The following is a 72,089-nucleotide window of genomic DNA, read 5'->3' on the forward strand; positions in this document are numbered from 1 at the left end:
TTGCCACATGTGCCTTGATACCAGGGTCCATTACCAGGGGCTATATTCAGCCCGATATATGTTGAAAAAGTCCAAACACCTATAGGGCGTGTTCGACGTCATGAGTTTGGCCTTATATGCATCAGCTCCGAATCATGTTTTTGGTCAATAGTTGGGTTGCCCGGCTCCCGTGCTTACTACCTTACGTTCCGCTCTATCGGCTAGGGTAGTAAAGGGAGAACTACTACGATTGTGTCCCAGTTCATCCGGATGAGCACCTCAGTAGAGAAAGCCGAAAACTGACTGTCATGATGCGGCGAGAGCTGGTCAACCACTCGATGACTCAGCGAAATCTTCGCGATTCCTTCTGCATTAACGAAGGACTGTTCTTCCGGTCACGTATGTAAATGCACCGTATTCGGATAACCGCGTACATACCAGGGGCTATATCATAGACCCACCGCTAAACTCCTATGGCTAAGTGAAAGTGTTAAAGCCCTATAGTCCGATTGCCTGGTTCAACGCATTGACACCTCCTTAATGGACCAAGACGTTGGGTCAAGAGTGCTCAAATGCTTTTCCAAACATCCCAGCATTATACGCGAGGGGGCCGAAGCCGACGACTGGTAAACTTTCAGATTATATAAAAAACGGCCGCACAGGAGGTAGCAAAACTTTTTGGGCAAAAATATAAAAAAACATATCCCTAATGTATCATACTATTGTTTTTACAATCTCCGTACACTTCACTCGAACATAATATCTTTCGAGCACTGACCCTTTATCAAGTGGGCACCCTCAAGGACATCTTCAAAATAATGTTCTGGCATGTGATGGTCCTAGCCCTCGGGTGGACTTTTCGCTGCAATATCGGTGGCCTTCATCTTTGCCCAGTACGTCCTGACACGGGCAAGGGCCATCCGTGCACCTTCTATGCACGTTGACCGCTTAACAGCGTCGATACGTGGCACCGCATCAACAAGTCGCCGCACCAAACTGAAATAACTATTTGGAATTGGCCCAGTCGGCCACAGCCGGACTACGACATTCTTCATGGCAGATCTAGATAGCTTGTGGAGCTCGGCCCACAGGGTCATCTGTTCATTCGACAACAATGGACGCTTTGGCATGCTGAATTGTGACCAGAAAAGCTTTTCCGTCGCATGTCCTTCTTGCGCTTGGAAAAACCGCGTCGCATTGGAGACACTCTTCGGCAAGTCCAAAAATGCGTCTGGAGAACTCCACACCTTATTAAGCGGGGCATACTTCGGATCGCCAAATTTAGTTTGCAATAAGAAGGGCTTACCAGCCGCGATCTCCCCAGCTTGTCGGATCTCCTCCTGAGCGGCTCTAGACTCAGACAGTGCTTCTCTCGCCTTTTGTAAGGCCTCGTCAAGATCCGCCGTTTTGGTTTGGTTATCTTTTTCAAGCAATTCACATCGTCCAGTGGCATCCTTTAGCTCGAGCGCCATAGTAGATATTCTCTCCTCGCACTGGCGCCGAGCAGCATGTTCGGCCTTTAATTTAGCAGTTGCCTTTTCGGCAGCTGTATTACTCATCCTGGCTTGCTCCTTGGCCCGGGCATGCTCAGCCCGAAGGGTCTCAACTGCGGCGGCAATATCTGCAGTTATGCACATCTTAGTATACAATTCTCAGCATCACGCTCATATTATAGTACTTGCATATACTGACTGCCCCAAAGACATACCTTGCGCCTCGTCGAGCCGCTTGTTAATAAGCGTGATGTCATCATCCGCTGCATCAAGTTTCTGCTTCAAATCTGCAATCTCTGTAGCTTGGGCAGTTGCTAGAGATGTAATAACCTGTGTTCTAATTAGTCAGATTATTTCCTGGGCATATCTTTTTCGATCCTCTGGTCGCCTCCTTCTGGATGCCAACCAGAGTCTCCGGGGCTACTATCTATACACAGGCACATTTTAGCATAATTGAAAATATTACATTACATACCTCAAAGCCTCTTAACAGGCTCGTAAGGTCTTCATTCAATCCGCTTTTCATGGACATTATCCTTCCAACTACCGTACCCATCAAGGTACGATGTTCCTCTGAGACAGGCGCATGTTGTAATGTGTCCATCAGTGTATCCGGCATCTCTGGATCCCTGGAAGCAGCTGGAGGGGTACGGACTCCCTTCAAGGGAATATGTTTGCTCGACCTATGAGTCATCTCTGGCTGGAAGATGGATAGTCCGGGGCTTTTATTGTTGGTTCCTGTAAGAACCGCACACCCTGGACCCTGGATGGCCGAAGTGTCATCGGGCTTAGTCTTCATTATCCCTCGCACCCATTGTTGATCAGGAGAGATCCTCCTAGACGACACCTCAGGGTCCTCTACCCTATTGGGCAGAGAAATCGGTGGAGGTGTCTCGCTCTCCATCATCTCCAGAAGAAGATCCCCCGAAGAGGAGAACTGTTGATGAAGGCTGCATGTCGGACTGCAAACATATATTTTAAATGTTACCCTTGCAACCAGGAAAGAACGGGATATGTTTAAAACACCCTTGTTCACTTATGATTCAGCTAAGGGCATGTATTTACGGAGAGACTGCATGTCAACATCACCTCCCGGACCAGAGCCCCCTGACAGGGATATCTTCCCTCGCTTAGAAGCCCTTATCTTCAGGTCTTCGAAGGTGGTCCTTTTCTTCCCACGAGGAGAAGGGATGTCAGTTTTTCCTTCCCTTCCATCTTCGGAAGAGGGAGTTCCGGTCTCCCCGGACAAGATGCCAGACGTGCCTCTAGAATGAGGGCCACCTTGGGCCTCCTTGCTCTCCTCCTTGTCTTCCCTCGCTGGCACTTGGTAGGGTGCCGGAGCCAGCATCCTTGTTAACACTGGATCAGCTGAGTCTTTGGGAAGAGGGGCCGAACACCTAATTCTCTCCGCCTTCTTTATCCAACCCTGGCCAAGTATGATTTTCTCAGTATATTGTTATGAGGAATTGGACTAAACTGTGTTCGGGAGTCGAGTACTTACCGAGGTATCCGGATGATTGCAGTCAAGGCCGATGTCTTCTATAGTATCCGACCACTGTTTTCGTGCCCCGAAGAATAATTTCCACATTCCTCTGAGCATCATGCCAGAGAAGTGTTGAAGGGTTCGTGGTCCTTCTGGATTGAACTCCCACATGTGGAGAGGCCGTCGCTGGCATGATAGGACCCAACGTACTAGCATTACTTGGATTATGTTGATGAGACCGGTGTCCTTTTAAATGAGGCTCCGAATGCGGCTTTGCAGCGTCTGCACTTCATCAATGGATTCCTAGTCCAGCCCCTTGTTAATCCATGATGCAAGCTGTAACGGAGGACCAGATCGGGACGCAGGTGTAGCTGCCCACTTTTTACCACGGGGTTCAGTGATGTAAAACCACTCCTGTTGCCATAGGTCAGAAGTTTCTGTGAAGGAACCCTTTGGACAAGGAGAATTGGTGAGTTTGCTTATTGCAGCACCTCCACACTCATCTTGTTTCCCGTCGACTACCTTCGGTTTCACATTGAAGGTCTTGAGCCATAAGCCAAAGTGTGGGGAAATACGGAGGAAGGCCTCGCACGTAATGATAAACACCAAGACGTGAAGGAAGGAGTCTGGATCTAGATCATGAAAATCTAGCCCGTAATAAAACATGAGATCTCGAACGAAGGGATGAAGAGCGAACCCTAGCCCCTAGAGGAAGTGAGAGATGAATACGACCCTCTCACCGAATCTGGGAGTAGGAATAACCTGCCCTTGAGAAGGAAGCCTGTGGGGGATTTCCGCGATCAGGTATCTTGCCTCCCGGAGCTTTGCAATATCCTCCTTTGTGACAGAGGAAGCCACCCACCGGCCTTGAGGGCTAGGTCCGGACATGACTGGGAAGCGCGAAGCGACTAGATTGAACCTTGGGTGCTGGAACTCAAGGTGGGAAAGGTTGAGGAAAGGATTGGTGTAAAGGAGAAGAGACGGGTCTTAGCCCCTTTAAAAAGGCTATGAATATCAAACACCCCCTCCTAGGCCTTAAAACGTGCCTATTCCCAATGAATCATGCCAACAGAACAGTTTGGTTACCCACGCCCGTGTTGATGAGAATCCCGCAATAAGGACACAATCTGTACTTTGACAAGACGTGGCAATGAAACTGCGTCTCGAAATATGAAGCGGCAGGCTAAAAGAAAACAGTTTGAAATATAGACCGGGCAGCGACGTGATGTCACGCTATGAAAAGTTGTCAGCGGATTGGACTCATGAAATATTATACTCTCTACGGTTGTGTGTGGGACTTGTTTTGCAGAGCTAGACACGATTCTTGTGTTCGAAGACTATTTTGGAGTATTCGGAGAAGGAACCCGCCTTGCAATGCCGAAGACAATCCGCACGCCGGACACCTCGTCATTGAAGCCTGGTTCAGGGGCTACTGAGGGAGTCCTGGATTAAGGGGTCCTCGGGCGTCCGGGCTATGTGACATGGGATGGACTAATGGGCTATGAAGACGCAAGACAGAAGACTTCTTCCCGTGTCCGGATGGGACTCTACTTGGCGTGGAAGGCAAGCTTGGTGTTTGGATATGAAGATTCCTTTCTCTGTAACCGACTTTGTACAACCCTAGTCCCCTCCGGTGTCTATATAAATCGGAGGGTTTAGTCCGTAGGGCATAATCATAATCATATAGGCTAGACTTCTAGGGTTTTAGCCATTACGATCTCGTGGTAGATCAACTGTTGTAATACTCATATTCATCAAGATCAATCAAGCAGGAAGTAGGGTATTACCTCCATAGAGAGGGCCCAAACCTAGGTAAACATCGTGTCCCGCGCCTCCTGTTACCATCGACCTTAGACGCACAGTTTGGGACCCCTTACCCGAGATCCGCCGACTTTGACACCGACAGAGGGGGAGAAACATCATAAGATCCAATTATAGTAGCAAAGCTTGTGGTACATTAAGATCATGCTAAATCAAGAACACGAGAGAGAGAGAGAGAGGAGAGATCAAACACATAGCTACTGGTACATACCCTCAGCCCCGAGGGTGAACTACTCCCTCCTTGTCATGGAGATCGCCGGGATGATGAAGATGGCCACCGGCGACGGATCCCCCCTCCAGCAGGGTGCCGGAACAAGGCCCCGATTGGTTTTTTGTGTATACAAAGGCTTGTGACGGCGAAACTCCTGATCTTGGTTCTGTTCTGGAAGTTTGGGGATATATAAGAGGTGTTGGCGTCGAGAACAATTCATGGGGGGTCTACGAGGCAGCCACGAGGTAGGGGGCGTGCCCAGGGGGTAGGGCGCGCCCTCCACCCTCGTGGTGGCCTCGGGACTCTTCTGGTCCATCTCTGATGCTTTGTGGGCTTCTTCTGGTCCAAAAATAATCTCCGTAAATTTTCAGGTCAATTGGACTCTATTTGATATTCCTTTTTCGCGATACTCAAAAACAAGGAAAAACAGAAACTGGCACTAGGCTCTAGGTTAATAGGTTAGTCCCAAAAATCATATAAAATAGCATATAAATTCATATAAAACATCCAAGATGGATAATATAATAGCATGGAACAATGAAAAAATATAGATACGTTGGAGACGTATCAGTTACACACCTTTCTTCATGGTTTACGGGGCCGAGGTGGTTCTTCCAAGTGATATCCGTCATGACTCACCCCGCGTGGCGGCTTATGTTGAAACTGATAATGAAAGAGAACGTCGGGATGCCATTGATTTTTTGGATGAAGAGTGACCTTGCGGCGGCTCGTTCGGCGATATAGCAGCAAGATCTGCATTGCTATCATAGCCTCCGGGTTAAGACTCAAACCTTTCAAGAAGGTGACTTGGTGCTCTGGCTCATCCAAGATCATACAGATATGTATAAATTATCCCCACCTTGGGAAGGGCCTTTTGTTGTCAGCAAAAACCTGAACAACAGGTCATACTACCTTGTCGATATTCGAGAACACAAGGATTCGCGCACATCGGAGGAGGAGACCCACCGACTAGGGAATATTGCTCATCTTCGGCCGTATTACAATTGAGCCGCTGGCTCTTGTGTTGTACATACTTTCTTAAATATATATATTATGATCACTATAATAAAGCCGATATCCCTGATAATTCAGGGCTTCTATCGTTTCATTTCTAAGTATCTGAGCCTTTATTGTTTATTCATAAGGCCACTTGGGGGCTTCTTGCTCACTGAGCGTAGCCTACCCTCTTGTTCCGGCTTACATGCCATTTCCTAAGGCCACTTAGAGGCTTCTTGCTCATTGAGCGTAGCCTACCCTCTTGGTTCGACTTACATGTCGTCTCCTAAAGCCACTTGGGGGCTTCCTGCTCATTGAGCGTAGCCTACCTCTTGGTCCGGCTTACATGCCGTCTCCTATGGTCACTTGGGGGCTTCCTGCTCATTGAGCATAGCCTACCCTCTTGATCTGGCTTACATGTCATCCTATGGTCACTTGGGGGCTTCTTGCTCATTGAGCATAGCCTACCCTCTTGATCCGGCTTACATGTCGTCCTATGGTCACTTGGGGGCTTCCTGCTCATTGGCCGTAGCCTACCCTCTTGATCTGGCTTACATGCCGACCCTATGGTCACTTGGGGGCTTCCTTCTCTATGAGCATAGCCATGCCTACCCTCTTGATCCGGCTTACATGCCATAAAATCTTAGTGGTTGCACGACCCATGAATGTGCTTGAATTTTAAGGCTATGCGGCCTATGAAAGCACTTGCATTTTTTTCCTAAACTTCTTTTCTTCTGGATGTTTTGGATTTGCACCTATTGAAGAATTTTTTCTTCTCAAGTGTGTTTGATGCAATTCAGGCTATATAGCCTTGATTATATGACTCATAATTGAGTATATTGAGTTTGGTAACCTGCCCTGATAGCGGATTGTAAGACGTCAGGAAAATTGCCTTGAGCAACCAACATTATGATATTTCATGTCTATGACTTCTTATCGTCAAAGGAAGGTATTATGAAATACATGTATGATTTTACATACTGTTATAAATATTTAGGGTAGTGGTAAACTGCCCTGGTTTTCAACTATAAGTTGCTGGTATATTTCCGATTTAGATAGCTTTTAGTCTATCAAAAATTATTCTCAGGGTTGCTCAAAGATACTTGTGACCTGCCTTGGTTTAAGCCGCCAGGGCACATCCTATTTACTTGTGTGTAGGGAATATGATAATATGACCCACATGATTGATAATATTATAAGTGCAAGCAGTGGATCTTCAACATCAGATCGGCGGTTTAAAGTATTCAGCAAGTAAACATGCACGATGGCATGAGATCATTGTTTCATACTAGGCTATTACAAGGCTTTCACAAAGCCCAAATGATTGAAAAGTTTTTCACAAGAAACGCTATGCCGTGGTCTGTGAGCCGCCCCTTAGATAAGTTATTTTGCTCCTGATGAGTTGAAGACTCCGGGTTAACCTGCGCGGGTTCTTCTTCTCCGTCCATCGTCTGGAAGTTAGGTGATGACCAGTTGATGCCAGTTAAGGCTTGAAATCCAGCCTCATCATCTATAAGTTCGGACGGATCAACTTCAGGAGCAAAGGTGTGCTTACATATTGGAGGGATGAGATTAACAACTTCATAAGCCGGCGCCCTCACTTTTGAATTTTCCACTATGTAAGCCACCTGATATCTGGATAGATCGGTTTCTTAGGCTAGCTTGGTTGCCAGTGGGTGCATCTCCTTCACACAAGCGGCAAAGTCGTCTTGGTCAAAGGGAGACCCATCTTCTTTCAGATTTGGGCAGCCAGTGGCTAACTCTTCCAGGTCTAGTTCTGCCTGCCACGCTTTTGCCTGGCTCAAGGCAGTAATAGCACCAGCTCTGGCGGATGACCTCTTTATCTCTTCAATTCTTTGGGGCAGGACAGAGAGTTTGTCCAAAACCTCCTTGAGAAGTGAAGGTGCCTGTTTGATGTGAGAGATGGCGGCTATGGTGCGCTGAGCACCTGTGTACAGTTGCTCCACCAAAGTGTAAACGGCCTTTAGCTTCACCAACATTTCCTGGCCAAGGTTGGCACTCCTGGGGCCTGTTAAATAAAACGAGCAGATGAGTCATCATGCGGGTTACAAGTTAAAACATTGGAAGTGGTTCAAACATCTTGATCACTTACCAAATATAACAGTAGTCATCTGAGAAATATGGTGTTTTAAGCCGGTCAATTCTACAGTTGCCTCTTTTAAGGAAGATTCAACAATCTCTGCTCTCTATATCAAGGCGGTTCTCTCTTCATCCCAACTAGATCTCTCAGTAGAAAATTTGTTTTTCAACTTCTCGTTTTCATCTAGACTAAATTTGAACTTGGAGTCAGCCTTGTGAGTCTCCGCTTCTTGGTGTTCACGCCTAGTCTTCACATATGTCAATTGGGACTCGGCCAAGTTTAAAGCCTCCTGCACATAAGAGTTAAAACAATCATCAACAAATTTGATAGGATGCAATATACATACAAAGTCCCAAGCCCTTTGCAAGGAAAGCGCTCGGCACTTGGGGGCTAATGTGTGAGAAAGTTCTTTTCAAATTAAGTTGTAGGAGACCCGTCTCATCTTTTGCAGATAAGCCGGCTTGTGAGGGTTATGCAGTGAAGTTCTATTGCTAAGGATAATAAATTGATCCGGCTCATCTGTATCAAAACAAGCCGGGTCATGGGGGCTATGGCTCGAAATTTATTAAAACACATTGAATGAAGTCTTCACCATACTCAACAAATCTTTTCCTATGGGTAAGACTTGGGGGCTGGATGGTTAAATGGACAGAGAAAATAGATGTTCATACCTCATATTTTCGTCGCATTCTCTTGACTATTTCAGCTTCCAGATCACGACCAGTATGAAGGCGGCTCAGATAATCGGAGTATAGTTCATTGACATCCAGATTTTGATAGCTAGCAATGTCAAACTTGGATTTGCTCTTTTCAATAAGTTCTTCCTTGGCAGAATGCTTGGCCAAAACCGTGGGATTCCTCGATCTATATAACCACTGCCTGTAGTCAAGACGTATTCAGCGCTTTCCTCAGCGGGCTTGGCAGGGCTTGGCGGCTTAGTGCTTGATGGGTCAACACTCATTGGATCCACATGAGTGTTAGGAATTTCTGGTGCCGGGTCATCAGCAATATCTTCAAGGTTCTGTGCTGAGGCTTCAGAGGCTGGTGCTTGCTTCTCCGGCTCATGGACTTTCGGGTCTTCGGCCGGCTTGTTCATATTCAGTTTCTTACTTGGCTTTGCTATACCACTAAAAATAAGAAATGAGGATATAAGTATATCAGTTTACAGATGTTAAAATGGCAAAGCTAAATGTCATTACCCAGGGGCAGCTTTGAAGGCAGACATTTGGGTCTGCGATGAGTCACCAGAAGAGGAATGAGAAGTTCCCTGATGATTTGAGTCAGAAGGATTAAGTGGTTAGCGAATAAGACCTTCCTTTGGGTAAAAATAGATTGAATTATGAGGCACCTCTTTCCGGCGTTTGCGAGGGGCCGGTGTGTTGGGTAATCCGGAGGAAGGTTCTCCACCTCCACTACTCTGGGTTTTGTGTCAGATCTCATGCTGCTGTTGCTTCAAAATAAAGTCTGGATCCAAGTAAGCTAAAGGGTGAGAAAACCTTAATTTCCGGGTCACTCGTCGATTTTTTTGTCTTGGCAAAGGCTCCGAGTCAGAGGAAATAATAGTTACCTCTTCATCACTTGCCTGGCTGGCTTCCGCATCGTCCTGAGAGGAGTCAGTGTCAATTAAGATGCATAAAAAGGGAACCAAGAGAATCAAGTTCTACCTCCGACTCATCGTCTAGGGTGAATAGTTCTGAGGCATTGTTTTCTTCTCATTCTTCTTGGGGGCCTTGGTCTTGGCCCTAGATTTTTTGGCTGCCTTCTCCTTCTCTTCATACTTCTTGTTCCAAAAGGCAGAGTCGGCCTGCATAAATCAAATAAGGATAAGGGATATGCAGTCTGGTATAAGCAATAGATAAAGTAAATGGGATTGGACACTTATAGCCGGAGGCGGGTTAAGAACACAGTAGGGATTCAACCCCACTTTGCTGCAGCTCTCTAAACTTTCCCCAAGCAGGGATTTGGTCATGTCATTGATTGCTTTATCATTCAGACGTACTTGGCAGTGGCGCTGAGGATCTTTGACGTCACTAGTGTATGCACACATTAAACCGGGTCGGCGGCTCAATGGTATGATCCTCCAAGCAACCCAACAACGGACCAGGTCGATGCCGGTTAATCCATTAGCCAGCAAAGCCCTTACCTTTGAAAAGGTGGGCATGTACTTAGCCCGTTCAGGGTGGTAAGACGATCTGGAAGAGGGTGTTTTGGGTTGAGCCGGTGGTCGTGGAAACCCGATAGAGGATTCTCTTCAGATGGAGATGTGTCTTGGTAGTAGAACCAAGTTTGATTCCAGTCTTTAGGGTGACTTAGAAGTGCAGCAGAAGGGAAGATAGAGTCTCTTCATTGTTAGATTGAGATTCCACCAAGCTCTAGGGTGGGCCCGTTTGTGAATTCAGTCTGGCTGTTCAAGTAATAGTACTCTCTGAAGAGTTCAACGTTGGGTTCTTCTTGAAGATATACTTTGAAAAGACTTGGAAGTTGCAGATATTGGAAACAGAATTGGTTCCAATGTCTTGGGGATGGAGCTGAAAGAAGTGCAGAACATCACGGAAGAATTTTGAACCGGGTGGTGAGAAACCCTGGTTTATGTGACCAACAAAAACTATAACTTCGTTCTCCTTCAGTTGAGGTCTAGCTTCATCTGGGTCTATAACCCGCAAGTGGATGACATCCTTTGCTGCCAAGACACCTGTTTGAACGTACTCCTTGAGCATTTGTTCCATGACAATTGAAGGAACCCAGTTGCACGAAGTGACAATTTTAGTCATTTTCATTACAAAAGGCCTAAAAAGGAAATATTGGCGGGTTAAATATATGATGGTAAGCCACCAAATTATTAAAGAGAACAAATTAGTCATGTAGAGTTGGTTATAAGCAAAGGTTGATTGCTATGGAAGAAAGTGAAAAGCATGGGATCAGCAAGGTATGGTCATACAATATCAGTGTTATATAAATGTTGGCGGTTAAAGATTCATAGGTAAGACGGCAGGTATTTGGCGGGTTACAGATTCTCATTTAAGCCACCGTGGCAGAGCTATTATCTACAGATCTAGAGTAGAGTAGAAATTTCACTAAGTGTTGGATAAACAGGTTTTATAAGTCCCACTTATGATTTTGGATCTACAACAGTTCAGAAAATAAAAGTAATTCTTAAACCTAAGGCTACGACAGTGGAAGAACTCGCATGCTAAGATTGGATCTTGTAAAGAAAGGGTACATCTACGATTGGAAGGAGATGCTAGAACCACTACTGCACAACCCCAGTATTGTTTTTAGATCAAACTAAGTGCTAAAAGAAGAGGTTACGACGAACAACGAAGAATGCTGAAGAACAACTAAAACACTAATGTAGATTTAACACAAAGGAAGATGGGTGCTTACTGATGCTGATGAACAACGGAGGGGCGCCGCCGTATTCTGGTCGAGATCAGGGTGATGCAGCGGCCAAGGTTGGTGCAGGCGACTGGCGGCGATGGAGCCTGTTTGGCACTGGTCGTCGGGAAGAAGGAGACACAGAGGTGGGGGGGGGGGGTAAAAAGTGAAGACGGGGGCCCCTGTCCCTATTTATAAGGAAGTGATGAGATCGCATCGGCAGAAATCAAGGAGACGAAATGAGTATGTTAACAATAAGGGCACCTTTTCGGGAAGGCTAATAAAGATAAGGATCCATTAAGATATCCTCGGTTTTGTGCGAAATCAAGGTGTATGACGTCATGGCGAGTTATAAAGGTTTACTGATATTATGTCATGGCGGATTACAGCAGCGTGAATGAGGTTTAACACTGGAGCACAGTTCTGTTCAAATTAAGATGGTGAAGATTGACGTGAACAAGTTCAAGTCAACCTGGGGCCTAATGTTGGGGATATAACTCTGAGGTATGACCTGCCCTGGAGGGCTGGGTTATACCGTTGGCAGTTAAATATGAATAATTCTAAGGAGGCCCAAGGCATGAGGACGGCGGCTCATGGAGGCAGGCCTGGAGAAGGCCCAAAACTGGGGCCTATGAATCGCCGTATGATAACTTGTCTAGTAAGGCAATGATTAGTTACAAACCGAGCCGGTCACGGTGTGTGAGCCGGCCGGGACTCTGTAAGCCGCCAGGTACCAGCCTATGTATATAAAGGTGAGACCCGGCGGCGGGTTAACTCAAGAAACAAGCAATCGAGAACTAGGTCAAGCGTATTCGCTCCCTTGTAATCGAAACCCAAGCAATACAACTAGAAGCAGGAGTAGGCTTTTACCTCCACCGCGAGGGGCCAAACCTGGGTAAACTCTGTGTCGTTTGTCCTGTTCAACCCCTTCAAGCTAACCTAGTTGCGATGAATCCACACCTAACACCTTTAACTAGGACATCTGCCGTGAAAAAACCACGACAATACCTACACACAAAGAACACAAACTTGCAACTCGACGCGTAAGAGAGGTTGTGTATCTCTCCACGGTAAAAAGATAGATTGGTTTGTATGAGATTCGATAAGTAGATCACTTAAGAACACAAAATAAAAGATGCAAACAAAAAGTGCAGCAAGGTATTTTTGGGTTTTTGGAATAATAGATCTGAAAATTAACGCGACAAAAGATAGATCGGAAGCAATATGATAAAACATATACCTGGGGGTTGTAGATTTCACTAGTGGCTTCTCTCAAGAAAATAGCACTCGGTGGGTAAACAAATTACTGTTGGACAATTGATAGAAGATCGAATAATTATAATGATATCCAAGGCAATGATCAATATATAGGCATCATGTCCAAGATTAGTAGACCAAAATGATTCTGCATCTACTACTATTACTCCACACATCGACCGCTATCCAGCATGCATCTAGTGTATTAAGTTCATGGAGAAATGGGGTAATGCAATAAGAATGATGACATGATGTAGACAAGATCCATTCATGTAGGAATAGACCCCATCTTGTTATCCTTAATATCAATGATACATACGTGCATCGCTACCCCTTCTGTCACTAGGTGAGGACACTATGAGATTGAACCCAGCACAAAGCACCTCTTCCCATGGCAAGAAAAAATCTATCTAGTTGGCCTAACTAAACCAAATATTCGAAGAAGAAATACGAGGCTATACACAATCATGCATAAAAGAGATCAATAGAAGACTCAAATAATATTCATGGATATAGATGTTATTATAAACTCGAACTTCATCGGATCCCAACAAACACACCGCAAAAAGTCATTACATCAAATAGATCTCCAAGAGACCATTGTATTGAGAATCAACAAAGAGAGAGGAAGCCATCTAGCTACTGCCTACAGACCTGTAGGTCTACGATGGACTACTCACGCATCATTGGAGAGGCACCAGTGAGGATGGTGAACCCCTCCGTGATGGTGATAGATTGGATCTCATGGTTCTAGAACTTGCGGCGGTTGGAATTGTGTTTCGACTACTCCCCTAGGGTTTTTGCAATATTGGGGTATTTATAGAGCAAAGAGGTAGTCGTGGAGACCCTTGTGGGCCCCAGAACCCATCAGGACGCGCCAGGGGCCTCTAGCGCACCCTGGTGTCTTGTGGGACCCACAGGCCTCCCCCAGGTGCTTCCTTGGCTCCCAAGTTGTCTTCTGGTCCAAAAAAACACCAAAAAGTTTCGCTGTGTTTGGACTCCGTTTGGTACTGATATTTTGTGAATTAAAAAACAAGCAAAAAACAACAACTGGCACTAGGCACTATGGCAATAGGTTAGTCCCAAAAAATGATATAAAGTTGCTATAAAATGATTGTAAAACATCCAACAATGATAATATAACAGCATATCAAAAATTATAGATACGTTGGAGACGTATTAATGACTCACATATTACTATCATCATATCTCAAAACTATTACAAAGAATCAAATTTATTTTGTCCAATGATCTTCATGAAAGTTTTTATTATATCCCTCTTGGATATTTATCAGTTTGGGACTAGTTTCATATATTGCCATTGCTTATAACAAGCTCACAAAAAAATTAAGTGAAGAACATGAGCATAAATAATTTTTTTCATCATCTCTCAAAATAATATATGTGAAGCCTGAGAGAATATTTCTTTAAAATATACTAAGTCTCAAATTAATCTAAGTGAAGCATGAGATTATTTCTTCAAAAATTGAAGCAACACCGTGCTCAAAAAGATATAAGTGAAGTAGTAGAGCAATTCTATAGAACAAAAAATTTAAGTGAAGCATATAGAGCAATTCTAACAAATCATAGCATGATCATGGATCTCAAAATAGGTGTGTCCAGCAAGGATTATTGCGGTAAACTAAAAATCAAATCAAGCAAAGACTCAAATAATACAAGACGCTCCAAGAAAAACTCATTATATGTGACGAATAAAAATATAGCCCCAAGTAAAATACCGATGGTCATTAGAAGAAAGAGGGAATGCCTTCTGTGGCATCCACAAGCTTAGTTGCTCGGTTCTCCTTGAATATTACCTTGGGGTGCCATAGGGCATCCCCAAGCTTAGGCTCTTGAGACTCCTTATTCCTTGATCCATCATGATCTCACCCAAAACTTGAAAACTTAAATCACACAAAACTTAACAAAAATCTTCGTGAGATCCGTTAGTATAATATAGCAAATCACCACTTGAAGTATTGTTGTAAACCCATTAATATTTTATTAGTGCATTATATCTATTGTATTCCAACTTTACCATGGCTTATACCCCTGATACAGTCCATAGATTCATCAAAATAAGCACACAATGCAACAAAAACAGAATCTATGAGAAACATAATAGTCTGTAGTAATCTGAACTTTGACCATACTTCTGTAACTCTAAAAATTCTAAAAACTAGGACGATATAAACAATTTGTATATAAATCTTTTGTAAAAAATTCAGAAACTTTCGTCACTTTTGTGATTTTTCAAAATTCTGCTAGTAGATGCATATGTTTCTATTTTTCAACAAGATCAAGTCAACTATCACCCAACTTAATCCTAAAGGCTTTACTTGGAACAAACACTAATTAAAACAACACAAGAACACAATCATAACAGTAGCATAATTGTGTGAACACTCAAGAATAGAAAAAAAAGATAAAACTAAATTTTATTTATTGGTTGCCTCCCAACACTCTCTTTCTTTATAGCAATTAAGATAGGCTTGAAATTTTATTGATGCTCACAAGAAAGATAATAATTGAAACACGAAGAGAGCATCATGTACGATATGACAACCTCATTTAAGTTAAACATATTTCCTATGCATAGGAATTTCATAAGCAAACAAATTATCAAGACAAGAAATTTCTAGCATATGCAAGGTTGAAGAATAAAACATTGACGATCTCAATATAATGAGAGGTGATTTAGCAACATGAAAATTTCCACCACAATATTTTCCTCTCTAATAATAATTACATTACATGTAGGATCATAATCAAATTCAACAATATAGCTATCATGTAAAATTTTCTCTTCATGATCCACATGCATAAAAGTTTTATAATCTTCCAAGATAGTGGGATTAACATCAACTAAAGTCATGACCTCTCCAAACCCACTTTCATAAAAAAATCATAAGATTAAACACTCTCCAAATATGTGGGATTATTTCTACCTAAAGTTGACGGTCTTTCAAACCCACTTTCAATATTATTGCAAACATTATTATCAATATCATATTCATCATGAGGCTTAAATAAATGTTCAAGGTCATCAGAAACATTATCACCCCAATCATGATCATTGCAATAAGTAGTAGACATATCAAAATTGGCATCCCCAAGCTTGGGGTTTTGCATATTATTAGCACAATTTACATTAATAGAATTTATAGTAACACCATTGCAATCATGCTTTTCATCCAAAGAGCTATCGTGAATCACTTCATAAATTTCTTATTTTAGCACTTCATCACAATTTCCAGATTCATGAATCTCAAGCAAAACTTCATAAAGATAATCTAGGGAACTCAATTCACTAGCAATTGGTTCGTCATAATTGGATCTTTTAAAAATATTAGCAAGTGGATGAGGATCCATATCAATAGATATTTAGCAAGCGAAGATGCAAGCAAATAGAAGGCACATGGCACAGAAGCAAATATAGCAAATGAGCAAAAAGGCAAATGAAAAAGAAGGCAAATAAAAGCCGAATATTTTTGTGCTTTTTGCAAAAACATTTTAGAAGTGGGGGAGATGAAAACGAGAGGCAAATGACAAATAATGTAAATTGCAAGGAGATGAGATTTGTGATTAGGAACCTGATAGATGTTGATGATATCTCCCCGGCAACGGCGCCAGAAATTCTTTCTGATTGCTTGTATCTGCGTTGGTATTTCCCCGGAGAGGAGAGGATGATGCAGCATACCAACGGTAAGTATTTCCCTCAGTTATGAAACCAAGGTATCAATCCAGTAGGAGAACCAAGCAACACTATGTAAGTGGTACCTTCACACAAATAACAAATACTTGCAACCCAATGCGTAATAGTGGTTATCAATCCCTTCACGGTATTGAGATAGATTAAATTGTATGAGATTAGATAAATAGATCTTGCAAAAATACAAAATAAAATAAAGAAAGAAAAAGTGCAGCAAGGTATTTTTGGGTTTTTGTAATAATAGATCTGAAAACAATATGATAGAAAATAGACCCTGGGACCATAGATTTCACTAGTGGCTTCTCTCAAGAAAATAGCATATGGTGGGTAAACAAATTACTGTTGGGCAATTGATAGAAGAGCAAATAATTATGACAATATCCAAGGCAATGATCATGTATATAGGCATCATGTCCAAGATTAGTAGACCGACTCCTTCGTGCATCTACTACTATTACTCCACACATCGACCGCTATCCAGCATGCATCTAGTTTATTAATTTCATGGAGAAACAGAGTAATGCAATAAGAACGATGACGTGATGTAGACAAGATCTATTCATGTAGGAATAGATCCTATGTTTTTATCCTTAATAGAAACGATGTGTGCCTCTATACCCCTTCTGTCACTGGATGAGGACACTGCTAGATTGAACCCATCACAAAGCACCTCTTCCCAAAGTTTAGTAGACTGTTGGGAAATTGATAGAAGAGTAAATAGTTATGAGGATATCCAGGCAATGATCATTATATAGGCATCACGTCCAAGATTAGTTGACCAAAACGATTCTGCATCTACTACTACTACTCCACGAATCGACCGCTATCCAGCATGTATCTAGTGTATTAAGTTCATGAAGAAATGGAGTAATGCAATAAGAACAGTGACATGATGTAGACAAGATCTATGCATGTAGGAATGGACCCCATCCTCTTATCCTTAATAGCAACGATACATACATGCCTTGCTACCCCTTCTGTCACTAGGAAAGGACACCGTAAGATCGAACCCATCACAAAGCACCTCTTCCCATGGCAAGAAAAATCGATCTAGTTGGCCTAAATAAACCAAATATTCGAATAAGAAATACGAGGCTATAAGTAATCATGCATATAAGAGATCAAAGAAACTCAAATAACTTTCATGGATATAGATCTGATCATAAACTCAAACTTCATCGAATCCCAACAAACACACTGCAAAAAGTCATTACATCAAATAGATCTCCAAGAGACCATTGTATTGAGATTAGAGAGAGAGAGAGAGAGAGAGCACTACAAAAAAAGACACATCCATGACATTTTGGGCCAAACGAATTTTTTTCCTATCATGCTTATGACACTTCTATGACGATAATTATGACAAAAACCCGGTATCATCACAATTGTGGTGGGCTCTTACTTCTATGAGAAAAAATCATGACAGAAAATGGTCCTTTCGTCCTGGGTGGGCCGGAGACGCAGCTGCATGACATTATTTGGGTCGTCCATGACGGAAAAAACCGTGGTAGAAGCGAGGGCGAGCAAAATATCGGGGAGTTCCCGGTTATAGTGGGTGGTCAGGCCGAGCGATGCACAGAGGTTTCCGCGTTTCTCTCGTGTACGCCATATGTGCAGGCGTTGGCTAACTGAACCTGAGAGGATCAATCCCTTGGCTATTAACTGAACCCGAGCGATTCATTCGCTGCTGACTGAACCCGAGCGATTCCTTTGTTGTTGCTGCTAACTAAACCCGGGCGATCAATCACTACTGCTACTTACTGAAGCCGATCAAGCCCCCGTGCGAGTAATGGCTAGGCGGTGTTGGGTTGCCTCTCAATGAATAGTGACATTTACTACCATGCACGTGGTACGTAGAACGAGTTGAGATGTGGTGAGTCGAGTCGGTTGGTTGGTTGTGGATGAACAGTTCTCGGTGGGGGTTGGATGAACATGACTCCGTGGTAGTAGGCCATTGCCGCTGGATGAACAGGACCCTGAGGAGGCTGCCGCACCCCAGCCGGTTGGAGGTGGATGAATAGGACCCCGTGGAGGCTCTATGAAAAACAGTTGGTGGAGCCTGGATGAACAGAAGTCTTGGATGAACAGTAGCCCGTGGAGGATGGAGGAGGTCGACGGTGGATGAACAGTAGCCCGTGGAGGCTGGAGCGAGGTAGTAGACAGTGGATGAACAAGACCCTGTTTCGACCGTAGGCGCTCCATCACAAGTCTGTTTCCTCCGTTTTGCGGTACGCCACACCCCTCCCCGATCGAAACCAATACCACCTACACTCGCAAGATCACTATCAACAACCAGCTACTAATTTGTATCCATGCTATGCAACAAACAAATGCAGGAATAAAGTAGTGTAACAAACCAATTGGGCTCTATACTACCGCATTCTAACATCCGCGTGGGCTAGGGCATCCTACAGCCAGACCTGCTCTGATACCAAGCATGTGGCACATGCTCAGAGAAACCAGAACGCCCCGTATTCCAGCCCAGAGATTGAGGAGAAGTCTTCTGGAATACAACAATCCTTAGCATAGAACAAATCATCTCTTTATTACAATCTATATGTCTACAAGGGATTACATCGGCACGGCGACACTACGCCTGCCACGGTTGCTCTATGCAAGCAGCAGAACAACACAAAGCAGTGGAATAACTCTAGCTGTGGAACAGCGACAATGGTGATGAACTTCACTCCACAGGGACTCTAACTGGAACACTTATCCTAGCTCGCACACAAGGGATCCACGGCAAACAAGCAATCAAATCCGGTATGACATGCAAACTGGCATGACATGCCAGGTCAGTACATTGAATGTACTTGCAAGCTCATAGCAACCAAGAGCAATAAAGACAAACAATAACATGGAAATTACAAGTTAACAAGGATTAACATGATACTATCAGATCAATCATAGCATGAACAAGATGAACATGATACCGCTAGAACAATACGAGCATGGCATGAACATATGAACATGACAATACTAGCATGAAATATGATGACACTATCATGCACCAACTTACTCTACTCGGGTTACCTCGTAACCATCACATGCATCACTTACCACCACGGACATCACATGATCATCTTAGGATCCAAGCAAGCTTGGTATAAACAATATCGTATTAATCATTATATGACCACAACGAGCTTGACCTTTACCCTTGACTGTCGCATAACACCACAAATATCCAACAACTCGGTATCCTTGATACCATGGTGATCCTCTCACGGTCACATAACCAACTTCGGTATCCACGATACAATGGTGATCCTCTCATGATAACATGACGAACTTCTTTCATCATCAAACCGGGGTTATTATTAATCAGGTTATCATTATTACTGTTGACTCATAGTGTGTCCGACTATGAATTGGGCCCTTATCCGCAGGCGCGACTATCAATAGATTTAACACACGTTATGCAGAGGTTAGCACACTGTACCCACACCATGGAACCCATGGCCTCGCACTCCCATTCAGGTGGACCAACGGCATTCTGACAAAACCGATCTATTGCCCATGACACTCTCCTGGCCACTCCGACCAACTCCCCTCTGGGCTAAGTCATGGGTGGCCCCCATGTCTACCAAATACACCCAATGGTCGCCGTCGTGGCAAAACAATAAATGTTCCCAAACGGGGACATGTGCACATAACCAAACTCGGGCTCACAAGGCTTATGCCGTCCTACCCGGCCAAGGTAGCGCCCGCGCATAACCTTCCCTCGTTGGAGGCACCGACGAGAGGCATGAAAATAGACCCATTTAGGACATTCCCATAAAAGTCAAATGTGGTTGCACTAGTCAACTCGATATGGTGGAACCACGACTCAGCCAACAGTTGTTCAAGTTCATTATTATCCGTTTAACTTGAATGCAATAAGCTGAGTCATATTAAAATAACATGATGCAACTACAATGCATGAGCATGACACCAACATCAGCATGGATGTGCAACCATAATAATTCGTTGAGCATAACAACAATGAAGCATATATCCAAATGAGCATGGCATACTGACGAGCATAACACTACACATGATCATAACATGACCACTAGCATCAGAAATAAATACCATGCAAGAACATGACAATAATACTACCAAGTAAGCATTTAACCAACTAGATGCAAAGAAACATGCATATCAACAGTACTTGGTAACCGACCATTGTTATGCAAAAAAGAACATTACCAACACCAAAATGTACTACTACCAAGCATGACATACGCCAGAAATACTAGCAACTAGTACATGATAACCAGGTGCATACAAACATAGCATGAAAGTGAACATGAAACTATAAGCATCACCAAAACAACGATAACAGTAGCAAAACCAGCAGACATTTATTAGATATTCAAGTTGCAAAACCATGGCTACTACATGACTATCATGCAAGTGGGTGTTGTGGCTTGCCTAGGGATGAAGGATGCACCGGGGAGAAGTGCAGAACGATCGCGGAAGGAATCACTGGAAATGTTTCTCCCTCGGAGGGGGCTGATTAGGGGAAAGGGAAAAATGGTCATTTCCAGTATGTCAAACCATAGTGAAAATGAAGGGAACAGAACAGGCTCGACGAGACGAAGACGTGGGCATTGGATTCACCTCATTCCGAGTCTCGAGCAAAAAGATGTGGCCGTTCGTTTGTTAGGCAGAAAAAGAAACAAAAAGTATTCTTTTCTACTGCTAACCGACGGACATTCACAAACGAAGGGTTTTGGCGCCAGGGTGAAAAAAAAGAAAACGCCTTCTGAGAAATACTTTTTCGTGAGGAGAAAGTGTATTCTTGATAGAAAATGTAGCAAAATACACTTTTAGGAAAATGAAGACATACTCTAGCAAAGTACGCTTCCACTTACTCGGGTCAATGGATGGGCCAGGTCAACGCTGAGACTTACAGGCGGGGCTCATCGCATTTCTCTCTCTCCTCCCACTGCCTTTCTTCAAGCTTGCGACGGAGGGTAGGGGACGGCTCGGCCGTCGCTGTTCTCGCCGCCCTGCCGTGTGGAATTTGGGCCATTGGTCCAGGGGGCTCCCCACCCATCACTGTGCTTGTAGGAGGTCTCGCCGGCCACAGGGATGACCGGTAGCGAGCAGCAGACCCTTCGGGTGGACGGTGGCCACAGCAAAGATGGCCTCGACGCTAAGGCCGTAGGGAGGAGGGGTGGAGGCATGGGGTGGCTTCCCGGTGGTGGTTAGGGGCTTGGGTGGAGGAGAGAGGGAGAGAGGGGGCCGACAGCGAGCGAATTTGGCCCTCGAGGAGAGGCGGCCGTGGCGACTAGTCGAGGCGAAGAGGGGCTCTGGAGGTGAATGGATGGGTCGAGGAGGTTGCTGGAAGTGAGGTGAGGCTGGTGGAGTGCTCGAGCGGGCTCATGGTTTGCTATTTATAGTCGGGGCGTGGCGGTTGAGCCGGATGCCGCTGCTCGGGTCCGTCCAAGCTTCTGGCGAGGTGCAGGGCTCACAGGAGGGTGCGGGAACGCAGTGAGGCATCGACACAACAGTCACGGAGTGGATCAAGCCAAGGGGGCTCGGGGAGAAAGACGCCGCGACGCGAACAGAGCTGGTCGGGTACAGTTAGCCCATGGACGCTCACTGTTCGGCAACGGGGACAGGTCACGGGAGAAGCATACGAAGGGGGAAATGGCTCCAGGGAGATGGCGACGACACAGGGAACACGCTAGACATGCCCGTGCTCGCTGGAACGACAATCACGAGCCGGAATCGAGAAAAATGACGCTCTGGGCATGCTCAGTGCAGGCCAAAACGGTTGTCACTACGTAGACTGGCATGGAGGGGATGCAACGAGCTGACAAAAGGTGTCTATGGTGTAGTCCTTTCTACCAGGAGCATACATGAGGTGATAGATTAAGCAGAGGGGCTATGGATCGACTGGAATCATCACTGAAAGTTTGCTGCAGTAGTTGTGTGGTTGAAACTATGGAGAGCAGAGGGGTGATAAGGACAAGACGGCATGTCTAGGGTGCTTAGGGTCGAAGGAATGATCATCCTGTTAAGTTTGAGATTAATTGGACCAATATTTAATATAGTTGCTTTACAACTACATAAATTGGTCCAGAAACCAGATCATGAATAAGCACTCACTAGGAGTGGCCACTTGAGCTGAAATTGGGCAAGGCAGAATTATTTGGTCATATGAAGATGCTGTGAAAGTTTCATACAAAAGGACATGCCAAAATAGTACTTGCTTCACAAACATCCCCATTGACCAGAAACTTGAAATACTTTTGGAGGGAAAATGGCTTAAGGAAATGATCCCAAATTTTCTGTAGAGATGTTATATGGATAGGAGCATGATCTGGTAATTTATCAGAATTAATGAAGCAATATAAATTATACTTGCTTCACAACCTAGAAATATTAACAGAATCAAAGATTTGGTCCTGTGTTCACATAGATGATTGTATACAGCTGAAAATTGGAGGAGGGCAATGATATGAGCACATGAAGGAGTGTGCAAAATTTCAACTCATTTGGATAACCCTAGCTAGTACTTCCTTGACAAAGGCTTCTGTTATGGCGCTGCTAGAAGGAGGGCGCGAGAGGGCCGACCGGGGTCCTTTTGCCCACGGTCGGGCAAGAGGGAAGGGATTTCCTTCTTAATCTTGCTTGATTCGATTGATACATCTCCTCTCTTTATATAGAGAGGCTTACCCGACTCCCAAGCAAGGCTTACTTGACCCCTAAGCAAGCAACCCTTATCTCTAATTAACCCTAAGACTAATGGGCTATACCGCCAGCCAAGACCATTAGGCCCATTACGTACTGTAAGACTACACCCCACCTGGACATGCAGCTTGTCCTCGAGCTGTAGCCTAACCAACTTATAACCATGACTCGACGCAACACAAACCTAAAACCTAAAAACAAGCCTTTTACATCTCGGCTTGTTTTATTACTCTCAACCTGAAATGGACTGGGACACTTTATTTTGGACCCCTTAGCAAAAAGTGGACACCATCCGCACGCCGGACGTGCACGTGTACAACTACCTGGATCCCATGGAAACCATGTGGACAAAAGGAGTGCATGTGTATGGCCACCTGGAAGTGGTTGCAAGAGTGACCAGCAGAGGCGCCCTCGCGGCGGCTGGCGAAATGCAGTGGTGCTATGCGGTGCGCTGCTATCGGTGTCACCCTGCCTTCTCCCCATCGGACGACTGTTGGTCTGCACCGCATAGGGAAGAGTGGAGGGATTGTGATGGAGAATGACTAGGAGGGGTGAGGGAGTCCTAGATTAGGGGGTCCTCGGACAGCCGGACTGTATACTTTGGCCGGACTGTTGGACTATGAAGATACAAGATAGAAGACTTCGTCCCGTGTCCGGGTGGGACTCTCCTTTGCGTGGAAGGCAAGCTTGGCGATTCGGATATGTAGATTCCCTTCTCTGTATCCGACCTGATGTAACCCTAACCCCCTTCGGTGTCTATATAAACTGGAGGGTTTACTCCATAGGACAAGTACAATCATAATCATAGGCTAGCTTCTAGGGTTAGCCTCATCGATCTCGTGGTAGATCAACTCTTGTAATACTCATATCATCAAGATCAATCAAGCAGGAAGTAGGGTATTCCCTCCATAGAGAGGGCCCGAACCTGGGTAAACATCGCGTCCCCCGCCTCCTATTACCACTAGCCTTAGACGCACAGTTCGGGACCTCCTACCCGAGATCCGCCGGTTTTGACACCGAAATTGGTGCTTTCATTGAGAGTTCCACTGTGACGTCAAAGATAAGGTTGATGGCTCGCCTTGTTATCAAGGACAAGATCATCTCCGGGGGAGCCCTGGCCTCGGGCCAAACCCTTCGGTTGGGCGGTTTCATCATGACCGCCCGCTCGGCTGTCGAGCCCACGATGACCTCTCGGGTCATCGAGAATCGCCTCGGCGTCAGCTCGGAACTTGCCAAGCAGATGGATTCGACGGAGCTATCGTCTTTGAACGAGCTTTTAGATCACATCGTCGCCCTGGGAGTCGCTACGGACTATGACCAGATTGGGCTTAAACCCGATTAGAGGGAGATTAATTCCCCTTCGGTCACCCATCAGATAGCGGTGGTGGAGGAGCAAAGCGATAACTCTCCTCCCATACTGAGGACGGACTATGTCCGGATTACCGAGCTCATAGAGCCGAATACCCGTTCGCGGGAAGACGTGCCCCAAGTCCCGGACTTAGAACCGGACCGTGGGTCCGAAAAGTTGGGTAACATCCCAGAAGCTGGATCGTTAAATTCGGAAACCCTTCAAGCTCTGGGTCTCAGACTGGGTCAGGATTCAGATTTAAATCTGCCCACCTGCCCAGATACAGGCGATCTTTCCCATATCAAACAACAGCCCCAAGAGACAGTACATCACTTTTGGGCGAGATTCCTTCTTGTAATGAACAAGGTTAAGGACTGTCGCGAGGAAGACGTAATCTCCTTCTTTTGCAGAAATTGCACGGACAAGGGAATTCTAAATGCCATAAGACGCTGTCACATATCACACTTTGCTGACTTGGCGGCATAGTACAAAAGTACTGTGCAATGGAAAGCACCTGGAAAACCCAGGTAGCCTTTTGGGACCCACTGGCTCTCGCTAAACCCCTCGTCTGAACAAAAAGGGTGTACCCTCATCGGTCACCCGATCCAGTCATGAAGAGGCCGAAGCCCACTACAGGGCACGTAACTGTATTGGAGGGATGGCTCAATAGGCCATGCAAAATTCACACCACACCGGATACCATACCAACACATAGCCTTAGAGCATGTTGGATACTACATGCGATCTTTCCCATATCAAACAACAGCCCCAAGAGACAGTACATCACTTTTGGGCAAGATTCCTTCTTGTAATGAACAAGGTTAAGGACTGTCGCGAGGAAGACGCAATCTCCTTCTTTTGCAGAAATTGCACGGACAAGGGAATTCTAAATGCCATAAGACGCTGTCACATATCACACTTTGCTGACTTGGCGGCATAGTACAAAAGTACTGCGCAATGGAAAGCGCCTGGAAAACCCAGGTAGACTTTTGGGACCCACTGGCTCTCGCTAAACCCCTCGTCTGAACAAAAAGGGTGTACCCTCATCGGTCACCCGATCCAGTCATGAAGAGGCCGAAGCCCACTACAGGGCGCGGAACTGTATTGGAGGGATGGCTCAATAGGCCATGCAAAATTCACACCACACCGGATACCATACCAACACATAGCCTTAGAGCATGTTGGATACTACAGGCGATCTTTCCCATATCAAACAACAGCCCCAAGAGACAGTACATCACTTTTGGGCCAGATTCCTTCTTGTAATGAACAAGGTTAAGGACTGTCGCGAGGAAGACGCAATCTCCTTCTTTTGCAGAAATTGCACAGACAAGGGAATTCTAAATGCCATAAGACGCTGTCACATATCACACTTTGCTGACTTGGCGGCATAGTACAGAAGTACTGCGCAATGGAAAGCGCCTGGAAAACGCAGGTAGCCTTTTGGGACCCACTGGCTCTCACTAAACCCCTCGTCTGAACAAAAAGGGTGTACCCTCATCGGTCACCCGATCCAGTCATGAAGAAGCCGAAGCCCACTACAGGGCGCGGAACTGTATTGGAGGGATGGCTCAATAGGCCATGCAAAATTCACACCACACTGGATACCATACCAACACATAGCCTTAGAGCATGTTGGATACTTCAGCAGGTGGCCAAGAGCGGCGAGGATCTCCTCATCAATAATCCCGCAAAGCATCATCCTGCAGAAAATAGCAATACAGTGTTGACAATCTTTGAGACTTTCACCTCAAATAACAGGCGTAAGAGAACACTCCGCAACATTGCCGAAGTTTGTCAAATTGCAGCAATAAACCCTTGGAACAACATGGCCATAACTTTTAGTGCCAGTGACGAACCGCAATTCAGAACAGTCCGGGCAACAACCGCTTTAGTCCTTAGTCCAATTGTGGACGACTTCCGGCTTACCAAAGTGCTCATGGACGGCGGCAGCGGATTAAACCTCATTTACGAGGAAACCCTCAACAAAATGGAAATAGAAAAGAGCCGCATTGAGCAAAGCAGCACAACCTTCCGAGGAATCATTCCCAGACGGGAGGCACGATGTGTGGGAAAAATCACACTAGATGTGGTATTTGGCATGCCGGATAATTGCAGGTCTGAAGAAATAACATTCCAAGTGGCCCCCTTCAGCAGTGGATACCACGCCCTCTTGGGGCGAGACACATTCGCGAGCTTCCAAGCTATACCCCATTATGGGTACATGAAGCTCAAGATGCCTGGACCCAATGGAATCATCACCCTTGCTAGTGATCCGGACACAGCACTCCGCGCCGAAAATAAAACCGTGCCCTGGCCCTAGAGGCACTATCCGAATCCCTCGCGGCCAAAGAGCTAACTGCGTTACGCTCCACAGTGGACAGGGATGACGTGATACTCGATAAATGATCCAAGTCCACCTCCTTTAAACCAGTGGACGAAATTGTCAAATTCCAAGTCCATCCAACGGACTCTAAAAAGACAGCATCCATCGGGGCAAAGCTGGACCCCACAATCGATGCCGCACTGCGAACATTTCTACATAGAATTGGGACATCTTCGCTTGGCACTCCTCAGACATGCCAGGAATCCCACGCAGGCTAGACGAGCATAGCCTCAACATATTGAAGGGATATAAACCGGTCAAGCAGACACTTAGACGCTTTTCCGAACCCAAACGAGAAGCCATGGGAGAGGAGCTGGCCAAGCTACTTGAAGCCGGATTCATTAGAGAAATTAAACACATGGATTGGCTAGCAAACCTGGTGATGGTACCAAAGAAGGACAAATCCTGGCGCGTGTGTGTCGATTTCAAAGACCTAAACAAAGCCTTCCCTAAGGATCCCTTCCCTCTCCCCTGCATTGATCAGATCATCGATGCTACCGCAAGACACAACGCACTGTGTTTCCTCGACGCATACTCCAGATACCATCAAATCAAGATGGCGGAGTTGGATCAAGCTGCAACAGCATTCATCACCCCATACGGCCCCTTTTGCTTCAACACTATGCCTTTCGGGCTTAAAAACATCGGGCAACCTACCAACACATGATTCAAACATGCCTGGAGAAGCAAATCGGTAAAACAATAGAAGCATATGTGGACGATGTGGTCATTAAGACCAGACACGTCGAGTCTTTAATAGACGACCTGAGGCTCACATTCGACAACCTCCAAACATATGACATCAAGCTCAATCCGGAAAAATGTGTTTTCGGCGTCCCCGCCGGAAAGCTGTTAGGCTTCATCGTTTCCCATAGAGGAATTGAACTAAACCCAGCCAAAATCCGAGCTTTGTCGCAGTTGGCTACCCCAACAGATCTTAAACAAATTTAGAAACTAACAGGATGTGTGTCAGCCTTAAGCTGCTTTATCTCCAGATTGGGAGAAAAGGCACTGCCACTCTATCGCCTTCTTTGATGCACCGAACACTTCGAGTGGACGGACACAACGACGACCGTACTAGAAGAAATAAAAGCCCTTTTATCGAGCAACCCAATCCTGGCCGCACCAAGCGTAGGCGAACCCATGTTGCTATACATAGCCGCAACACACCAAGTTGTGAGCGGTGCGCTCGTCGTCGAATGAGAGGAGGACGAACATAAGTTCCCGCTTCAAAAGCCAGTGTACTACGTATCCACTATCCTCACATCATGCAAATCTCGGTACCCCCATTATCAAAAAATAGTATACACATTCTTCATGGCATCCCGAAAACGACGACACAACTTTCAAGAGTGTTCAATCACGGTGGCCTCCGAAGTCCCACTCAATGACATAATAAACAACCGCGACGCGACGGGCCGGATTGCTAAGTGGGCCATCGAGATCCTCCCATTCGATATCACCTATAAACCACGGCGGGCCATTAAATCACAAGTACTGGCCGACTTCGTCGCCGAATGGTCAGAGGCTGAACTCCCTTGTGAGTACGACGCATACTCCAATTGGATCATGCACTTCGACGGCTCTAAAATGCTTGCAGGTCTGGGAGCAGGTGTCGTCCGAACATCCCCCACCGGAGATACTATCCAATATGTACTCCAAATATTATATACAGACTCCAACAATGCAGCCGAATACGAGGCTCTATTGCATGGTCTTCGGATGGCCGTCTCCATGGGCATCAAGCGCCTGGAAGTGCGCTGGGATTCAAACCTCCCGATATCTCAAATAAATGGAGACTTCGATACCAAAGATCCGAAAATGGCGGCTTATTGAAATGTCGTCCTCACAATATCAGCTCGATTCGAGGGGCTCGAATTCCATCATGTGGTTCAAGAAAACAATCAAGCGGCGGATGTTCTCGCCCGCATTGGCGCTAAGCGCGACCCAGTCCCACCTAAGATCTTTCTAGAAAGGCTTTTCAAGCCATCCGTGGTGTGGCAAGGGCAGACCGGCAATACTAGCCCGGATCCGAACACAACCCCAGATACCGAAGACACTGACATAGTCGGGGGCTCCGCCACCAAAATAACACCCTCGACCCATCTAATCATGGCTGTCATTGCCCCATGAACTGAACCCTTCTTAGCCTACCTTAATAGCAAAGAACTCCTCGAGGATCGAAACGAGGCATGCCACATAGTTCGGCACTCTAAAGCCTATAAAGTCCACGAGGGAGAACTCTATAAGAGAAGCGCTACCGAAGTACTTCAGAGATGTATCTCCGAAGAGGAAGGGCGACTGCTGATGACCCACAAGTATAGGGGATCTATCGTAGTCCTTTCGATAAGTAAGAGTGTCGAACCCAACGAGGAGCAGAAGGAAATGACAAGCGGTTTTCAGTAAGGTATTCCCTGCAAGCACTGAAATTGTAGGTAATAGATAGTTTTGTGATAAGATAATTTGTAACGGGTAACAAGCAATGAAAGTAAATAAGGTGCAGCAAGGTGGCCCAATCCTTTTTGTAGCAAAGGACAAGCCTGGACAATTTCTTATAATGAGAAAAGCGCTCCCGAGGACACATGGGAATTATCGTCAAGCTAGTTTCATCACACTCATATGATTCGCCTTCGGTACTTTGATAATTTGATAGGTGGGTGGACCGGTGCTTGGTACTGCCCTTACTTGGAAAAACATCCCACTTATGATTAACCCCATTGCAAGCATCCGCAACTACAAAAGAAGTATTAAGGTAAACCTAACCACATCATTAAACATATGGATCCAAATCAGCCCCTTACGAAGCAACGCATAAACTAGGGTTTAAGCTTCTGCCACTCTAACAACCCATCATCTACTTATTACTTCCCAATGCCTTCCTCTAGGCCCAAATAATGGTGAAGTGTCATGTAGTCGACGTTCACATAACACCACTAGGGGGAGACAACATACATCTCATCAAAATATCAAACAAATACCAAATTCACATGACTACTAATAGCAAGACTTCACTCATGTCCTCAGGAACAAACAAAACTACTCACAAAGCATATTCATGTTCATAATCAGAGGGGTATTAATATGCATAAAGGATATGAACATATGATCTTCCCCCAAGTAAACCAATTAGCATCAACTACAAGGAGTAATCAACACTACTAGCAACCCACAGGTACCAATTTGTGGTTTTGATACAAGATTGGATATAAGAGATGAACTAGGGTTTGGAGAGGAGATGGTGCTGGTGAAGATGTTGATGGAGATTGACCCCCTCCCAATGAGAGGATCGTTGGTGATGATGATGTGATGATTTCCCCCTCCCGGAGGGAAGTTTCCCCGGCAGAACAGCTCTGCCGGAGCCCTAGATTGGTTCCGCCAAGGTTCCGCCTCGTGGCGGCGGAGTTTCATCTCGTGAGCTTCCTTATGATTTTTTCCAGGACGAAATACCTCATATAGCAGAAGATGGGCACCGGAGGGACACCAGGGGGCCCAGGAGACAGGGGGCGCGCCTAGTAGGGGGGGGGGGCGCCCCCCACCCTCCTGGCCAGGGTGTGGGCCCCCTCAGGTACTTTCTTTGCTCATAAATTCTTATTAAATCGAAAAATGACTTTCGTGGAGTTGCGGGACTTTTGGAGCTGTGCAGAATAGGTTTCCAATATTTGCTCCTTTTCCAGCCAGAATCCCAGCTGCCGGCATTCCCCCTCTTCATGGTAAACCTTGTAAAATAAGAGAGAATAGCCATAAGGATTGTGACATAACATGTAATAACAGCCCATAATGCAATAAATATTGATATAAAAGCATGATGCAAAATGGACATATCAACTCCCCCAAGCTTAGACCTCGCTTGTCCTCAAGCGAGAGCCGAAATCGGAAAATATGTCCACATGTTTGGAGATAAAGGTGTCAATAAAAATAAAATACGGGCATGAGGGCATCATGATCATTCTTATAACAACAACATATATAGATTTTGTCATATGATTTCTTATGGTCAAGTAACAATCTATTCACAATGTCAAATATGGAACATAAACTTCATTGGGAACTAACAAACTATAATCTCAGTCATTGAAGCAATTGCAATTTATCATAACGTCAGAAAGAGTCAAGAATAGAGCTTTTCAGCAAGTCCACATACTCAACTATCATATAGTCTTCTACAATTGCTGACACTCATGCAATACTTATGGTTATGGAGTTTTAATCGGACACTAAGAAAGATAGGGGCTTATAATGTTGCCTCCCAATGTTTTACCTCAAGGGTAATGTCAACAATAATAGTTCATGCTAACGAACATCCAATTGGATATAAGTATCAGGATCTTTCCAACACGAGGTGCTTGCCAAAGGATAAAATGAAAAAGGGAAAGGTGAAGATCACATTGACTCTTGCATAAAGTAAAAGACATAAAGTAAAAGATAGGCCCTTCGCAGAGGGAAGCAGAGGTTGTCGTGCGCTTTTAGGGTTGAATACACAAAATCTTAATACGAAAGAATGTCACTTTATATAGCCACGTGTATATGGACCTTTATTATGCAGTCCGTCGCTTTTATTGCTTCCATAACAAGATTGTATAAAGCTTATTTTCTCCGTACTAATAAGTCATGCATATTTAGAGGGCAATTTTTATTGCCTGCACCGATGACAACTTACTTGAAGGATCTTACTCAATCCATAGGTAGATATGGTGGACTCTCATGGCAAAACTGGGTTTAAGGACATTTGGAAGCACAAGTAGTATCTCTACTTGGTGCTAGGAAATTGGCTAGCATGAGGGGGAAATGCAAGCTCAACATGTTAGGAAGATCCATGACAATATACTTTAACTGGGATGTGAGAAAACATAAACCATTATGTTGTCTTTCTTGTCCAACGTCAACTCTTTAGCATGTCATACTTTAATGAGTGCTCACAATTATAAAAGATGTCCAAGATAGTGTATTTATATGTGAAAACCTCTCTTTCCTTATTACTTCCTATTAATTGCAACGATGACCAAAGCTATGCTTGTCAACTCTCAACAACCTTTAAGCCTCATACTTTCTATGGGTGAAGTCATCACTATCCACAAGATCAATATGAACTCTTTTATTCTTTTTATATTGTTTCTATTTTTCCCAAGATCATAGCAAGATAGCAAAGCCATTTTGACTCAACACTAATCTTTATTATAGATAACTCACGGACTCGATTACATAGAGATCATAAAGCAAAAGTCAAAACTAATTCATACGAAGACTTCAGTCTACTAGATCAAGATATTACTAAAAGGATCGAACTAAGTAAAATGGTAAAGATAGGAGTGTGATGGTGATACGATATCAGGGCACCTCCCCCAAGCTTGGCAGTTGCCAAGGGGAGTGCCCATACCCATGTGATTATGTCCTCGGAGGTGATGAAGGCGGTGATGATGACAGTGGATAACCGCACATCGAGCGTAAAAGCTCCTCCAACTTGCGGATAATGCCCTTGAGTCCGGCGATATGATCTTTCAGCAAAATATTTTCCTGTGTGAGATATTTGTTTTGTATGCGAGCTAACTCAATCATCTTGAAAGCGTCAATCTCAGTCGGGGTAAAGAGGTTAGGAAGAGTTTGAGGGATGTGTTCTTCTCTCGCCATCGAAGCTTGATCCTCCATGACCTTCTTGATCCCTTCATCCCTGTTGATCTCCTCCGGTTCTTCTCTTTTCAGCCCTATCTTCAATAGCCAAGCGTCCTTGTCTTCATTGTTGGAGGAGGGTGACGTCATGATGCTCTAGATCTGTCAAAAAAATAGCTCGAAACAAAGACAGAAGATTTTTGCGTGATACGGTGGTCAAAACTTTCGGAGATTATATAACGAATTTTTACCGACCAAAATACGTAATGTGCAAGAAAACGGAGTCCGGGAGACACACAAGGTGTCCACGAGATAGGGGGGCGCGCCCTGTAGGGGGGCGCGCGCCCTACACCCTCGTGGAGGCCTCGTGTCCCTCTCGGACTACTTCTTTCTTCCCAAAATTCTTAAATATTCCAAAACAGAGAAAAAATGCCATTAGAATTGTTTTGGAGTCGGTTTACGTACCGTACCACATACCTATTCCTTTTCGGAGTCTAAAATGTTCTGGAAAGTGTCCCTTATGTATTCCTCCGGCGTTACGGTTTCAATAATATTAGTTTCAACATTAATAGGGTTACCTGAGATATAATGTTTGATTCTTTGACCGTTCACCACCCTCGGACTTGTGCCCTCGAAGTTGTTAATTTTTATGGCACCAAAATGATAGACCTCCTCGATAACATAAGGGCCTTCCCACTTAGAGAGAAGTTTTCCTGCAAAAAATCTTAAACGAGAGTTGAATAGTAACACATAATCACCTACGTTAAATTCACGGTTTTGTATCCTTTTGTCATGCCATCTTTTAACTTTTTCTTTAAACAACTTGGCATTCTCATATGCTTGAGTTTTCCATTCATCAAGTGAGCTAATGTCAAACAACCTGTTCTCACTAGCAAGTTTGAAATCATAGTTGAGCTCTTTAATGGCCCAATATGCCTTATGTTCAAGTTCAAGAGGTAAGTGACATGCTTTTCCATAAACCATCTTATATGGAGACATACCCATAGGATATTTATGTGCAGTTCTATAGGCCCATAATGCATCATCAAGTTTCTTGGACCAATTCTTTCTAGATCTATTAACAGTCTTTTGCAAAATTAATTTGAGCTCTCTATTGCTCAACTCTACTTCACCACTAGACTGTGGGTGATAAGGAGATGCAATTCTATTATTAACATCATACTTAGCAAGCATTTTATGAAAAGCACCATGAATAAAATGTGAACCACCATTAGTCATGAGATATCTAGGGACTCCAAACCTCAGAAAAATAACTTCTTTAAGAATCTTAATAGAGGTGTTATGATCAGCACTACTAGTTGGAATAGCTTCTACCCACTTAGTAACGTAATCAACAGCAGCTAAAATATGTGTATATCCATTAGACGCAGGAAAAGGTCCCATATAATCAAAGCCCCAAACATCAAATGGTTCAATAACAAGAGAATAATACATAGGCATTTCTTGAAGTCTACTAATATTAACAATTCTTTGACATTCATCACCCGAAAAGACAAACTTACGGGCATCTTTGAAGAGAGTAGGCCAATAAAAACTGGACTGCAATACCTTATGTGCAGTTCTGTCTCCAGCGTGGTGTCCTCCATATGGTTCGGAGTGACACTTGCGTAGGATCTGTTCCTGTTCATGCTCAGGTACACAACGTCTAATAACACCATGTACTCCTTCTTAATAAAGGTGTGGGTCATCCTAGAAGTAATGTCTTAAATCATAAAAGAACTTTTTCTTTTGTTGGTATGTGAAACTAGGTGGTATAAATTTAGCAACAATGTAATTAACATAATCAGTATACCATGGAGCAGTATGAGAAGCATTAATGACCGCTAATTGTTCATCAGGAAAGTTATCATTAATAGGTAGTGGGTGTCTGTGTCAAAATCGGCGGATCTCGGGTAGGGGGTCCCGATCTATGAGTCTTAGGCTAATGGTAACAGGAAGCAAGGGACACAATGTTTACCCAGGTTCGGGCCCTCTCGAAGGAGATAAAACCCTACTTCCTGCTTGCTTAATATTGAAGATATGAGTAGTACAAGAGTAGATCTACCACAAGATCGTAGAGGCTAAACCCTAGAAGCTAGCCTATGATGGTATGATTGTAAATGTGATCGGCCTTCTAAGGACCATCCTCTCCGGTTTATATAGACACCGGAGAGGGCTAGGGTTTACACGGAGTTGCTTACAAGGAAGGAAATATAATATCCGGATCGCCAAGCTTGTCTTCCATGCAAAGGAGAGTCCCATCCGGACAAGGGCCGAAGTCTTGAGTCTTGTATCTTCACGCTTCCATAGTCCGGACGATGTATATAGTCCGGCTGTCCGGATACCCCCTAATCCAGGACTCCCTCAGTAGCCCCTGAACCAGGCTTCAATGATGATGAGTCCGACACGCAGTCTTGTCTTCGGCATTGCAAGGCGGGTTCCTTCTTCCGAATACTCCAAGGTAATTATCGAACACGTAGACCGTGTCCGGATCTGCAAATGATCTTCACATACCACCGTAGAGAGAATGATACTTCAGCTGACAACTTTTTAGACTACGTGATATGTCATTACGGTCAGGTCATTATTCGAACCGTTTTCCCACTACCAGCCACAACGCGTATTGCGAGGCGGTTTCCTTGACACGTCTTGTCAGAGTAGAGATCGTGTCCCCTTATCACGGGGTTCTCATCAATACGGGTATGGGTAATCCCAACGTGCCATCAATCGTGGCGTTTGGGAAGTAAGCGATTCTCAACGGGCTAGTGGGGAGGCGCACCACTTTTGTTGCCTCTATAAAGGGATAAAGGACCCTCATTTTCACCCACGCCCTCTTCCTCCTTCGCTCCTCCTTGCCTCCCCGAGCTCCAGCGCCCAAATCCAAATCTTCTCCGCACAACTAGACATGTCCGGAGCAGGAGGCAAGTGGGTGGCCTCCATCGTGAAGGAGAAGCACATCGCGAATCTTCGGGCGGCCGGATACTTGGCCACAGACATAGCGCACCAGCTACCGGACGACAGGCAGGTCACTCCAACTCCGGGACCCCACGAGAGGGTCGTGTTTCTCGCCCACTTCGTCTGTGGACAGGGGTTTCCACTGAACCCCTTCGTCCGCGGGCTCATGTTCTACTACGGGCTAGATTTCCATGACCTAGCCCCGAACTTCGTCCTCAACATCTCGGCGTTCATCGTCGTATGCGAGGCCTTCCTCCGCATCAAGCCTCATTTCGGCTTGTGGCTGCAAATCTTCTGCGTGAAGCCGAAGATCGTGAGCGGCCAGCAAGCGGAGTGCGGAGGAGCCATGTTGGCAAGATGCCTAACGTCACCTGGCTTGATGGCTCCTTTGTGGAAACTGCGAAGGGGTGGCAGTCGGGGTGGTTCTACATCACCGAGTCGCACGATGCCAACTGGGCGGCGGCCCCCGAGTTCTGATCCGGAAACCCCCTGCGGCTCACCTCCTGGGAACAGAAGGGCCTGTCCTGGGGCAAATCTACAGAGTTGACCGGACTCAAAAACTACATCAAGGGCATGAAGGACAAGAACATCAAGCTTGTCAACGTGATCCAGGTCATGCTCGTTCGCCGGATTCTGCCGTGCCAAAGGCGGGCATTCAATCTGTGGGAGTTCGTCTCGGCCGAACACCAGACGCTTCAGAGGCTCTATGGCATGAAGCACAAAAACGTGTGGAAGACGTTGTTCAAGGCCTCCGAAGTACCTCCTCCCATATCCGAGGACCGTGGGCTCCACACCGCGCGGCCTCCTAGTCAGGTGAGTTCTCAAGCTGCCACCAGATTCGGTTCTTCACAATATATTCATGGGGGAGCCTTAAGTAGTTGTGCATATTTGTTCAGGATTATGTGGAGACAGCGGAGCAAATTGACTGTCCGGCTCCGCTTCCAGAAAGCCCAGCTAATGCTCTCCTGACGGAGGTGCTGGTCCCGGCGCCCTACAAGGGGCCGGAGAAAAAGGCCGATAAGAAGGCACCGGGGATCCGAAAGGGTCTCTGACGTAAGGTTGCGCCAGAAGCCTCGTCCGAAGACAACGAGGCACACTCCTCCCCCGAAGGGGAAGAATAATAAGAAGAAGAGGCCGCCCCATCTGGAAAGGACGAGGGGCCTGAGAGGGCGGACCAGGGGGCCAGGAGGGGCCCCCCGCGCAAGGCCGTCATACCCTCGTCGTTCGATGACGATGAGGCAGATTCCTCCCGCGGAGGCGAGGGAAACAAGAAGAAACTCCACCTCCCCGTATTGGGGGGGCGGAAGAGGAAGGCCGCCCTGGAGGGGGAGGCTGGGACGCCCAAGAAGGGAAAGGCGTCCCTTCCGGACTACTCCGGCATCACCGGCGATAGCGAGGAGGGGTGGCTGCCCAGGAAGAAGCCCCTAGTGCGATTGTAAGTATCCGCACTCTATCGTAATTTTGCTTCATAGTTTTTTTATAATGCCGAACTTGTATGCAGTCCGGCCAGGGTCCATCCCGAGGTGTCGTCCTCGGACGGGTCCTTGAGTGATTCGGCAATGAACTCACTTCCGACGACCAGTACTTCTTAGCCTGCGGATGACACGGAGGTGTCGTCCCAAAGTCTCCTTGAGTGGGGGGAGGTGGATCTGGAGGTGCCCCAAGGCGGCATTCCAAACGTCGGACATGCGGGGTTCAAGATCCCCGCGGATCTTGTTGATGAGAGCCGCAGTAAGCCGGGCTCTCAGCTGAACACTGTTTCGGGACCTTTCATGGTTCCAGACTCAGGCGGACAGCCTCTCGTTAAGGAGGGCAAGCCGTCTATGCCAAGGACTTCCGTTGCCCCCGAGGCGCCGGATTGTCTGCTGGAAGCGCTTCGCGGCGCTTCCATAGATGAAGAGCACCGTACTCTTATGAGTGCGGTGATTCAGAAGGTTTCGTCCGCCAAGAGCAGACTAACCGAAGCCTGCAGCAGCCTCCTGACAGGCTTTGAGGTAAGTAATAAAAATGTGTGAAATTACCACCCAATAGGTAGTAGCCCCAGATATTCTGTTTGGTGTTCGGAAAGAAAGACCAAATGGAGGGTCAATTATAATCCGCAGGAGTCTAACAAGAAGTTTAAATGTGCATAAACAGGCTGTGCTGCTTGCCGCTGCTATCCGTACGGCCGAGATCGCCGGCCTAAAACAGGACTTGGAGCAGGCGCAGGGAGAGCTCGACCTCATGAGGAGGCAGCTCGAAGAGAGCAAAGGTGAATGATTCCCCTCTCTTGTATAATGAAGGATAGATAAAATTGGTTATTCTAACGACGAAATGTCGTGATTTGGTAATAGAGGCCATCACCGAAGTGGCGTCTCTCAAGAAAGCGTTGTCCGAGGCCGAACACAAGGAGGCCATGGAACGCAAAGAGCGCGAAAAGCAAGATGCTAGAGTGGGAGATGTACAACAAGAGCTCCAGGATCTCGGCAAGAGGTTAGAGGCCGTGGAGCATGAGCTTAAGGCGAAAGAGGGCGAGCTTACGAAGGCCCTTGCAAGTATAAAAGACGCCAAGGCCGAAGCCGAGAAGGCACAGCGGGAAATCCAAGAGGCCAAAAAGATAGCGGCAGGTAAGAAATTCTTTATGCAAAGCAAACATGTGGAGGAGGCGTTTCTTTTACTTACCCAAGTCCGGAGCTCTTGAGGGGCATTCGCAAATCTGCCATGCAGCGTATCAGACGCCGCGGAGTTCTACCGTGCTCAGGAGGGGAGTTGAACAGAGAAGCTGTTCTGGTCCCAGTATGCTGGGGCCGAACATCCAACGCCTCGGAGTGACCAACTGAAGTTGTTGGTCAAACTCCACAGGGTGGCCAAAGTGGCTATGAAGGATTTCATAGTCCGGATGTGGCCTGGTGAGCCCCTGCCCACTAGCTACTTTGGCCTGATCAAGCGGATGGTGAATGCCTGTCCGTGACTGGAAGTCATCAAGCGATCCGTTTGCATTGAGGGTGCCCGCCGGGCCTTTGCCCGTGCGAAGGTGCATTGGGGCAAGCTGGATGCGGAGAAGCTGGTGAAAGACGGGCCGACAGAGGGCAAGGCGCATCGCATTCCAGAGAAGTATTATGATGGCGTTATGAAGGGTGCTCGCCTCATGGCCGATGAATGTACCAAGGACATAATTTTAGAATGAATTCACTTTTGTCATGTTTGTAATTTAAGGACGAAGTTACTTGCGCTATGTAGCGCTTTTGTTATTTAAAATATTACCTTCTGTGCGGCTGTTTATAAAATTCTGAAAGTAGGCCAGTCGTCGGCTTCCGCCCCCATGTAACTAGTACTGGGGTGTTCATGGAAAACCCGGACACTCTTTATTCAAATGTTTGGTCCCTTAAGGAGGTGTCCGGTGCAGTGAACAGGGCAATCGAACTATGCGGCTTTATAACCTTCACTTAGCCATAGAAGTCTATATTTTTAAATTTTGGTAAAGCCCCTAAAATCCAGAATGCCGAATTGGGGCGCTATATACGCCTAGATCGGACGAAGCCGAATTATCGCCTAACGCGGAAAAATCTTTAAGGATTTTAAGACCTCTTGAACAGCGACCAGCTCTCGCCACATCATGCCGGTTAATTTTAGGCTTTCTCTACTGAGGTGCTCGTCCGAAAGAACTGGGACACAATCGCAGTAGTTCTCCCTGCGCTACCTTAGCCGATATAACAGAACGTAAGGCACCAAAACAAGGGAGCCGGGCTATCCCAACTGTAGGCCCAAGACATGATTCAGAGCTGATGCATATAATGCTATAAGTTCGGGGTGCTGCACTATTGAAAGTGTTCGGACTTGTCTTGCCGTATTATGGGGCACCTAAGAAGCCCCTGGCAAACTGAATGCACCAAGGTGTACGGATGCAATATCAAAAAGACATTTGTAAGAAAAAAATGCTCAAATAAGAATAATAAGCTGACGCTATATATGATCTCCCATTGATGAATAATACGTTTAAGCGTATTTTTACAATGAATGCGTTAAGCGGAGATAAATAGGATTATTTGACAAACCCTATCTGGGGGCAGGCTACGTACAGATAGATAAAGCAGGTATAACGATCGTAAATAGATTCCACCTGGGTATTTCCTTCTGTGCGCAAAGCCTGTTGCCTGCTTGGTTTTCTCTCCTATGTAAGTCTGACAATCCTGCTCTTCTGGAGAGGCTGCACTAAAGCAATGTCCTGAAAGGTGAAAGGAAAGGTCACGAAGGTACGTGGCGGTGATACCGCACTGTTGACTGAGCCACTGCTGCGCCTCCGCCTGTGCCCATGGTATTTTAAGTGCGTAGTTGTGTACGCGTGGCACAAATGCTTCTTTGATGGGCTTTGAGCGGAGGCCGGACTGCTAGTCGTGCTCTTGGCGTGCCTGGTGGTCCTATTGCAGGGTGCTCCGAACTTGCTTGACGGTGCTTGAGGTTGTCATCGCCGGATTGGTGGTTTGCCGGAGGAGGCCGCATTGAACTTCTGCTGCGAGGGCTGCAGTATGCTCTTTTGTACGGAGAGAGCGTTCCATGTTTCCGTTGACTGTTATGACCCCGCGCGGGCCTGGCATCTTGAGCTTGAGGTATGCATAGTGTGGTACCACATTGAATCTAGCGAATGCGGTTCTCCCGAGCAGTGCGTGGTAGCCACTACGGAAAGGGACGATATCAAAGAGTAACTCCTCCCTTCGGAAGTTTTCCGGAGATCCGAAGACCACTTCCAATGTTATAGAGCATGTACAACAGGCCTCTACTCCAGGAATTACACCTTTAAAGGTGGTTTTGGTGGGCTTGATCCTTGAAGGATCGATGCCCATTTTGCGCACTATGTCCTGGTAAAGCAGGTTCAGGCTGCTGCCGCCGTCCATAAGGACTCGCGTGAGGTGGAATCCGTCGATGATTGGGTCTAAGACCAATGCGGCCAAGCTTCCGTGACGGATGCTAGTAGGATGATCCCTATGATCAAAGGTGATCGGACAAGCCGACCATGGGTTGAGTTTGGGGACGACTGGCTCCATCGCGTAGACGTCCCGTAGTGCTTGCTTCTGTTCCCGCTTGGGGATGTGAGTGGCGTTGATCATGTTGACCGTTTTCACCTGGGAGGGAAATTTCTTCTGTCCCCCCGTGTTCGGACGCCGGGGCTCCTCGTCATCGTTGCTGTGCAGCCCCTTGTCCTTGTTTTTTGCATTTATTTTGCTGGCCTGTTTAAATACCCAGCATTCTCTATTTATGTGGTTGGCTGGCTTGTCCGGGGTGCCATGAATTTGGCACAAGCGCTCCATTATACGGTCTAGACTGGACGGTCCCTAATTGTTTCTTTTGAATGGCTTCTTCTGCTGACCAGATTTAGATCCGCTGAATCCGGCATTGACTGCCGCGTCTTCAGTGTTGTCGCCGTTGTTCCGTCGCTTGTGTCTGTTGCGCCGTAGCTTGCCATTATTGTCACGGACATCTGACGTGCCAGAATGTGGCGTAGTGCTGCTGCGAGCCAACCAGCCGTCCTCGCCCGTGCAAAAGCGAGTCATTAGTGTCATGAGAGCTGCCATGGACTTGGGTTTCTGTTGGCCGAGGTGTCGGGCGAGCCACTCATCGCGGATATTATGCTTGAAGGCTGCCAGGGCTTCGGCGTCCGGACAGTCAACTATTTGGTTCTTTTTAGTTAGGAACCGGGTCTAGAATTTCCTCGCTGATTCTCCGGGCTATTGAGTGATGTGGCTCAAGTCATCAGCGTCCGGAGGTTGCACATATGTGCCTTGGAAGTTGTCAAGGAATGCGTCTTCCAGGTTTTCCCAACTGCCAATGGAATTTGCTGGCAGGCTGTTAAGCCAGTGCCAGACGGGTCCTTTGAGCTTAAGGGGAAGATACTTGATGGCATGTAGATCATCTCCACGGGCCATGTGGATGTGGAGAAGGAAGTCTTCAATCCATACCGCGGGGTCTGTTGTGCCATCATATGATTCAATGTTTACGAGTTTGAACTCTTCTGGGAATTCATGATCCATCACTTCATCAGTGAAGCAGAGGGGGTGTGCGGTGCCTCTGTGCCGGGCTATGTTGTGACGCAGTCCGGCTGCATCTGACTGGTTATGTTCGGTCCGGCCGGATTTGCTGTTAGTATATACGGTATGACGATCATCATCATGTGCTGCGGCACGCCCCGCGATCCATAGATCGATCTTGGTTGTCCTGTGGTGTTATCCAGTCTGTCGCGCAGGTCCTGAGTATTGCCCCGGGCCATAGTAAACTGGCGCAGGGGTGCAGGCTGGTATTCGGGCTGATATGCCATTTTATCCCGACCTCGAGGCGGCCGGTCAGCCATGTGGCTGGAAGTGCAACTATCCCTAGGTGGTTTTGGTAATTCATAACAACATATAGCTCATTGAGCTAATACTATTCCAAGACAAATATTTCAGGAAAGCTCAATGAATGGCATGGCATGGATGATGAAAGTGGATCCCTCAAAATATCAAGGACAAAGGATTGGCTCAAGCTCAAAAGCTCAAGACTCTACATTTTATATTTCAGTGATCCAAGATCACATTGAGTCCATAGGAAAAGCCAATACTATCAAGGAGGGATGAGGTGTTGCTTAATGAGCCTCTTGCTTCGTGCTTAATGATATGCTCGAAATACCCTCAACTACTTTCCCACATCCACATATGACCTAAACCTAAAGCCAAAATCGGTCACACCGATTCTTTCTATCCGGCGCCACTGAGTTCAAATGTCATAGCCACTTCCACAAACCCTAGGCAAATCGGTCTCACCGATAGGGATCTCGGTCTCACCGAGATGGGATTGTAATCTCTCTGTTTCCCTTCTTAACGTTTCGGTCTAACCGGAGTGAGAGATCGGTCCCACCGAGATTGCAATGTAAACTCTCTGTTTCCCTTTTGTAACATTTTAGTCTCACCGAAAAGAGCAAATCGGTCCCACCGAGTTTACCTGACCAACTCTCTGGTTAGATAATTACAAAAATCGGTCTCACCGAGTTTGTGTAATCGGTCTCACCGAGATTACGTTATGCCCTAACCCTAACCATATTGGTCCTACCGAGTTGCATTTCGGTCCCACCAAAAACCCTAACGGTCACTAGGTTTACTAAATCGGTCTGACCGAGTTTGTTGATTCGGTCCCACCGAGATTGGTAAATTGTGTGTAACGGTTAGATTTTGTGTGGAGGCTATATATACCCCTCCACCTCCTCTTCATTCGTGGAGAGAGCCATCAGAACAAACCTACACTTCCAACTTACCAGTTCTGAGAGAGAACCACCTACTCATGTGTTGAGGCCAAGATATTCCATTCCTACCATATGAATCTTGATCTCTAGCCTTCCCCAAGTTGCTTTCCACTCAAATCTTCTTTCCACCAGATCCAAATCCTATGAGAGAGAGTTGAGTGTTGGGGAGACTATCATTTGAAGCACAAGAGCAAGGAGTTCATCATCAACGCACCATTTGTTACTTCTTGGAGAGTGGTGTCTCCTAGATTGCCTAGGTATCACTTGGGAGCCTCCGAAAAGATTGTGGAGTTGAACCAAGGAGTTTGTAAGGGCAAGGAGATCGCCTACTTCGTGAAGATCTACCGCTAGTGAGGCAATCCTTCGTGGGTGACAGCCATGGTGGGATATACAAGGTTGCTTCTTCGTGGACCCTTCTTGGGTGGAGCCCTCCGTGGACTCGCGCAGCCGTCACCCTTCATGGGTTGAAGTCTCCATCAACGTGGATGTACGATAGCACCACCTATCGGAACCACGCCAAAAACATCCGTGTCTCCGACTATGTTTGAATCCTCCAAACCCTTCCCTTTACTTTCTTGCAAGTTGTATGCTTTAATTTCCGCTGCCTATATACTCTTTGCATGCTTGCTTGATTTGTGTGATGATTGCTTGACTTGTCCAAAGATTGCTAAAATCTGCCAAACTCTAAAATTGGGAAAAGGTTAAGTTTTTAATTGGTCAAGTAGTCTAATCACCCCCCCTCTAGACATACTTCAAGGTCCTATAGTGGCGCTCGAGTCCATATTCCTCGACTGCCAGGACTTCTGTCCATCTATCTGTGAGCAGGTCTTGATCAGCTTGAAGCTTCTGCTGCTTCTTCTTCAGGCTTCTCGAAGTGGCAATAAGCTGGCGCTTGGAGCGCTCCTGCTCCACGGGGTCCTCGGGCACGCCAAACTCGTCGTCGCCGAGGCTAATCTCGTCTTCGGAGGAGAGCATGTAGTTGTCTTCCTCCAGATACCCATCCGTCGCCTGTTCGTCTGGGCTGTCCTGCCCATCTTCCTGCTCGGCCTGCTAGAAGGTGGGCTGATCGGGGTTGTATTCATCGTCGGCACCGTCTGGATTGTTTTCGTCTCCAGTGCCGGTATTGACTTGGCGGGGCTTGGAGCGGCGCTGGCGACGCCCATGCTTTGCTTTCTTCTTGGAGGGGTTATCCTCCGTTGCCTCATCGCCATTGGTTTCTTTCGGAGTGTCCACCATATATATATCGTATGAAGAAGTGGCTGTCCACCGCCCTGTGAGCGGTGGCTCCTGTACGTCTCCTGCATCATCGTCCATACCGTCGATGTCCTCGGAGTCGAAGTCAAGCACGTCGGTTAAATCATCGACCGTGGCAATGAAGTGGGTGGTGGGTGGGCAGCGAATTCCTTCGTCACCTGCTTCCCACTCAAGCCGGACATAGTTCGGCCCAGAGCCTCCTGACAAAGAGAGAGACCTTAATGAGTTCAGCATGTCGCCAAAGGGCGAGTGCTGAAAGATGTCCGTAGTGGTAAACTCCATTACCGGAGCCCAACCTGGCTTAGCTGGCTCAAGGGTATGCGGACCGGAACCAACAACCGAATATGAGTCCGGTGGCCCGGGGTTACAGGCCTCCACAGAGGTGAGACCTGTGTTCAGCTCCACCGCTGATGAGTATGCGGCCTGCGGGGCGGGGTCCACCCCTCCGTACTTGGGAAACGCAACCTATTCCAGATTTAGATCCGGGGCTACTGCAGGGATGATGTCCCGAGCATTGTTCGACAGCAGGTCTAGGCCGTGCTCGTCGTGACTGTCCGACGCTCCTGGCACAGGCCCGAATCCATCGAAGATCAAGTCTCTGCGAATGTTTGCCATGTAGTTCAAGTTTCCGAACCTGATCTGGTGGCCAGGGGCGTAGCTATCAATCTGCTCCAGATGACCAAGCGAATTGGCCTGCAGTGCGAAGCCGCCGAACACAAAGATCTATCCGGGGAGAAAAGTCTCGCCCTGGACCGTGTTGTTAGCGATTGAAGACGCCATCAGGCCTCAAAGCGACGACACAGAGGAACTCTCAATGAAAGCACCAATGTCGGTGTCAAAATTGGCGGATCTCGGGTAGGGGGTCCCGATCTGTGCGTCTTAGGCTGATGGTAATAGGAAGCAAGGGACACAATTTTTACCCAGGTTCGGGCCCTCTCGATGGAGGTAAAACCCTACTACCTGCTTGATTAATATTGAAGATATGAGTAGTACAAGAGTAGATCTACCACGAGATCGTAGAGGCTAAACCCTAGAAGCTAGGCTATGATGGTATGATTGTAAATGTGATTGGCCTTCTAAGGACCACCCTCTCCGGTTTATATAGACACCAGAGAGGGCTAGGGTTTACACGGAGTCGGTTACAAGGAAGGAAATATAATATCCGGATCCCCAAGCTTGTCTTCCACGCAAAGGAGAGTCCCATCCGGACACGGGCCGAAGTCTTGAGTCTTGTATCTTCACGCTTCCATAGTCCGGACGATGTATATAGTCTAGCTGTGCGTATACCCCCTAATCCAGGACTCCCTCAGTGGGTCATCAAGAACATTCTCTAGCCTAGACAAGTTGTCTGCAACAGGGTTCTCAGCTCCCTTTCTATCTATAATATGTAAATCAGATTCTTGGAGCAAGAGAACCCATCTAATAAGTCTAGGTTTAGCATCTTTCTTTTCCATAAGATATTTAATAGCAGCATGATCAGTGTGAATAGTAACTTTAGAATCAACAATGTAAGGTCTGAACTTATCACAAGCAAATAGAACTGCTAAGAATTCTTTTTCAGTAGTAGCATAATTTCTCTGGGCAGTATCGAGAGTCTTGCTAGCATATTGAATAACATTTAATTTCTTATCGACTCTCTACCCTAGAACAGCGCCTACAACATAATCACTAGCATCACACATAATTTCAAAGGGTAAATTCCAATCAGGTGGCTGAACAATAGGTGCAGTGATCAAAGCTTTCTTAAGTATTTCAAATGCTTCTACACAATCATCATCAAAGACAAAAGGAACATCTTTTTGTAATAAATTAGTCAGAGGCCTAGAGATTTTAGAAAAGTCCTTAATGAACCTCCTATAAAAACCGACATGACCATGGAAACTTCTTATGCCTTTAATGTCCTTGGGACATGACATCTTTTCAATAGCATCAACTTTAGCTTTGTTAACTTCAATACCTCTTTCAGAAATTTTATGCCCCAAGACAATGCCTTCATTAACCATAAAGTGACACTTTTCCCAATTCAGGACGAGACTAGTGTCTTCACATCTCTGCAAAACTCGATCAAGGTTGCTCAAGCAATCCTCAAAAGAGGATCCATAGACTGAGAAGTCATCCATGAATACCTCACAAATCTTTTCACAAAAGTCAGAGAATATAGCCATCATGCATCTTTGAAAGGTAGCAGGTGCATTACATAAACCAAAAGGCATACGTCTATAAGCAAAAGTACCGAAAGGGCAAGTAAAAGTAGTTTTTGATTGATCTTCCGCTGACACGAGTATTTGAGAGAAACCAGAATAGCCATCTAGAAAACAGAAATGTGTATGTTTGGATAGTCTTTCTAGCATTTGATCAATAAAAGGTAAAGGGTAATGATCTTTCTTAGTAGCTTTATTTAATTTCTGGAAATCAACTACCATCCTATAACATGTAATAATTCTTTGCGGAATCAATTCGTCTTTCTCATTAGGAACAACAGTAATACCTCCCTTTTTAGGGACACAATGGACAGGGCTTACCCATTCACTATCAGCAACGAGATAAATTATACCTGCCTCGAGGAGCTTTAGTATCTCATTTCTTACCACTTCTTTCATCTTAGGATTTAATCTTCATTGAGGATCTCTGACTGGTTTGGCATCTTTTTCCACTTTAATCTTATGTTGGCATAGAGTGGGACTGATGCCCTTAAGATCATCCAGAGTATATCCAATAGCAGCACGGTGCTTCTTCAGAGTTTTCAATAATCTTTCCTCTTCCTATTCTGAAAGGTTAGCACTAATAATAACAGGATATATCTTCTTTTCATCAAGATAAGCATATTTCAGATTATTAGGTAATGGTTTAAGCTCAAACACGGGATTACCCTTGGGTGGAGGAGGATCCCCTAGGATTTCAACAGGTAAGTTGTGTTTCAAGATAGGAACCTGCTGAAGGAATACTTCATCTATTTCCCTTCTTTCATTCATAAACATATCATTTTCATGGTCTAGCAAATATTGTTCTAACGGATCAGTAGGAGGCACGGCAATATAAGCAAGAGCAATTATTTCATCTTTACTAGATAATTCTTTATCACGGGGTTGTCTATGAAATTTAGCAAAATTAAACGCATGAGTCATATCATCCAAGGCAATCGTAACAACATCCTTTTTGCAATCAATCTTAGCATTAACAGTGTTCAAGAGGGTCTACCAAATATAATGGGAGAAAATTCATCTTGTGGGGAACCAAGAACAAGAAAATCAGCAGGGTATTTGACCTTCCCACACAAGACTTCAACATCTCTAACAATCCCAAAAGGCTTAATAGTATCTCTATTGGCAAGCTTAATTGTAACATCAATATCTTCCAACTTAGCATGTGTAATATCGTGCATAATTTCTTTATATAAGTCACAGGGTATTGCACTAGCACTAGCACCCATATCACATAAGCCATGATAACAATGATCTCCTATTTTAACAGAAATAACAGGCATGCCTACAACAGGTCTATGTATCTTAACATCGGGTCTAGCGATATTAGCAGCCTGTTCATAGAAGTAAATAACATGCCCATCTAAATTATCATCCAAGAGATCTTTAACCATAGCAATACTAGGTTCAACCTTAATTTGTTCAGGAGGTGTATAAGTTCTAGTATTACTCTTACGAACAACAGTTGAAGCTTTAGCATGATCCTTCATTCTAACAGGAAAAGGTGGTTTCTCAACATAAGTAGTAGGAACAATAGGATCATTATAAGTAATAGTCTTTTCTTCAACTGTAATAGGTGCAACTACCTTTACTTCAACGGGAGGATTATATTTAAACCACTTCTCCTTAGGGAGATCAATGTGAGCAACAAAAGATTCACAGAAAGAAGCTACTATCTCAGAGTCAAGTCCATATTTAGCACTGAATCCACGAAAAGCATTGGTATCCATAAAAGATTTAACACAATCAAACTTAGGTGTTGTACCTGACTCCTTACCATCGTCGGAACCCCAATCTTCAGAGTTGCATTTAATTCTTTCCAATAAGTCCCACTTGAATTCAGTAGTCTTCAGCGTATTAGAATCAGCACAGGAAGTATCGAGCATGGTGCGATCATTGTGAGAAAGCCGAGCATAAATTTTTTGAATAATCATTTCTCTTGAGAGCTCATGATTGGGGCATGAATAGAACATTGAATTAAGCCTCCCCCAAGCTTGAGCGATGCTTTCTCCTTCGTGAGGCCAGAAATTATATATGTAATTACGATCACGGTGAACAAGATGCATAGGATAGAACTTCTGGTGAAATTCCAACTTCAATCATTTATAGTTCCAAGATCCTGCATCATCACATAGCCTATACCATGTCAATGCATCTCCCTTCAAAGATAAAGGGAAGACCTTCCTCTTAACAACATCATCGGGAATACCTGCAAGCTTAAATAATCCACAAACTTCATCCACAAAGATAAGGTGTAAATCGGGATGCAATGTTCCATCTCCTGCAAAGGGATTAGCTAGCAGTTTATCTATCATACCTGAAGAAATTCCAAAGTAAACATTTTCAGTAGGTTCAGTAGGTTGAGGAGCAACTCTTTGCTCTACTGGTCGGGGTGAAGATACCCCAAATAAGCCCCTCAAAGGATTAGTTTCCATAGTAACAAGTGACAGAAAATTTCAGCACACTATATAAATGTTTCCTTACCAAGTTCCACTCACCAAAGGCGCTTCACTCCTCGGCAACGGTGCCAGAAAAGAGTCTTGATGACCCACAAGTATAGGGGATCTATCATAGTCCTTTCGATAAGTAAGAGTGTTAAACCCAACGAGGAGCAGAAGGAAATGACAAGCAGTTTTCAGTAAGGTATTCTCTGCAAGCACTGAAATTGTAGGTAATAGATAGTTTTGTGATAAGATAATTTGTAACGGGTAACAAGCAATGAAAGTAAATAAGGTGCAGAAAGGTGGCCCAATCCTTTTTGTAGCAAAGGACAAGCCTGGAAAATTTCTTATAATGATAAAAGCGCTCCCGAGGACACATGGGAATTATCGTCAAGCTAGTTTCATCACACTCATATGATTCACGTTCGGTACTTTGATAATTTGATATGTGGGTGGATCGGTGCTTGGGTACTGCCCTTACTTGGACAAGCATCCCACTTATGGTCAACCCCTATTGCAAGCATCTGCCACTACAAAAGAAGTATTAAGGTAAACCTAACCACAACATGAAACATATGGATCCAAATCAGCCCCTTACGAAGCAACGCATAAACTAGGGTTTAAGCTTCTGTCACTCTAGCAACCAATCATCTACTTATTACTTCCCAATGCCTTCCTCTAGGCCCAAATAATGGTGAAGTGTCACGTAGTCGACGTTAACATAACACCACTAGAGGAGAGACAACATACATCTCATCAAAATATCGAACGAATACCAAATTCACATGACTACTAATAGCCAGACTTCACCCATGTCCTCGGGAACAAATGGAACTACTCACAAAGCATATTCATGTTCATAATCAGAGGGGTATTAATATGCATAAAGGATCTGAACATATGATCTTCCACCAAGTAAACCAATTAGAATCAACTACAAGGAGTAATCAACACTACTAGCAACCCACATGTACCAATTTGTGGTTTTGATACAAGATTGGATACAAGAGATGAACTAGGGTTTGGAGAGGAGATGGTGCTGGTGAAGATGTTGATGGAGATTGACCCCCTCCCGATGAGAGGATCGTTGGTGATGATGATGGTGATGATTTCCCCCTCCCGGAGGGAAGTTTCCCCGGCAGAACAGCTCTGCCTGAGCCCTAGATTGGTTCCGCCAAGGTTCCGCCTCGTGGCGGCGGAGTTTCATCTCGTGATCTTCCTTATGATTTTTTCCAAGACGAAAGACCTCATATAGCAGAAGATGGGCACTGGAGGGCCACCAGGGGCCCTAGGAGATAGGGGGCGCCCCCGCCCTCCAGGCCAGGGTGTGGGCCCCCTCAGGTACTTTCTTTGCTCATAAATTCTTATTAAATCCAAAATTGACTTTCGTGAAGTTGCGGGACTTTTGGAGCTGTGTAGAATAGGTTTCCAATATTTGCTCCTTTTCCAGCCAGAATCCTAGCTGCCGGCATTCCCCCTCTTCATGGTAAACCTTGTAAAATAAGAGAGAATAGCCATAAGTATTGTGACATAACATGTAATAACATCCCATAATGCAATAAATATTGATATAAAAGCATGATGCAAAATGGACGTATCAACAGCTCTTGGCGGAAATTCATGCAGGACTCGGCGGCCACCACGCGGCAGCTCGGGCCCTTGTAAGCAAGGCCTTCAGTACATGTTTCTATCGGCTGACAACATAGGAAAATGCATAGGACCTTGTCCAACATTGCGTCGGATGTCAGCTTTTCGCCAACCAAAGCCATATGCCGCCTACCGCTCTCCAAACAATCCCCATCACTTGGCCTTTTGCGATCTGGGGGCTGGATATGGTCGAACCTATTAAAGGGGGAAGACATAAGAAAAAATATTTGTTGGTCATGGTAGATAAATTCACCAAATGGATAGAAGCCAAACCTGTTAAAACGGCCGAATCCGAACTGGTGATAGACTTTATATCGGGCGTCGTACACCATTATGGTGTCCCGCACAGCATCATCACCGATAATGGCTCCAACTTTACAGCCGACGAGGCGAAAACTTGGTGCACCAACTTGGGCATTAAGCTCGATTACGCCTCTGTCTATCACCCCCAAACAAATGGTCAAGTCGAACGTGCCAATGGTCTTATTATGAGTGGCATTAAACCCAGACTAGTGCGATCCTTAACAAAGTCGGACACGCACTGGGTTGAGGAGCTTGACTCCGTACTCTGGGGGCTGCGGACCACGCCGAACCGCACGACCGGATATACACCCTTCTTCATGGTGTACGACGCAGAGGCTGTCCTGCCCTACGACATTATTCATGACTCACCTCGAGTGCACATGCACGAAGAGAGATAAGCCGAGTTGGATCGGCACGACAATTTAGATGCCTTGGAGGAGGAGCGCGACATCGCAAAAGCCCGTTCCGCATTCTATCAACAATAGCTCTCAAGTATCAAAGCAGAGAAGTACGAGCTAAAACTTATAATATTGGTGAACTCGTTCTATGCCTACCGGAGAAGAAAAAAGATAAGCTCAAGCCCAAGTGGGAGGGTCCCTTCATCATTGATAAAGTTCTCACCGGAGGAGCGTACCGCCTGCGTGATGCAGCAGATAATCGAGTCGAGCCAAACCCATGGGACGCGACCAGACTCTGAAGATTATATGCCTAGCGCCAAAATCTTTGTTCGTCTCCTTCCCTCTGTTCCTTTTTACTTACTTATAATTTGTATACTCTCCCTTCTACTTTTTAGCCCTAAAGCTATAGGTGACTAAATTACACACCCGTGACGCACGAACTTTAAAATATGTGCGCTTGTTATACCTGGGGGCTTCTTATACAGAAGCTTAATATAATTACATTCCGGGCTTCGCGCCCATTGCATATGTGTATTTCTTCCGTATGCACCTTTTCTTCGCCATTATATGCATCAACATGACTTATGTTTTGGAAAAGATGGTTTGCTTGGCTCTTGTGTTTATGCCCTACATTCCCATTAATTCGGCTAGGGCATAAGGGGAGCACCTCTGCGATTGTTACTGCCGGGTCCTCCGAATGTGTACCTCAAACTGGGTGAAGCCGAAAGCTAGCATTCTTAAGGGAATATTCCGTCGTTGAATTAAAGATGACTTTTACCTTTCATAACACAAACCCCCAGATGTTTTCATATACTACGCTCTTAACCATAGTTCGAACATGCACATTAATGCATGCGTACCCAGGGAAAGGAACCCTTAACGGAACTATTCTCTCTAGAAGATGTTTCTTACTACCCATGTAATATAACATAACTAGTTGGATACTTGTCTGTTCAAGCAACTATGACCCCTACTGAGGGAGTCCTGGACTAGGGAGTGTCCGGATAGCCGAACTATCATCATCGGCCGGACTCCAAGACTATGAAGATACAAGATTGAAGACTTCGTCCCGTGTCCGGATGGGACTTTCCTTGGCGTGGAAGGCAAGCTTGGCGATACGGATATGTAGATCTCCTACCATTGTAACTGACTCTGTGTAAACCTAGCCCTCTCCAGTGTCTATATAAACCGGATGGCTTTAGTTCGTAGGACGAACAACAATCATACCATAGGCTAGCTTCTAGGGTTTGGCCTCCTTGATCTCGTGGTAGATCTACTCTTGTAATACCCACATCATGAATATCAATCAAGTAGGATGTAGGGTTTTACCTCCATCAAGAGGGCCCGAACCTGGGTAAAACATCGTGTCCCTTGTCTCCTGTTACCATCCGCCTAGACGCACAGTTCGGGACCCCCTACCCGAGATCCACCGGTTTTGACACCGACATTGGTGCTTTCATTGAGAGTTCCTCTGTGTCGTCACCGATAGGCTCGATGGCTTCTTCGATCATCAACAACGACGCAGTCCATGGTGAGACCTTCCTCCCCGGACAGATCTTCATATTTGGCGGCTTTACACTGCGGGCCAATTCGCTTGGCCATCTGGAGCAGATCAAAAGCTATGCCCCTGGCCATCAGGTCAGATTTGGAAGTTTGAACTTCACGGCTGACATACGCGGGGACTTGATCTTCGATGGATTCGAGCCACAGCCGAGCGTGCCGCACTGTCACGACGGGCATGACTTAGCTCTGCAGCCGAACAGTAACCTGGAGGCCGCACACGAGTCCGCTCTGATCTTCAATTCAGAGCCGGCTGCGTAGATCGAGGACGGGTGGCTAGACACCGCCTCGGGGGCTGCAACCTCTACGGTGATAGAGCCGAACACTGACCTTGTCCCTCATGAAGCTCGTGACTCCGAGGTACCGGACTCCTTGCTGGACACCGAACTTCCCGCGCCCCCTCCAGTCGAATCCGATTGGGCGCCGGTCATGGAGTTCACCGCTGCGGACATCTTTCAACACTCACCTTTCGGCGACATCTTGAGTTCGCTAAAATATCTCTTGTTATCAGGAGAGCCCTGGCCGGACTGCGGTCAGGACAGTTGGGATACGGACGACGAAGAAATTCAAAGACCACCCACCACCCACTTAGTAGCCACTGTCGACAATCTAACCGACATGCTAGACGTCGACTCCGAAGACATCGACGGTATGGACGACGATGCCGGAGACGACCAAGAACCAGCGCCTACTGGGCACTGGAAAGCCGCCTCATCATATGACATATACATGGTGGATACACCAAAAGGAAGCGACAACGTGGAATAACGGGACGTGGCAAAGGACAACCCCCCCAACAAACAACCAAAACGGCGACGCAAGTGCCGCCCGAAGTCCCGCCTCGATAACAACGGCACCCATACTGACCTAGCCTTAGAGCAGGGTGAAGCGGTGGACGACGAACATGCCACCAAGCAACCATCTGAACAGGACGGATTGGACAAGCAACTCATCCCCGGCGAAAACAACAGTCCAGACGATCTCACGCCCGACAAACCAGCGGAGCATAAGAACCTTCATAAAAGGCTCGTCGCCACTGCAAGAAGTCTGAAGAAGCAAAAGCGGACGCTCAAAACAGCGGAGGACGCACTCAGAACGAGATGGAGCAAAGTACTCAATACCGCAGATAAATACGGCAATAGTCACCAGGCGAAGAGCTACCCGAAGTGCCAGTTGTTGCCCGCATTTGACGAGGAGGCCATAGAGCCCCCACAGTCAAAAAACAAAGACGTCGCCTGGCCGGATAGACGACCAGATGATAGGCTAAGAGCGGCAAGGGGCGCCGCACACAAGCCAGCACACGATCCACATAAAGATCCTCGCAAAAAAGACGGCCCGGTCAGGTCCATCTACGGGCCAAAAAAGAAGACTCCAGGGAGCAATACAACCCACCGAGTGTTTGAAGACAACAGCACACCTAAATACAGGGGCGCCGCACACCCACTATGTTCCACCGATGAGGTACTGGACCATGAATTTCCAGCGGGATTCAAACCCGTCAACATAGAGGCATATGACGGAACAACAGACCCCGGAGTCTGGATTGAGGATTATATCCTACACATACATATGGCCAGAGGAGACGATCTCCATGCCATAAAATACCTAGCCCTCAAGCTCAAAGGGCCAGCTCGGCATTGGCTCAAAAGCCTCCCAGAAAATACCATTGGAAGTTGGGAGGAGCTCGAAGATGCGTTTCGAGCAAATTTTTAGGGGACTTATGTCCGCCCTCCGGATGCAGACGATTTAAGTCACATAACTCAACAGCCCGGAGAGTCAGCACGAAAATTCCGGAACAGGTTCCTCACCAAAAAGAACCAAATAGTCGACTGTCCGGACGCCGAAGCCTTAGCAGCCTTTAAGCACAACGTCCGAGACGAATGGCTCGCCAGACACCTCGGCCAGGGAAAACCAAGAACAATGGCCGCACTAACAAGCCTCATGACCCGCTTTTGCGCGGGGGAAGACAGCTGGCTGGCTAGATGCAGCACCAGCGACCCGAGTACATCCGAAGTCAGGGATGGAAATGGGAAATCACGACGCAGAAAAGATCAGCGCCGGAATAAGGAAAATGGCCCAAATAGCACGGCGGTCAACGCCGGATTCAAAAGCTCTCGGCCGAATAATAAAACACTGCCCCTCTAGGACAACAGTGATGAGCTATCCAACCTAAACAAAATTTTGGATATGGTATGTCAAATACATAGTACCCCCGGGAAGCCTGCAAACCATACCCACAGAGATTGCTGGGTCTTCAAGCAGTCCGGCCGACTTAACGCCGAATGCAAGGGGTCCGACACACCAAGCGAAGACGACGAACCCCACAAGCAGCATGCCAGAAAACAGAAGACTTTCCCACTAGAAGTCAAAACAGTGAACTCACTTCATGTGATAACACAGAAACATAGTGTGGCACCTGCTATACCAGGACACCGTCCGCAGAATGGGGATAGACCCTACTGAAATTCACCATAGTAGCACTTCCTTCAAAGGAGTGACGCCTGGCCTCTACGCCAAATGTATAGGCTCTGTACTACTAGAGGTCGTGTTCGGTTCATCCGACAACCTCTGTCGCGAAAAGCTCATTTTGCATATCGCCCCATTCAAAAGTAGCTATCAAGCACTACTGGGACGCGAAGCATTCGCCCTCTCTAACGCAATACTGCATTACGCGTCTCTTACGCTTAAAAATGCCTGGTCCATACGGCATAATCTCAGCAAAGGGCAAATCTGAGTGGTCCTCGACCACGGGAAACGTGAGACTGCGTTGACAGCCGCACACTAATCCGACCTTGCTGGTCAAAGCCCTAAAAATAGGTCATGCAGACCTTGGACACGGTTAGGCGAGTCCGGCATAAATAAACAAGGGGCTTCACCGCCACATACCCCTTTACAAGGGGCTGCACGTATAAACAATGAGAGCCAATAAAGCTCAAATTCATCATACTTTATTTTAACTACACCTTTTGCACAATATTTTTCCAAACTAAGTTCTTCTCCTTTACAGATGAAGCGCGTGCTACACCCGTCCAGGGTACAGCACAACAGAGACACAGGCGCAGATGTGCAGCAGGGACCCGTTACAAGGATTTTTTTCAGATTAAGACCCTGCGTAAACCTTTCTTACTGTCTCTTGTTGATACACATCCCCCGGTTTCTTACCATAACCGAGGAGGAGGCTGGCGTTTTGGCATCGGCCGCGTTAGAAGTTCCCGCCCGTACCTGGACACTAGGGGCTTAGGGCATTGTTCTGCCCCGTATCATAAAGACCGAACACCTCAGGGAGTGCTCGGCATCTTGAGTTAGGCCTTATATGCATCAGCTCCGAATCATGTCTTTGGTCAAATGTTGGGTTTGCCCGGCTCCTGTGTTTTGCTGCCTTACGTTCCGCTCCATCGGCTAATGCGGCACCAGGAGAACTACTGCGATTGTTCCCCGGTTCGGCCGCGCGAGCACCTCAGTAGAGAAAGCCGAAAACTGACTGTCATGATATAGCGAGAGACTGGTCAACACTCGATCGACCACTGGATTGTTTAGAATTCCCCCGCTTTGACGAAGGACCACTTCCCGGTCAGGCACATACGCGTCCCGAGTTCGGAGAAGCGCGGTGCCTCTAGGGGCTATATAGTAGCCCCACCTTCGAGCTCCTATGGCTAAGTGAAAGTGATAAAGCATTATAGTCCGGTTGCCTAGTTTGCTATGCTATCACCTCCTTAGCCCCACCTTCAAGCTCCTATGGCTAAGTGAAAGTGATAAAGCATTATAGTCTGGTTGCCTAGTTTGCTACGCTATCACCTCCTTCAAAGGACCAAGACGTTGGATTAAGTGTGAAAAAGCACTTTTCTTTTTGCAAACACCCCCGTACCATGTGCGTGGGGGCTGAAGCCAAAGACTGCCATCTTTCAGGTTATACATACATATACGGTCGCATAGGAGATAGTTCAATACTTGAACACACAAGTATAAAAAGCTATTGCATTATAAACATGATCTCACAAATCATACACGTCATTTGAACATAACATCTTTCGAGCACTGCGACTCTATTAAACGAGCGCCCTGCAGGACTTCCTCAAAATAGTGCTCGGCGGGTAATCGGCCTTTGTCCGAACCCCGGGATGCAACAGCGGTGGCATCCATCTCCGCCCAGTATGTCTTAACACGGGCGAGAGCCATCCGTGCACCTTCTATGCATGCCGACCGCTTCATCGCCTCGATATGCGGCACCGCCCCAAGGAATTGCTGCAACAAGCCAAAATAACTCTCAGGCTTGGGCCTTTACGGCCACAGATGAGCGACCACATCTGTCATGGCAAGTCTGGACAATCTATTCAGCTCAGCCCACTCAGCCAGCCGATCAGTCAACGGAAGTGGACGCTCTGGACTATGGAATTGAGGCCAGAAAAGCTCTTCCATTTCGTGATCCTTCTGGCTTCGGAAGTGCACGACTGCGTCCGCCGCACTCGCCGCCAAATCCAGATAAGGATCCTCCGCACCACATAATTGGCCCAACTAAGCATACTTCAGATCCGTGAACTTCCTACGCAGCAGAAAGGGCTTTCCAGCCGCAATATCTCCGGCCTGACGCAGTTCCTCCTTCATAGCCCGCATTGCACTACGGTCATCCTTAGCTTCGGCGGGGGCCTTCTTCAGGTCCTCTTGCTCCACTCGGCGTTCTCTTTCAAGAACCTCATAGCAGTTGGTAGCATCTTTTAATTTCACGTCCATTCCGGCCATCTCCTCCCTGCTTCGGCAGTGAGCAGCCTTTTCGGTTTTTAGCTCTTCCGCTGCCTTCAAGGCAGCCGCATCACTTTTCCTGGCTTGCTCCTTGGCTCGAGCGAGCTCTGATCGAAGGTCTTCCATAGCAGCGGCACCATCTGCATCAAGCATACAAATTGTAAGGAACGGGCATCAGCTCCCTTACTAGGTGACTGCGGAGCAACCACCTACCTTGTGACTCCTTAAGTCGTTTATTGACCAGCGCGATGTCCGCATCCGCAATGTCGAGTTGCCGCTTCAGCTCGGCAACTCCATCAGTCCGGCTGGCCACTGAATGTTCCGCCACCTGCATAGAAAAGGCGACATTCTATAACTGAGATTATGATCCTCGGCACGCTGTCGCTTTCGACAGCATACCAAGTCTCAGGGGCTACTATCTATACAGGGCGCACTCCATGTGCAAAACTGTTAAAAGGTATGTCATTTTTTGCGTACCTCAAGCCCCGTCAGCAAACCTCCGACGGCCTCATGCAACCCGCTCTCGGCGGATGAGATCCTTTCAATTACCATACTCATTAATGTGCGGTGATCTTTTGAGATAGACGTCCTCTTGAGCAAATCCTGCAGCTCCACCGGCCGTACTCCAGTGGGTGCCGAACTCCCCGGCCCCGCTGGACTCGGACAGACCCTCCGTGACGACACCTCAGGGTCGTCCGCCCCGCCTGATGGGGCGGCAGATGGAGGCGTTTCGCTCTCCATCATCTCCGGATGAAGGTCCCCCGAAGATGAGCTCTGCTAAGATGGGCTGAGATCCGAACTACAAGGTAAAAACTTCGGTTACCCTTAGAAATAAAGTAGGAGTGTCCCCTATTACAAAATTCCCCCTTTTTACTTACGACTCATTGGAGGGCTGATTCCTCTGAGGAGACAGTGCGGCCGGGGCTCTTCCCGGCACATGACCTTCCGGTGTAGATTTCTTTCCCCGCTTTGAGGCCTTGGCCTCCGGGTCTTCGGAAGCGGTCCTCTTCTCCCCCTGGAAGGAGGGACTCTCGATTCCCCCCTTACTGAAAGCCTCCTTGGCAGAGGTGGTAGTTTCCCTGTGCCCCCCTTCGCCCTCGTCCGAAGGTGCAACCTCCAACATTTTGATTAACACGGGATCCGACGTGATCTCAGGGAGGGGGGCCGGACACCGTATCAGTTTTGCTTGCACTATCCACTCCTGTCCAAGGGATAGATGGTTAAAAGGCAAACCCATGATAAATAAATGGACAGTGTGTCCGGACACAGGGCTACTTACTTGAGTATCCGGGCGATTGCAGCTTAGGCCGGCATCCTCGGTCAAGTCCGGACGCATCTCTTGTGATCCGAAGAACAGTTTGTACATCTCCACGGGTGTCAAACCCATGAAGTGTTGGAGAGCCCGTGGCGCCTCCGGATTAAATTCCCACAAGCGGAGGGGGCGATGTTTGCAGGGCAGAAGGCGCCGAATCAGCATAACCTGTGCCACTATGACCAGATTGATCTCCCTTTCCTGGAGGCCTCGAATCCGGCCCTGCAACAGGGGTACGTCTTTGGACGGCCCCCAGTCAAGCCCCTTGTTGACCCATGACATCAGCCGTTGTGGAGGGCCTGGGCGAAAGACGGGCGGCGGCCTCTGCCTGCTGCCCCTGGGAGGGGTGATATAGAACCACTCCTGTTGCCACAAGCCGAGCTCCTCCTGAAAAGAGCCCTCGGGCCATGGAGCATCGGCCCTCTTGCTTATAACCGCCCCGCCGCACTCTGCCTGACGCCCCTCGATCATCTTCGGCTCCACGTTGAAGGTTTTGAGCCACAAGCCGAAGTGAGGGGTAGTGCGGAGGAAGGCTTCGCAGACGACAATGAATGATGAGATGTGGAGGATGGACTCTGGAGCTAAGTCATGGAATTCCAGTCCATAGTAAAACATGAGCCCCCTCACGAAGGGATCCGTCGGGAAGCCTAAACCCCGACGGAGGTGAGACACGAACACGATGCTCTCGTCGGGCTCGGGAGTAGGAATAACTTGCCCTCGGGCAGGCAACCTATGCGAAATCTCGTAGGTTAAGTACCTGGTGTCTCTCAGCTTTAGCACGTCCTCTTCCGTGATGGAGGAGGGCATCCACTGGCCTCGTAGGTCGGAGCCGGACATTGTCGAAGGTCGAAAGTACCCGAATCTGGAGCCCTGGGTGTTGGAACTCGGGGCGAGGGGCGGATTCGATTGAGGATTGAAGAAAAAGATTGGGCCTTGGTCTCATTATAAAGAGGGAGAATACCAAGAGCCATCCCCGTGACCGTTTGGAACCCGCCTTCGATGAAGGGGGTGTGGCAACGGGCGCAGTTGGGTTACCCATGTCCATATTAATGAGAATCCCGGAATAAGGGGAACACGATCTCTGCTTCGACAAGACGTGCCAAGGAAACCGCTTCGCTAAACACGCTGAAGTGGTACAATAAAAACGATTCGAGTAAAGGCTTGGTAGTGGTGTGACGTCACGCCACCAAATACGTCAGCAGATTGAACTTGTGTAAATATTATTCTCTCTATGGTGGTATGTGGAATTTATTTTGCAGAGCCGGACACTATCCTGGTGTTCACAATCTTCTATAAATTATTCGGAGAAGGAACCCACCTTGCAATGCCGAAGACAACATGCACGCTGGACTCGTCGTCATTGAAGCCTGGTTCAGGGGCTACTGAGGGAGTCCTGGACTAGGGGGTGTCCGGATAGCCGAACTATCATCATCGGCCGGACTCCAAGACTATGAAGATACAAGATTGAAGACTTTGTCTCGTGTCCGGATGGGACTTTCCTTGGAGTGGAAGGCAAGCTTGGCGATACGGATATGTAGATATCCTACCATTGTAACCGACTCTATGTAACCCTAGCCCTCTCCGGTGTCTATATAAACCGGATGGCTTTAGTCCGTAGGACGAACAACAATCATACCATAGGCTAGCTTCTAGGGTTTGGCCTCCTTGATCTCGTGGTAGATCTACTCTTGTAATACCCACATCATCAATATCAATCAAGCAGGACGTAGGGTTTTACCTCCATCAACAGGGCCCGAACCTGGGTAAAACATCGTGTCCCTTGTCTCCTGTTACCATCCGCCTAGACGCACAGTTCGGGACCCCCTACCCGAGATCCGCCGGTTTTGACACCGACACCTACGCCTGGTTTCCACGCGTACCCCGGTTTCTATAACCGAGCGGGTATTCAGAAACACTCCGAACTGTTGAGTCAGGAGGTCGAAGCGAAAAGTTCTGCCATGACAAATGATTTACAATCCGTCTAGGGACAAAATATGTCCATCGAAGTACATAGTCACTCTGACTAAGACATTTCTTCTTCTATGCCCTCCAACAGGTTGTCTAGTCTATAGTCATGCTGGGAATACTTTGCGGCTAATTCTACCTGGTCATATACCAGGCTAACGGGAATTTTGTTCCCATCTGACCCTACAGGTCCGACCCTGGCCATATGATTCAGATCAAGCTTGGTGTACGGCGTCTTTACCATCGCCCACGCTTCTCTTGCACCTTGTCGACACGCAGATATCTTCCATAGCCGGAAGCGCCGCCGCACTCCCTTAAGCAGCTGTACAAGCTCCCCCATGCCTCCGGGCAGGGAGACGAAAGGCCACAAGGTTTTGGCGATACCGTGCATAACCTGCCAAACTTGCTCGTGCAGTTGCAAAAGCTCTTGCAGCATATCACCTGAGGATCCGGGCATCTCCTCTCCGGGACGGCCAATCAGCATACCTACAGACATAACGTTGTTATATTGTTTCTTTGCCGAACTATATGTGTATATAAAATAGTTTGTTCGAGCACTTACTGAAAATGCCACGTTGAAGCCTTTTATTCTCCTTCACGGAGTCAGCTAGCTGAGCACGGACATCTTTTAATTCTATGCTGAGCCAGGTATTGCATCTAGGAGATGAATTTTCTCCTGCCTGACCCATGTAAGTATACGCTCGCCAGCATCTTGATGCCTTTGAGCTCTCTGTTCATCCTCCTGTAGGATATCCGGATTCACTCCGGGATTGTCTGTGGAATCTGTCATCAGATCAACAACGTGTCAAAACCGCTGGTATACGTGATGAAGTCTTTTCGATAGAGAAAAGTATTATCAGTCGAGGCCTTTTTGGATCCCTCTAGTTCGGCAGTTTTTGCCCTTAGCTGGGTTTGACACCTCTCCAGCTCTTGAGATAGCATGTTATTCTTCTCTGAAAGAACCTATTTATCGAATGATCCTTAAATCAGTTGTACTAACTGTTTCAAGTCTCAGGGGCTACCGCTATACATAATTATCAGATTTTACTTACCCGTATATCTTTCAAATATTGGTCTGTGGCTCTAACAAGCCCATCTCGAGCAGCTCGGATGTACGCATCACCCAAGCTGAAGGCATTGAAAGCTTCTTCGGAGAAACCAGGGTCGCATAGTGCGGCCCACCAATGCCGATGATTCATGGCGCTCTCTACTTTGAAGTTTGTAGCGGATAGTCTATCTGAATCCTCTATATGTGGGCTGTCCGGTGTCACTCCCGTATTAACCTCCGCCCTCGAGGCAGGCTCTGGAGCCCGGCTGGTGGGGGCGCGACGAGTAGGGTCCCTGGATATAGTCCGGCGGATGCTCTTCCTGCCAAGACGCGAAGGACAGTGTCATACTTTAATATGACTGTTGTGGAGCACGTTTGAAACCATACCTCTTTGATGATGGTTTTGCCGCATTTCCACTCGCCTTCCTTTTTGGAATCCTACCCGGTGTAGGCACTCCCCGTTGATGAGTTGCCTCGGGTTCGGCATGGTGCGCCGACCGCTTTCCCTTTAAAAAACATAAGCATTGTGTTGTGGGTAAGGAGGAAAGAGCGAATCCTTTTTGGAAATAAGTCTCCTATTCACTTACATGTGATACAGGGAGGAGGCCAGGATAGTCAACAATGATGGCCACTTCGGTGCCGTCACAGCTCGCCTGGTAGAACACCCCTTCGACAAGCTCCACAAATATATCTGGATCCACTTCGAATCCGGGGTCAAGGGCTCGGTTGTGGTCCTCGGGCTGTGGAGCCGGGCTGTTGATCACCTTGGTAAATCTTCCGCCATTCCTATTACGGATGGGCGGAGTAAAGATTCATGATAAAGGACTGGGAGAACGGATAGAGTTGAGTAAGGGATAACAACTCACCCAGCTAGGAGGGTTGTACATGGAAAATCCGTCCCATGGCTTAATGCGGACGAACTCCTCTTCTTCTCCTTTGTATAGCTCGGACAGTATTTTCACTAGAGCATTGGTGGAGTCCAGGCCTTTTCTGCCGCAATGGGTAGTGTCGTCTAAACCATTGAAGTGCCTCAAGGGACGCCCTCGGTACTGGAGTGGCTGTACCCCCCGCATTATGCATACGGCCATGACCTCGATTATTGTTAATCCGGATGCAACAAGCGTTCGTATCTTGCTCATCAATTGCGGGACCTCTCTGCTATCTTCCTCCTTGGGGCTCCGGGGACGCCAGTTGCGGCGCTTCACCAATGGAGTATTTGTGAACTCAGGGAGACCCATTCGAACTGGGTCAGGAAGGGAGACGTCCTCTAGCTATGTAGAACCACTCGGAAGGCCATGCTTCGGATACCTTCTTCGGTGTGCCAGATAGGTATCCGGTCCCGACGATGCGCCATATCTCGGCTCCGCCAACTTGGAATATTGACCCCTCTTGGTTACGAGGGACGAGGTAGAACAACCTCTTCCATAGCTCAAAATGGGCTTCGCAACCTAGGAAAAGCTCACAAAGGGTGACATAGCCTGGATATGCAAGATGGAGGCCGGGGTGAGGTTATGCAGCTGGAGACCATAGTACTCCAAGAGCCCGCGGAAGAATGGATTGATTGGAAATCCGATGCCCCTCAGCAGATAAGGGACAAGGCATACTCGCTCCCCCACAGATGGATTAGGGAAAATCTCCACTTGCTCCCCACCATCAAAAGTAGCTAATCCGGCTTGGACGGGGACTAGGTATGCAGGTGGGAGGAACCCCTGGGTTTGCAACTTCACTAATTGACCGTGGGATACAGTGCACTTCTCCCAATCACCCGGCTTGGCGCTGTGACGGCAGGAGGAGGAGCTACGGGGTCCGACCATGTTGGGATGGTATTTTCGGGCGCGCTCTGATGATTCTTCGCTTGGGTAGGATGGTGTGGATTAGATCTAAATAGACGGTTTACTTAAGTGGTTAGGATGGCAACTGTAAAAATGCCCCTGACTCCTCGCATTCGCTTGACACGTGGAAGCTGGAAATTATGGAAGTACACAAGCTGAGGAAGTGTAACATTAAATGAGGAGCCGGGTACTGCTCTTTACAACATGTACTTTGGAAGAATTGAGAGGAGGAACCCGCCTTGCAATGCCGAAGACAATCTGCGCGCCGGACTCATCGACATTGAAGCCTAGTTCTGGGGCTACTGAGGGAGTCCCGGATTAGGGGGTCCTCGGACATCCATACTGTATACTTTGGCCGGACTGTTGGACTATGAAGATACAAGATAGAAGACTTCGTCCTGTGTCCGGGTAGGACTCTCCTTTGCGTGGAAGGCAAGCTTGGCAATTCAGATATGTAGATTCCCTTCTCTGTAACCGACCTGATGTAACCCTAGCCCCCCCAGTGTCTATATAAACCAGAGGGTTTAGTCCGTAGGACAAGAACAATCATAATCATAGGCTAGCTTCTAGGGTTAGCCTCATCGATCTCATGGTAGATCAACTCTTGTAATACTCATATCATCAAGATCACTCAAGCAGGAAGTAGGGTATTACCTCCATAGAGAGGGCCCGAACCTGGGTAAACATCATGTCCCCTGCCTCCTGTTACCATTAGCCTTAGACGCACATTTCGGGACCCCCTACCCGAGATCCGCCGGTTTTGACACTGACAAGGGGTGCACCCCCCAACCGCCGATGTCACAGACTTTGAGGTCACTGCCCGCGGGGAAAATAGCATGCCCGCCGCCCGTGGGGGAACCGCATGCCCAAGATCCCCGACATAGCAGACGAGATAAAGGTCCTTTGCGCAGCGAAGGGCAACTTGGAGGAGCGACAGCTATAGACCACGCATCTCCCGCACACGCCGACGTGCTAGGAGGCCGCGCGCAGCAGCCTGCAGCCTCACTGCCGCCGACACGTGGTGGGTAGCGATCCAAGACGAAAGCGGTGATGGCGATGGCAGGGACTTGATCTGCTAGATGTGGATGCCCTGGGATGGCGGCGGCACTGATGGGAACGAGGTCGTTGCAGTCCCGTCATAGGGCATCCCATACTAGGCAGCGGAGCTGACTGACGGTGGCTGCTGCAGTTGTAGCGGCCGCTGCGATGTCGCGCCGGGCACGGCGGAGGCTGCCAGGAGCGGCAGCTACCATTGTAGCCATGGCTGGGTGGTGGTGGCGATGGATGGCAGCTGCAGTGGCCCGGCGAGCACGGGGGCGGCGATGGGTGGCGCAGCCGGGTGCGGCCCGTAGGACCCGGACAAGAACATGTGGATCTCCTGGGCCGCCTGGGTTAGGTCCTGCAGCACCCCGGACACCTGCTTCGGGGTGAGGATGATGGGGGCGGGCGCGATGGAGGATCCCGGCGCAGGCAAGAGCGGGGCGACGGTCGTGGTGGTCGCCGGAGGCGACAAGGCGACCGACAGTGGAAGAGACGGGCTTGGCGGCGGTGAAGACATGATCGAACCGAAGCTAGCTGATACCAAATTGTTATGGTTCTGCTAGAAGGAGGGCGCGATAGGGCCGGCCGGGGGCCTTTTGCACATGGCCGGGCAAGAGGGAAGGGATTTCCTTCTTAATTCTTGCGTGATTCGGTTGATACATCTCCTCTTTTTATATAGAGAGGCTTACTTGACTCCCAAGCAAGGCTTACTTGACCCCTAAGCAAGCAACCCTTATCTCTAATTAACCCTAAGATTAACGGGCTATACCGCTAGCATAGGCCATTAGGCCCATTATGTACTCTAACAGCTTCTCTCAGACAGGAACTTTGAAAAATCACTGAGGAAGCTTGGCTAGGAAAATGAAGTTGAATTTTGGTACAAGGCAATTATTTGGATAGGAAAAGATGTCCAAAAAGTTTGGGGTCAAATGGGCGAAGATAAATAGCACTTGCTTCACAATGTGCCATTTAGGGCAGAATAGGAAAGGAATTATTTGAGGATTATTTTTGCACATGACAATGAAAAGTTTTGCCATATTTGATTTAGATATGACCCAAACAATTTATGAGAATTATTTGGGATTTTAGGTGTGAAGAAAATATAGGTTGCTTCACAACCTAGGGCAAAAAGGATAATTCCTTTAATAGAAAAGGAATATTCCCAATAAAAGAATGTTGGGATTTGGGCTAGGATGAAAATGACAGGGTCTAGGGATGGATTTGAGGATGACAAGCCACTCTAGAAAGAAAGAAGAGGTCATCTTCTTCAGTTTCTAGACCACATAGCCATGGAAAAAGAAAACTCAAGCAAAAACCTCAGAAAATCAAAAGAAAAAGAAAGGGCCAAAAATCATGGTGTGAAAAACCTCCCCCCTTAAAGAAATATCGTCCACGAGATTTGGTTGCTGAGGGAACAAGTATGAATATATCTGACCTTAAGGAAACCGTTTCCAACTCGGTTCTCCTTTTTCCTTTATGGATTGTTCCCCACTGAATTTCATAGGACTGTCTGTCTGGTCCTGGGGTGGTTTGCCTCACTGTATCCACATCCTGACTGAACTTACCTTACATGTTCATGCTTATATTGCCTCCATTTCTTTTCATATATGCTAATTTAGCTGAGTGTGATTTGTTATCATGACTGAAATATATGTGTGTCTCACAAATCCAAGAGTGATTTCCGATTGCCGTGTCTATACTGACACCCTTCCATGAAGTGGTGATCAGATTTTCCTGATGAACACCCAAGCTCCGACTCCTTGCATTGGGTTTCTCCACTAAATGCAGGTCCTCCGAGTTTAAAACAGTGGTATGAATCATAACCGTTTTCCTGACAGATTCTGACTTCTCGCAGGAGTTTCTGTATCATCTTGACTGGCTCCACTGTCTTGAGTATGAGATCTGTACCAAATATTTGATTGTCACCAGTCGTGGCCAACATAAAGGGGTACAAGCTTATATGACAATATCTGTAGACTTGACTGACGGTAGCCCTGACAGAAGAATTTTGTTCATGACAGTCTATCCTTTGATGTTTCACATAAGTGAGGGCACCTACCTTGACGCTGTTATTCCTCCTTCTAATTATGCATTCTGTCGGTATGTCCATGGGGATGGTAAGCTGTGTGATGCTTTACCATAGTCGATGGAGTCAAACCGTTGAATTGACCTTTGGTCTGACTTGATAGACCCAGATATCCGATACTGACACATCTAATCATATACTGTTAACTGAGCGGGTTGCCTTGATATGGGTTCCTTACCAAAATTGAGTAGACCCCGCAGGTGAATATTCATGGTGATCAATACTGACTCAGTCTGCCCGGGGTATCTGCACCATGTGGGTCATGCAACAATTTATCATACCTGTATTGTCGGTCTTTGCTCCTTCATTCTTGTTTTCTTTGTCTGGATCCTTTGCTGAAATAGCTTGATCATATTGCATTCTTCGTGTGACCATAGGTATTGGCGGGTGCAATCTTTCGGCAATCATAACTTTATCCGCATTCATGTATCGTCTGATAGGGACTATACCAAGTTCACCCGTACGTGCATATAGCTCATTGTTGCCGTCAGGCATACCAGGTGGTGACAAGGGTAAATGATATTGCCTTGTCGGGTATTAGGCAACTGGCATTTCTGAGTACTGCCAAAACTTGTTGTCCCATGTTTTCTTTCTCCAACACTTGTCGGTTCTTGCATCACCAACTGAGGTGTATAACTGGCTTTCTTATTCTTGCATGACTTGTGAGATTTACGGATTCTCACCTTCACTTCACCATTGTACCACTGACTTGCAAGAACTTGGCAGCATGCTCACAATATATATGAGTGTTTGATTCCCAAGGCAGACTTGTGTTCTGACCGATTCTTGTTTCTGACCATACTGTTGCTGATCTGGTTCTTGGGATACACTGCCAAATGTTGTCAATCCGCAGTGGAATATCTTGTACCAATGCCGTACCGAGGAAGATTGGATTACTTATGCTGGAAGCCATTAAGAGTATCTTGCTGAGAAAGACTAGATATCATGCTTCAGAAGCTTCCCCCTTAAAGACTTGCTGGGGAAGGACTCGATACCTTATGCCGGAAGATTTTGAGGTTGCTTACTGAAGAAGATGGAGTATCTTGCACGGGGAGTCATCCATATATCATACTGAGGAAGACAGATGAATCTTTCCTTGGAAGCTTATCTGGTATCTTGCGAGGGAAAACTGGGTTGCTTACACCAGAAGCTTCTCATGGTGACATGCAGACCGATCCCCACACATCTGTTGATACTTCCGCTATTGATACTTCCGCTATTCATACTTCTGATGTTGATTATTTGTATGAAACGGGGTTTGCTAGACTATTCTCCTTTCTGAGTATGGAATACATGGCATATTCTTGCTTGCTTCTAGGCATACCATGTTTTGAAATCATCCTCAATGATGAATCAAACCTTGCATATGTGTCATACCTTTGACTGATAATGCACTGTTGGTCCTGCACATAGCTTATCTTCTTGCTGATTTGATCCTTACTGCTATGAAGAGTGCACACTGAGGAAGACTGGATTATCAGTATCACGATCAGATATCCCCAAATCTCAATGCAGTCAGCTGAGAATTCCATACTATTGTGAGGAATGCACCCTAATGCAAACTTGACACTAACAGTCCATCCAGGATTTCTTTTGCATTCAGACGAGATATTCCCAATTTCACTGCAGTCTACTGTTAATTCCATTCTGTTTAGATGAGTTTCCAAACATCTGAATTCCTTGCTTTTCTTCAGGTCCGGGGTCGGTTTATGAGCAACTTTAATAAGGGGAAATATATGCAACATCGAAGGCCCAAAGAAAGAAGCAAAAAGAAACGACGAAAACAAAAGCACACACACATACTAATAATATAAATAATATTAATATCAAGCAACATCACACATTCTACTACTCACAACAATAATATGCACGCACACCTAAACACTCAAATCTCACAGAAACTCCGGTATTACGATCTAATATGCTGTGGCGGTGTGCACGAAAATGAATCCAAGTGTGGAAGGAGTTGGTGAAAACAAGGCTACACCAAGCGCTGGCTGAACATCGGTTGCAACTGGATGGATATGGAGCTAAGGACGAACATTGGTCAAAACAAGGCTTGATGGTGTTGCCCTTTTCTGATAACAAAGATCAGTAAGGGTTGCCAAAGGGATGAGATGGAGGGCACGATTTGGGATAGAGACAAATCTATCACAAAAATAATATAGGTGGATGGCGGAAATATATCGATGTGATACCTGAGCATAACTCCTGCAAATTGTGTCTGGAACACTTGGTACCAGGGCATCATCCTGCTGGGGCAGAGATGACGCTGAACACCAAAGAGCCGGCATGCTAAGAAGGAGGGTGTAGGTAGTGGGAAACCAATACCACCTACACTCGCAAGACCACTATCAACAACCAGATACTAATCTATATGCAAGCTATGCAACACAGAAATGCAGCAATCAAGTGCAACAAACCAACCGGGCTCTATACTACTGCATTCTAATGTTCGCGTGGGCTAGGGCATCCTATAGCCAGACCTGCTCTCATACCAAGCATGTCGCAATCCTGCTCAGAGAAACCGGAACGCCCCGTATTCCAGCCCAGAGATCGAGGAGAAGTCTTCTGGAATACGTCACTGCTTAGCATAGAACAAATCAACTCTTAATTACAATCTATATGGGTACAAGGTATTACATCGGCACGACGACACTACACCTACCACGGTTTCTCTATGCAAGCAGCAGAACAACACGAAGCAGCGAAATAACTCTAGCCGCGGAACAGCGACAACGGTGATGAACTCCACTCTGCAAGGACTCTGGTTGGAACACTTATCCTAGCTCGCAAACAAGGGATACACGACAAACAAGCAATCAAATCCGGCATGACCTGCAAACTGGCATGACATGCTAGGTCAGTACATTGAATGTACTTGCAAGCTCACGGCAACCAAGAGCAATCAAGACAAACAACAACATGGCAATTACAAGTTAACAAGGATTAACATGGTACTATCAGATCAATCATAGCATGAACAAGATGAACATGATACCGCTAGAACAATACGAGCATGGCATGAACATAAGAACACGACGATACTAGCATGCAACATGATGACACTATCATTCACCAACTTACTCTGCTCAGGTTACCTTGTCACTGTCACATGCATCACTTACCACCGCGGACATCACACGATCATCTTAGGATCCAATCAAGCTTGGTATAAACAATACCGTAGTAATCATTACATGACCACAATGATCTTGATCTTTACCCTTGACTCTTGCATAACACCACAAATATCCAACAACTTGGTATCCTCGATACCACGGTGATCCTCTCACGATCACACCAACTTCAGTATCCACGATACCACGGTGATCCTCTCACGATCACATAACCAACTTCTTTCATCATTGAACAGGGGTTGTTATTAATCAGGTTATCATTATTACTATTGACTCATAGTGTGAGCGACTATGAAGTGGGCCCTTATCCACGGGCGCGGCTATCGATAGATTTAACACACACTCTGCAGAGGTTAGCACACTGTACCCACACCACGAAACCCATGGCCTCGCACTCCCATTTGGGTGGACCAACGACATTCTGACAAAACCGATCTATTGCCCAGGACACTCTCCCGGCTACTCCGTCCAACGCCCCTCTGGGCTAAGTCATGGGTGGCCCCGTGTCTACCAAAGACACCCAATGGCCACCGTCATGGCAAAACAATAAATGGTCTCAAACGGGGACATGTGCACATAACCAAACTCGGGCTCACAAGGCTTATGCCGTCCTACCTGGCCAAGGTAGCGCCCGCGCATAACCTTCCCTCGTTGGAGGCACCGACGAGAGGCATGACAATAGACCCAGTTAGGACCTTCCCATAAAAGTCAAATGTGCTTGCACTGGTCAGCTCGATATGATGGCACCATGACTCAGCCAATAGTTGTTCAAGTTCATTATTATCCATTTAACTTGAATGCAATAAGTTGAGTCATATTAAAATAACATGATGCAAATACAATGCATGACCATGATACCAACGTGAGCATGGATGTGCAACCATAATAAATCATTGGGCATAACAACAATGAAGCATATATCCAAATGAGCATGGCAGACTGATGAGCATAACACTACAAATGATCATAGCATGACCACTAGCATCAGAAATAAATACAATGAAAGAACATGACAATAATACAATTTAGCCAACTAGAAGCAAAGAAACATGCATATCAACGACACTTGGTAACCGACCATAGTCATGCAACAAAGAACATTACCAACACCAAAATGTACTACTACCAAGCATGAAATACGCCAGAATTACTAGCAACTAGTACATGATAACTAGGTGCATAAAAACATAGCATGAAAGTGAACATGAAACTATAAGCATCACCGAAACAACGATAACAATAGCAAAACCAGCAGACATTTATTAGACATTCAAGTTGAAAACCATGGCTACTGCATGAATATCATGCAAGTGGGTGTTGTGGCTTTCCTGGGGATGAAGGATGCACCGGGGAGAAGTGCGGAATGATCGCGGCAGGAATCGCCGGAAGAGTTTCTCCCTCGGAGGGGGATGATTAGGGGTAAGGAAAAAATGGTCATTTCCAGTATGTCAAACCATGGTGAAAATGAAGGGAACATAACGAGCTCGACGAGTCGAAGACATGGGCGTTGGATTCACCTCATTCGGAGTCTTGAGCAAAAAGATGTGGCCATTTGTTTGTTGGAGAAAAAGAAACAAAAAGTATTCTTTTCTGCTGCTAACCGATGAACGTTCACAAACTAAGGGTTTTGGCGCCGGGCTGAAAAAAAAGAAAACGCCTTCTGAGAAATACGTTTTCGCGAGGAGAAAGCGTATTCTTGATAGAAACTGTAGCAGAATACACTTTTAGGAAAATGAAGACGCACTCTAGCAAAGCACACTTCCACTTAGTCGGGTGAACAGATGGGCCCGGTCAATGCTGAGGCTTACAGGCGGGGCCCATCGCATTTCTCTCTCTCCTCCCGCTGCCTTTCTTCAAGCTCGCGACAGAGGGCAGGGGATGACTCGATCGTCGATGTTCCGGTCGCCCTGCCATGCGGGAAGTTGGGGCACTGGTCCAGGGGGCTCCCTGCCAGTCACTGTGCGTGCAGGAGGTCTCGCCGGCTACGGGGACGGCCGGGAGCGAGCAGCAGACCCTCCGGGTGGACGGCGGCCACGACGAAGATGGCCTCGGTGCTAAGGTCGCGGGAAGGAGGGGTGGAGGCGTGGGGTGGCTTCCTGGTGGTGGTTAGGGGCTTGGGCGGAGGAGAGAAGGAGAGAGGGGGCCGACAGTGAGCGAATTTGGCCCTCGGGGAGAGGCGGCCATGGCGACCAACCGAGGCGAAGAAGGGCTCTGGAGGCGAATGGATGGGTCGAGTAGGTTGCTGGGAGTGAGGTGAGGCTGGTGGAGTGCTCGAGCGGGCTCGGGGTTGGCTATTTATGGCCGGGGCAAGGCGGTTGAGCCGGATGCCGCTACTCGGGTCCGGCCGAGCTTCTGGCAAGGTGCAGGGCTCATGGGAGGGCATGGGAACGCGACGAGGCATCAACACAACAGTCATGGAGCGGATCAAGCCAAGGGGGCACGGGGAGGAAGACGTCGCGACGCGAACAAA

The sequence above is a fragment of the Triticum dicoccoides genome, chromosome 4B, assembly GCF_002162155.2.
Source record: "Triticum dicoccoides isolate Atlit2015 ecotype Zavitan chromosome 4B, WEW_v2.0, whole genome shotgun sequence".
In the NCBI taxonomy this organism is placed as follows: Eukaryota; Viridiplantae; Streptophyta; class Magnoliopsida; order Poales; family Poaceae; genus Triticum; species Triticum dicoccoides.